We start from the raw sequence: 58,729 nt of genomic DNA, 5'->3' as shown, positions 1-58,729 counted from the left end.
TAGAAGTCTGATGTTGTATCCTATCTTGTTTAGGTTAATTATGTTCTTCTTAATCAGGTATACAATGTGGTGATCGGTTTGATTCTGTGATTTGATTGCTGAAAGTGATGATGCAGAATCAGTGCAGATCACACTGTTCTTAACTTTTTCTTTTTGATGTGATTGATAGCATGAAGTATAGCCGCAAGCTCGGCTGAAAAGATAGAGAAAATATCCGGAAGACGACTTGATTTTCTATAATGGGTAGAGAAGACTCCTGCTCCCGATTTGCCGTTCATGACGGATCCGTCAGTGAAGTAAAATGTTGTTTGTTGGTGTGTGTGGCAATATTCGAGAAAGAGTTGATTTACTTCTGCTACTGTTACTCTATCTTTTTTCTCATTGAAGAGGTATTCTATATTATCTATGCGATCAAGGTAAGCTGATGTTATAGGGGGAATTGGCAATATGGTTGGAATGGTTACTTGAAAGTGATCAATTACTTTCTGGAGGCGACGAGAGATCAGTGGATAGCGACGCTGATTTGTGAGTGACGAGTACGATTGGGTGTTTGTGAGAATTTGGTAGGCGATATCATCCGGGCGAGAGGCACATCGTATATAATAGCGCAGCAGTAGAAATTTGCGACGCCTGTCAAGTGTGGGTATGTTTGTGTCTATGTGTAGGGCTGTTATTCTCGTAGTGCGCAGGGCACCGGTGATGATTCTGAGTGCATGATTCTGTATTGTTTGCAATTTGTCAATACGGCTCGAAGCTATATCATCGTATAAGAAACTGTTATAATCCAAGATTGGACGAATTAGGGTTACGTAGAGTCGAGTGAGTGTGCGTCGGTCCGCACCCCACTCTCTGCCTGCGATGCATTTCATAATGTTGATTCTTCTGGTACACCTTTGTACCAGATCCTCAATGTGAGCGTTGAAGTTAAGATTGTAATCAAGAGTTATTCCTAGAAATTTGTGTTTTTGTACGTATTTGATTGGTTTGTTATCTAGTGTAAGGTTTCTCCATTTGTCACGTCGCAAACGATGGGAGAATATCACTGCGACAGTTTTGCTAGGTGAGATCATAAGACCCCACTTCTTGCACCATTTTCCTATGTTATTGAGTGTGTGTTGTATTTGTTCGATTCCAATGTTAGGGTTATGATGAGTATACCAAAGTGCTACATCATCAGCGAAGAGAGAATGCTTAATATGAGATGGTTCATTATCGAATATATCGTTTATCATTATTGTAAAGAGTGTGGGCGATATAACGCTGCCCTGGGGTAGGCCATGTTCTAGAGTGTAATCTGGCGAGTATGTGTTCCCGCACCGAACCTGGAAGGTGCGATTAGAGAGAAAGTTTCTGATGAAATGGGCCATATGTCCCCGTATGCCTGTTTTGTGTAGTTTAATGAGAAGAGCTTTCCTATTTACTTTGTCGAATGCATTCTTGAAATCAATGAATACTGCTATTGTGTACTCTTTACGCTGGTATCCTATCTGTATCGAGTTAATAAGATGTGTTATGTTACTGGATACTGACTTCCTAGGTCTGAAACCTGTTTGGTATGGAGAAAGTAGATTATTGGACTCCAGATAAGCCCTAATTCGTCCATTAACCATTCTTTCCATTAGTTTTGATGCACAGCTTGTGAGGGATATTGGGCGATAGTTTGCAGGATCAGAATGTTGTTTGCCATTTTTAAGGATTGGGATAATGATGCTTCTGCGCCAGGATGGAGGATATGAATTGCTTTCCCAGAGTTGATTTATATTAGCCAGGAGAGTTGTAAGTCCAGTTTCAGGGAGATTTTTGAAGAATTGGTATGCGACCTGATCTGGACCAACCGATGTGTTTCCACATTTGGCAAGTGATGAGTGAAGCTCATGTTCTCTGAATGGAGCGTTGTAGTGTTCGTTGTTGAGTGAGTCGAATGAGAGTGTACTGAGGTGTGTGTCAAGTGTTGTGGTGAATTGTGGTGGGTATTGCTGTTCAGAAGAGATATTGGCGTAGTGGATAGCAAATTGAATAGTTACATCTGAGGGGATGATGTAATGTATGTTGTTAATGTAAAGGTGGGGTACCTTGTAATAGGTACGATTTTTAGTAAAACATTTAATCAGGGACCATATTTTCGAAAGAGGGGTAAATCTATTAAATGTGTTAGCGAATTGTTGCCAGCTTGAGCTTTTGGCTTTCAAAATAATTTCACGTGATTCTCGTCGAGCCTTACGAGCTGCCTCCGCGTGTGCGTCGCAGATGCATCGTCTAAAGACACGCATTGCTCGCCTTCGAAGTGCTACTGCTCTTTGACAATCAGAGTTCCACCAGGGAGCATTTTTGTCGGGGATGGGGGGTCGAGTAAGAGGAATCGTCTGTTTGGCTACGTTAAGTATCATGTCAAGGAAAGTGTTAATATCTTTAGGGAGATCTCTACATTCTACGTTAATGTGTTTTTGAAAGTTAGCCCAGTCGGCTCTCCGAAAATTCCATCTTGGGAGGAAGTTAAAATTTGTTTGTTCTGAAGGAACATCAATGGAGTAGTGCAAAGGAAAGTGATCACTAAATAGGGTATCATCTGCAGTGTATTGGGTAAAAAGTGTCGCGGTGTTTGTGTCCGTGATAGCGAAGTCGATGACGCTATGTGAGGCTTCGCCATTAGTGATGCATGTGTGTGTTGGTACTCTGTTTGTGAGTGGTATCAAATCAAGTGCTTCTATTACGTTAAGTATTTGTCTGCCTCTGGTGTCGTTGCGTGTGCACCCCCCACACCCCCTCCTCCTCCACTGCGCAAACCTTGGATTCTTCGATATTTACGCACCAGTTCGACGCTTCACGTCAGTTAGCGCACGGTGTCCTCACTGAGCTCCAGGGTCGTCCATGGACGACCTTGGTCGCTAACTTTGAGTAAGCCTTCAGCTCTTTTTGCTTTATGTGACTGTAGGTAGGTCATCTAGGTTAACTTTGCTCAGTCCGGGGGAAACCTAGCGGTGTTAACGAACCGGACTATTTATCTTTGCTTGTAACAGACCCCGATCATGGCCATGGACTCGACCGGACCGCCTCCAGGGGCGCGTCTCCCACCCGACCTTGACCCACCAGAAGGCCGCGCCCTCATCCTGATGAGCCGGCCTGATGGAACTCCACTGCGAGGGAACCCGTTTGCAATCATCAGGGAAATCCGCTCGATCTGTGACTCGGAAGTTGAAAAAACGAAACAACTCGGATCTGGCAAAATTCTCATCTCGACCTTCAACAAAGACCAAAGTTCTGCCCTTCTCTCCTGCCAAACCATGCTCGGAAAACCTGTTTCGGCTGTTCTCGCTACCAACCTGATGTCATCACAGGGTCTCATTCACTGTCCGGACCTCAGCGACCTCTCTGACGAAGAGCTTCTCGCCGAACTAGCCCCGCAGGGTGTTATCGAGGTGCAGAGACTGAAATCTAAAGATCGAACTCCAAACCCCCTGATTCGACTTCGCTTCAAAGGACTCGACCTCCCAAGAAAGCTCCTCTGCGGGTACCTCTCCGTCCCGGTTCGACCCTGGATCCAGCTGCCAAGGCAATGCCGTAGGTGTTGGAAGCTAGGTCATTCCATGCGCTCTTGCCGACGGAAAGAGACTGTCTGCGGGCAGTGCTCTGCCAGGGACAGCCACCCCACAGGTGACTGTACCTCGGTCCCAAAGTGCCCTCTCTGCTCTGGTCCACACCCAGCATGGGACCGAAACAGCTGCCCCGTCTGGAAAGCCACCAAACGAGACACTCGAGAGCGAGCCCCATACCAACCGCCGGCGCTAAACTCCTCAGCTTGGCCACCTCTCGAGAACCAGCACCGAACGATGCAGCCCCCTCCGGCTCGCACAGACGCCTCTGTCCAGACAGATGGTGAGGTCATGGCCCCTAAGGCGACCACAGTCCCTGCTCAGACCCAGACCGAGACGGACAGCTCTCAGACGACTGACGCCAGCACCCAAACGACCACACTGACCACCTCCGACTCGACCTCTCAAACTCGACCCGACCGATTGTTCTCCACTGAAGTCCAGACTGACATCCCCGACCCACCGACACCAGCCCCGGACCTCGACGACCTCGGCTGCTCTCGAAGCAGGCCGTTCACCCGAAGCTACACGGCAAGCTTCCAACCTGCCAGCTTCTCCCGAAACGACCCCGACGATCCCGATCCAGACCTGGTCCCGAAGAGACGTCCCAGAGGTGAGATCCCTCCACCTGACATCAGGTCGTTGAAATTTGAATATGCCAACGGCAAGCCACTTCTCTTCCCTCCCTCCACCCTCCACTGGTACGACCACGAAATCCAACTCTTTGACCTTGACCTTCGCCCGGAATCCAAAGCATACAAGGCAGCCGTGTCTGGTTTCTATTTCGATGGACCCCCTCACCACGGACGCCGTCTCTTCCTCCAGAGAATTCCTCCAACATCGCTGCCTAGGAGTTGAGCTATGCCTCACGGCTACTCCTCCAGAGCCCCCAAATTCCAGTCAAAGTTGTACCCCTGAGACGGGCGGGACATGACTGGGGCACCCGGGTCACACCGGCTGCCATAACCCGCTGGCTGTCTCACTCGGTAGGCCGGTTTTTATTTTGGCCGATCCCTGCGAACAGCCTGCGCAATTACACTTTCACTGTCCACATTAGAGATATAATGTAACGTAACTATTGCGGGGATTTTTACTGTACTCGACAGTTTTTGCCCCTTGACTTAGGCACCAGGTTTTTTCTAGTTAGGACTTTTCCTGGTAAATACATCCCACAACAAACATCACACATTGCAACACCCCACACCATCAGCAGCAAGATTTACAGCAGCAAGTATGAATATTCTACCCCTTTCTGGACACCCTTGCCTTGTTAATCGGACGCCACATGAGCCGAATTAAAGTAAAGTTTGCTTCTCTCTCTTGCTTGGGTCAGAATTAAATAGCTGACAGTAAAGTAAAGTAAAACGAAAGATCTGGCTCATTGCCAGCCTTAGTAATTTCCCCTTCCCTGGCGGTTGCCTTAGGCATGCCGGGAAGACTAAATTAAAAAAAAAAAAAAAAAAAAAAAAAAAAAAAATGTGCACCCCCAGGTTAGATTTTGGGCGTTAAAGTCTCCCATTATGATAAAAGGAGGGGAGAGCTGGGAAATCAATTCGGAGAGGTGGTTAGGATTCAATGGGTAGGTAGGAGAGAGATAGATAGAGAGGACAGTTAGATCACGCTGTGCAATTTTTACTTTAGCTCCTACAACGTTAAGCGTTGTATTGAGTTGAATTTGGTGGTGCAAGATATTATTTGAGATATAAAGCGCCGAGCCGCCCCGGCGAGGTGTTTCGTTTACGTTATCTGTATATAGAGAGTAGTCGCAAATGTTAAAGTTATAATTGATCGAATCAGAGTCCAGGAATCTGGTTTCTTGGATGGCGGCAAGTAACGGTTTATTATGCATGATATAGTTCTTGAATTCCCCCCAATGAGATATCAGCGAGCTGGTATTCCATTGGAGGAAGAATTCAGGCCGTGATTGGTTCATTTAAAGTGGTGTGTGCGCGCCGCTCGTGATCGTGTGAGACGACGATCATATGATGAGGACCGCGATCGCGGGGGTCGTTCCGCATCTATTGTACTTGGGGTGCTTCCACGGCTCTCGGAGGAGTACCGGCGGTTTGACGAGGGAGGTGAGGAGGAGGACCGGCGGCTGGCTCGGGGCCCAGGACCAGTCGGGGACCCGGTGGGGGTCTCCTGGGCTGCGCACTCGGACTGCGCGGGCTCACTCTCCGGAGAGTCCGGCGTGAGGGGCTCGGACAGAGGGGAGTCCGGCGTGAGGGTCGTGTTCGGTGACGGTGGTGACGACTGGCGTGTCCGTGGCGGCGGGGACGAGTCTGTCTGGGCTGGGCGCGGAGGGCGAGGGCGCGGCGGTGGGATCTTCTCCCGCACTGCCGGGAGCGGGGGCCACTCTGCTGGGTCCAGCATGACCTGTGTTGGTGCTCGTTTGGATTGATGTTCACGTGCCGCCTGCTTGGTGGCCTCGCGGTGCCAACGGCTTGCATCTTGGACAACGGGGCACCCCCTGTCCCAGGACGGGTGGGGCCCTCCGCAACTGAAGCAAAGAGGGGGAGCCTTACACCCTTCCGTCGGGTGGTCCTCCGAACAGCGTCCGCACCGCGGTTTGCGGCGACGACACGCCCGCCCACTGTGACCATACATGAGACAGTTTTTGCAGGGGCGAGGGGCATAGACCCACGGCGTGATCTGGACTCTCAAGTAGCCGCAATACACGACTTGCGGGAGGTCCCGCCCGGCGAACCATAGTCTTATTGTGGGGTTAGGACCCATCTTTTCGATGTTGTTGGACCTGAGCCTTTCGACTTTGATGACGCCTTGCTCCTTGAGCTCGTCGAGGAGCTCAGCGTTGCTGAGCTCCGTCAGCGCCTCGCTCCTGAGAGCACCTTCCACTGAGTTCAGTCGGTGGGCGAGCTGGGTTGTCACGGGTTGGTCTGTGAACGTCGTCATGTTGAGGAGGATCTCTGTTTGCTGTTTGTTTTTCGTCTGGATCAGAAGGGACCCGGACTGTACGGCCTTAGCCGAGATAACGGGGCCGCACAGGCGATCCAAGGACCGCTTGATGGTGAACGGGTTGCTGTTTTTGAACGTTAGGTTGTTTTTCTTTACCAGCACGAAAGCTGGGCCGTCAGGGATGGTTTCGGAGGGGGGCAGTGAGGCCGCCCCCTCATCCAAGATGAAAGGCATGTTGCTTATTTTTTTTTTTTCTCTGATGTGTTAGTAAAAGTTATAATGAATGTGGGGAAGCTAAGATAAGAAAAAAAAAAAAAACTAACTAGACAAACGGACAGCTATATAGTGAGCAGTCGGGCCGGTATACCGGGTGCCGAGGAAGCTCCCGACAACAACGAAGAGCGAAAAGAAGAAAGAGGGAAGGTTTGTAGGGGGGAAAGGGTAGAGTACCCTCGGAGAGAGGTAAGGGAAATAGAAAAAGTCGAAAAGCACAACCAACACCTACCTACCTATACGGTACCACCCACGCAGGAGTTCCAGCACCACCGGTGCGTCACCTGTCTTGATAAAGACAGGCGCACGCAGCCGGTGGTTCTAAAAACGCTAAAAAACGCCCGCTGGTGGTATCGTACCTATCCGGGAGGGATCGCAAATTGCCGCGGTGGCACGCCTCGTCAAGGTATGGCCTTATGTAGCATTTTAACATTGATCTGCATGCATATGCCACTATGAAGCATCTGCAAATTCGATGCAGGTTGCTACATAAGGTGCAGATGCTACCTTATGTAGCAAATGCAGATGCAGATGAATACGCAGGTGCTACTATGTAGCATTTTTTTGTGCTACATAAGGACTCGGAGCAGATGTGCTACATTAGGGAATGTCAGCCCGGGCGATACCAGGGTGATATGTCAGGTTATGCTACATAAGCGCATCTGATGCTCGTTTTGCTACATTGTCAGACTGCTACATGATGGTAACTTCAGATGTGCAGTTGGATCAGGCCTGCAAGCAGATTGCTACATAACGGACTTATAATTTTTTCAGCGGTTCAACCATCTGCCTCTGCTTTGCTACATAGTGGACTTAATTTTTCAGCGATTCGGCCATCTGCCTCTGCTTTGCTACATAGTGGACTTAGTCGAAAAAGTACCATTGCAGATTGCTACATAGCGGACTTGGACGAAATGAAGCCTCGGCAGATGCTACTTATGGGACTTGTATTATACTGACGTGTATTGAACGTTTGGTGACGTTCATTGAACGTGTATTGACGCGTATTTAACGGCCGCCGCAACACGAAGCCGTGCGGCCGCCACTCACTAGCGCTACTGAAAACACATACGGCGCCGGGCAGCGCGGCGTCGTATACAGCCGGCCGCGCGACGACCAGTGGTTTTACGCTTGTCACCTACCGGGAATGTCTGAGGCAGCGTGGCACGGCAACCGGCGTTTACTATCGACTTGTATTGTGTGTATTGTTGATTTATATGGTATTGCCAGTATTGTATTGATGGGCTTCAACACATGTTCGACGAGAGACCGCCGTGTCGGCCTCCGCAACACGAAGCCGTGCGGCCGCCACTGACTAACGCTACTGAAAAATTTGCCATAATTTGTTCGACCCCTAAGATGAAATAATGAGCGTGTAGGAAACTCTATTATGTACGGAACCCGCGTCAGTCAGAGTTGCTGGATTACTTCCCTAATCTCCAAAAATCGGTCAAAGTTGACAGGGTAACGAAGCCTTTTAATGTACGCATGTGGCAGGTCACCAATAATCACAATGATGACTTGAGCGGTGAGACCTGGTTGAATTGGTGAGTTGGGCGAGAGGAAAATTGAGAATAAGGCAGCTGACATTCCTATTAGCAGATGCGCTGAGGGATTCTTCAGTCAACCTATTCAAACACAGTTTGTTTCGGAACTGAAACTTGCCGATCACCGCCAACGGGCTTTGCCGACTTTGCCGACTTTGCCGAACGTGTTTGGTTTTTGGTCTCTAACTTTGCCATAATTTGTTCCGCCCCTAACATGAAATAATGAGCGTGTAGGACACTCAATTATGTACGGAACCCGCGTCAGTCAGTGTTGCTAGATTACTTCCCTAATCTCCAAAAATCGGTCAAAGTTGACAGAGTAACGAACCTTTTAACACGCGTAGTGGAAGGGGGGGGGCGGATTTCGCCCACCCCTCCTGTTTTTCGCTAAAAACTCGCGCCGCAAACCTAATATTGATGTGAAATTTCAGCTACCTGTGCAGAATTGAATTGCAGATCTTCTCGTGCAAGAAATAAGAAAATCGGCTCACAACTTTTCTACTAATAGCGGTGTAAAGTCAAACATCCGGCCACTGCCAGCCGTTGCGCGAGCGCCGCCCGCCTGAATTGTAGACTGTGCCGGGGCGGGATGGTCCCGTCTTTACATCGCGCTCGTTATCGCTGATTACATTGGATTCGCTTAAAATTTTGTGTGAAGACTAAGAAATGTACAAGCAATCTTCTGGTCCATAAATTTTGAAAATCGGCAGATAAAAATTTGAATTATGAGTGTGTAAACACAAAATTGTGATTGCCGCGTTTCCCGCGTCGGCCGCCGATCCCGCTCCAGCCGGCGACATCTTACCCTTAGCAGGCAACTAACTGCCATATTTATTGTTGGATTAACTAGAAATTCACCATACATAATCACAATCAGTCTGTCTGAGCTATCAGTCTGTCAATCCTTACGGTGTCCGGGAGTTGTCCCGTGTTCAGTCAAATTAAGCCACAACTGAGCATCCTTCATAATCCGTGATCCCGGTATGGCGGGAAACCTTAGCCAATCGGAGTGCCCAGATGGGTTGTCATGCCAACGGTTGCTTGGCAACGACTCAGAGTAGGGAGTCGGGGCTCCGGAGAGCTTGAGACAGCTTAGGACAGAGTGATGGGATGTCTTCTCGTAACGGCCAAACACCCCCCATTTCCGCTTATGTCTACACCACGGGCCACCACAGGCGGAGCAGCGCCGCACACAATGCAGCGAGCCGAGAGGCCGTGGCGACCTCTGCAGTCCATATCGCCAACCACTAGCCAGACATCTGGCTGGGCTGAATGGCTCCACGGACGGTGGTGACCTCTGCAGTCCATATCTCCAACCACCCGCCGGACAGGGCGTGGGCCGCGAGACGGACGTAGAGGGATCTCTGGGCTCAGAGAGGACGCCTTCATATGGACGCAGTTTTCTCCTTCCGAGTCCACGATCAACTTCCTGCGATCTTCTGCCATACGATCTTTTGCTCAGACTGCTTTACGATCTTTTGTGCGGTTACCGTTAAATGGAGAACCTACGCTCACCTAAAACGTCCTGCCACCTAGCAGATATACTGAGAAGTAGTATCTACCCAGAGGGAGTGATGATTAAATCAACAGACTTCCAAGTAGGTTAGTTAGGTGCTGCCACCTAGCGGACATACTGAGAATTAGTGCTCACCCAGAGGGAGCAGCGATTACATCGACCACTTTATAACGCCAAGGAGGTGCTGCCACCTACCGGCGGTACTCCAAACTAGTGGTTGACCAGAGGGAGCGGTGGTTTGCTTCAATGTTAGTTGATACAGGGCCGCCCGGAGAGTGCCCTGCCACCTACCGGCGGTACTCCGAACCAGTGGTTGACCAGAGGGAGCGGTGGTTTGCTTCAATGTTGATACAGGACCGCCCGGAGAGTGCCGACTCCTTATGAATATATATATATATATATATATATATATATATATATATATATATATATATATATATATATATATATATATATATATATGTATATATGTAGGTGGATTGTGGATCCACCTCGGGAGAGGTGCCCCGAGGCCAGTGGCAACTGAGCATCCTTCATAATCCGTGATCCCGGTATGGCGGGAAACCTTAGCCAATCGGAGTGCCCAGATGGGTTGTCATGCCAACGGTTGCTTGGCAACGACTCAGAGTAGGGAGTCGGGGGGAGAGCTTGAGAGGGGTGGGACTAAATGCTTACTTCGAAATCTAAGCTACGTTGCGGCATTGGCGGTTATGTGCGGCGTGTATGCCGCATGATTAGTAAGCGGCGACCACTAAATTAAAGACTCAAACGCTCCGACCGGTTCTCAATGAATAACACTGCATACCAAAAATGCCAACCGCTCTCGTCATAAGATATTCAGCTTTAAATAACTAGGTTATCTACATCATCATTTTGAACCAAATTAATACTTTCAACTTAACTCACTCATTCCTTCCTTTGTTGTCTCCAAACAGTCTTTCGATTGTCTGGAAATCGTATGCTAAATCCCGTACCTGTATGCGACTGGTGCATATAAAGGCCAATAAAAGAATTTGAATAGGCTCTGGCATGCGATTTCCTGGCTACCCAAAAAAGTCTGTTTCAGTCTTGCTATCAAAACATGACCTCGCCCGCACAGGGGGGGGGGGGGTTGATGCAACCCCCCTAAGGTTTTTCGCGAATAACTCGCTTAAAAAGCGGCTGATCGCGACGAAACTTTCAGTACCCTCGCATTGATCAATTTAACACCCATCCTGAAAATTTCATGACCCTGACCCAAATGACCCTTGACCTGTGACCTACTTTTCGAGACCATGTTTGGCCGGAACCGCGATTCAGCGTATGTCGGCTCGCATTAGCAGCGCGTTTGCAGTCTTTTCGTGGTTTCAAGCGTTCAAACATGTGATATGATGTTGCCCCCATGCATTAGGGTGGGTGTCAAGGTCACCTGAAGGTCAGGTCAGGCCATTGACCTTTGGTGACATCGGTTCACTTTTTCGAGTTTGACATGTTTCTAGGTCAGTTTTTTCGAGCTGAATTCGAATTAAGCAACCACATGAACGTTTACAAAGTAGTTTTGGTGCCTTCGTAACATGTTACGAGGCTGTCAGAGGCGGTTGACACCTACTACAAATACCTGGCAGGACCTCTACTGGTTGACCTGACCTGACCTAACCCGACCTGGCCTAAATGAATGAAGACATCATCTGTGATCAAAACTAGCATGATATTCGTGATCAGCACCCCGAAAAACCCCATAGCAGCCACACTACGACGTTCTAACAGGTCCCAATTTTCCCGCCTTTTGGGTCATTGACCTGACCTGGAAGGTCAACCGATGACCTAGGACCTTAAAATTGGGTATCATCGGCTTTCTCTCGTCACGGGCAACACGCTCGTTTTTTCCGCGAAGCTCTAGCTTGATCAGGAGCGAAACGGCAAGGGGTTATACCTTATACGTTCGCGGCTGAGTATTAATTTGGTTCAAAACAATGATGTAGATAAGTTAGTTATTTAAATCTAAATATCCTATGACGAGAGCGATGGACATTTTTGGTATGCAGTGTTATCCATTGAAAACAGGTCAAAGCTATTGAATTTTTAATTTAGTGGTCGCCGCTTACTAATCATGCGGCATACACGCCGCACATAACCGCCAATGCCGCAACGCAGCTTAGATTTCGAAGTAAGCATTTAGTCTCACCCCTTCCGAGTCCCCACAATGCTTTATGCTTAGGCCTTTATGCTTAAGCAAGTCAACACAATGGAAACCCTCGCCGGACCTATTGGTTTTCTACATACGCGCCGGCCAAGGGGGGGAGGGGGCGGGTACGAAATGGGTACGACCCCCCCCCCCCCACGCCGTATCGTCCCGGATACGGTCGCTTACACGCCTTTACACGCTTTACACGTCGATTACACGCTCTTCATTCTTATAATAAAAAGTCGCAGTGCATGCATCCAGCATTCAAGGGTAAAATATTTTTACCCCGACCGCCTCAGGCGATCACGTGTTGTCACCCACATGGCCGCAGCTGCCTCTCCGTTCTTAAATGTGTCTTGCGGTGCAGTATCACCCCTGGTGCGGACGGCTAGTGTCATCTGGGGAGCGAGGTTAGAACTAGCATGCGCCACCTGAGCGACGAGGTGTCACTGCGGGCGGTGGCTCGTGCCTATACGGGCGCTGGGAAAGGCTGGCATGGGGCACAGACACGTCTTAAAGGGACCCTCCCACCTTAATGCCTTAAATCGGAAATATAGCGCAGATATCTAACGATTTTTAAATGTTAGACTAAAACGTTTTGTAGCACGCGGTGGTATATGCTGCTTTGTGCGCAATAAGTGCCGCACTTTCAGCTGCCAAACTATTGCTTCCAAATAAAGTCGCTAGGAACAGCGGAGATCCCAAAAAGTAAGCAAAAGTAAAAGTCTAATATCTTGAAAACCGGTGAATATTTTTCGGTGAAATTTGGTAGATATTCGTTTTCGCTCTTTCTGAACCGAGCGACATCACTTTCATGCCATTTCATAAACTTTTTTGAAGGTGGGAACTGGGAGGGTCCCTTTAACATAGCACAAGTAAGTCACAGTAATTGAAATAGGCCGGTGGTAATATTGTCACACGAATGCAGCACGAACACAGATACGGCCGATTAGACGGCCGGCAGCGGGCAGCCGCTGCCAATATTCTTCAGGATAAGGTTGGGGCCGCTGTCGCCTGGCTGTCAGCTGTTGTGCCAGGCGGTCGTGCCGGTGGGCGGTAGCGGTATTCCAGAATTCCATTATTTACCTAATTGCTTTGCTTTTAAAGGGGTTTAAATAATAGACGATTCCGGGCTTGTCTCGTGAGGTTGTTATCATAATTAGGAGACGTTTGTTATTAATCTTACCGAGACCGTAGCATTTCAATGCAACAAATTCGGACGATCGTTCCCTAGTAGCACACAACATTGACTTCTATGGTGTATTTAGCGGAATGCCCTTCATGGTCACACCTCGGTCACCCTTATAATACTCGCGAAAACATACCTTTACCGAAGAATAATCGGAAACCGGTACAGAAAGGGCGAGGAGCCTGTTTCCGAATATTCTCACGGAAACATTCCTTTACCGAAGAATAGCCGGAAAACAGTACAGAAAGGGCGAGGAGCCAGTTTCCGAATATTCTCACGGAAACATTCCTTTACCGAAGAATAGCCGGAAAACAGTACAGAAAGGGCGAGGAGCCTGTTTCCGAATATTCTCACGGAAAAATACCTTTACCGAAGAATAGTCGGAAAACGGTACAGAAAGGGCGAGGAACCTGTTTCCGAATATTCTCACGCAAACATAACTTTACCGAAGAATAGTCGGAAAACGGTACAGAAAGGGCGAGGAACCTGTTTCCGAATATTCTCACGGGAAAAGGCTTTGATGGCCTATTTTTCGGAATGCCTTTTATGGTCACTTCTCGGTCACCCTTATAATTATCACGGAAACATACCTTTTCCGAAGACTCTTCGGGAGAACTACCAATCCCGTGGACTCCCATGGGAATTAGGCGGCATTATTGTAGGCATTTTTTATTCGGGTGCCACCGATGCCACTCAAGTGTCACGGTATGCAAGGCCTTGGTCCCACCGGTCGTGCGATGTGCTCTTTCAGCAGAGACCGTACCGACTGGCATTTAGCGACCGCTGACCGTTCTAAAGACTGTACGGCCGGCAGCGGGCGGTCCGGTCCTCGCCTCCGGCTAATTGAGGGGGAGACCGCGACAGGGGACCGCGCGTCCCCTGTCCCGTTGTGCCGGCTCGCAGAGTGCGGACGGGTGTGTTGAGTGTGTTGTGTCCAGTGTCGTCTGACGTCTCCTCCTCCGACCATGAAGGTTTCCGCCAGTTTCTGCTGTGCGACAATCAGAGCATTAATCCTCGTTATTGCAATGCTAGAACAAAAAACCGGCGCTGAAACGTTCACTTCAAAATGGCGGCGGTCACCATCGTCACTCATTTGCCAGCGGCAAAGGGGAAAAGTGCTGCTGGTAGCGTCATGTAGCGGGCCCAGGTAACGGTATATAAAAATAGATTCAGGGTAGCAAAACGTAGGGACATGCGTGCTGCTAAATGCACTTACGTAAGAATTTATTATCTAAGCTGAAAATGGCCTTTGTCTTAGTTCTTGGGCCGGAATTAAATAGCCGGCATTAACGTAACGTAAACGGAAGACCTGACCAATTGCCAGCTATTAACTTTCTTCCTCCCCCGGCTATAGCCTCATGGCTTGCCGGGAGGACAAAAAAAAATTGAACTGAATGTACTTAAAGGCCCAATTTATTACCGCTGTTACATAGGAATCTCAGCTTTGTTACAGGAGTGCGAGGCTCGACGAGCGACTCAACCGCAAGATGGCGGAGACTGAGCAGCGGCCGAGGACGTGTGAAGTAATGTGTGAAGTGTAGCTGACTCGAAAAAGTGAAGAGCTGTGCATATATCTTAGAATTGCAGTTTTCCCCGAATATTGACTGTGACGGTGACGCTGGAATATTTTAGGTAGCTCTCTTTCTAACCGATGACTGTTACACGCGGGTTCATGCGACGGTTGGCGGTTCTCTTCTGTCATCTTTGAGCGCGCTTCTGGCTTCACACGGCGCCTGGCAGCGCCATTGGCGTATCTGTCTGCCTCTGTCTGTCTGAAAACTGCACAGCACGCTTCTTTTTCAAAAGTCTTCCTTGAAAACGACAGCTGCGAGCCAGGTTTGTCGTCCGTTTGCAGACATTTGTAGCTTGAAAGGAGCGCAATCGATGCGTTGTGGATCCCGTTGGCTCCGTTCGTCAGCCGGTCATCGCTGCTTGTATATTTGTGCCGATGAAATGATGCCACGTCGCCAGATCACTGCAGCAGCTCGCCAACAGTAACTTGAAAAACAGCCTGACTGCGCTCGACGTAGTGGTCTACTCCAAATCGACGGCTGCCAAAGGGAAGAAAAGTGTTGGCGCCACCACAGCGTGCGTGACTGCTCACCGCAACGAGTCCCTGGAAGCATTAGGGCGCAAACAAATGTCACCATTGTCGAGATCAGGCTGCCGGTTATCAGTAAACTGTTGCGTCAGTCGTGTTTGTCCCGACTGAATCGTCTATGGCAGCTCTCTGGCTTTCCGGTAAGCAAAAAGCTTCGATACCTGACGCCAGAAAAAGATGACCGAGTCTACCGCTGCCACCGCTCCTGCTGCTGGCGCCGCCAAGGCGGCCAAGGCAAAGGTGCCTCGCACCAAGCCGACGCACCCGCCCACCAACGAGATGGTCCAGGGAGCCATCAAAGGTCTGAAGGAGCGAGGAGGCTCGTCGCTGATCGCCATCAAGAAGTACATTGCAGCAAACTACAAGGTCGACGTTGAAAAGCTGGCGCCGTTCATCAAAAAGGCTCTCAAGACTGGCGTCACCAGCGGCGCCCTGGTGCAGACTAAAGGCAAGGGTGCCAGCGGATCGTTCAAGCTGTCTTCCGCTGCTGCCAAGCCGGCCAAGCCCGCCGCAAAGTCGCCTAAGAAGCCTGTGGCCGCGAAAAAGACACCAAAGAAGACTGCTGCCAAAAAGTCGGCGGACAAAAAGAAGACCGCCAAGTCTCCCGCCAAGGCCCAGAAGCCCAAGGCCAAGCCAACCAAAGCTAAGAAGGCCAAGTCGCCGGCGAAGAAGCCCAAGGCACCGAAGCCCAAAAAGACGGCTGCCAAAAAGCCTGCCGCCAAAAAGGCCCCGGCTAAGAAGTGAACGATGTGCCTGACCGTTCCGCTGGCACATGTCAATGGCTCTTATCAGAGCCATCTAATCGTCTCGTTTTTGTCTTTTTAAGCACAGATGATATCTGGATCTCCCCACTCTCCTAGGAGACGACCATCCACTTCTCCTCGAAAAACTCTTCGCATTTCTCAAGGACGCGCAACTTCTCCACGAACTTTAACCTCCGGCCTGGCCTAGTGCCAGAAACTTCCTCCTCTCCTACATTCTTCTCCGCCATTTTCTCTCCGCCGCGCCGTTGATTGTACGTGCTAATGATTGATCTTTCATTCTTGCTGTTGATGTTCTTGTGATTTTTGTGATTATCGTTTGATGTTGTTCCCCCACCGCTTCTCATTCGCACTAATTGCTCCGTTGAATCGTCGATCTGGCCTAATCACCTGTGATTTACACGCGCGCTAACGGCGGCGGAGGCGCGGCACCGCGAACACTTAGGTGACTCCACATTGCGCGCTCCGATCAGGTCGATTGGGCCGAGATCGTTGAGCGTCAACACCGACTGGGGGCTTAGCTTTTCCTGTTTGGCCTCCGGGCGCCCTTCTCGCGCGGAGTCACCTCCCTGTCCCTTTTCTTATCCCTCCTTGCATAGACATATTGCGCGCTCCGGTAAAGGCCCCGTGCCAACAACCGTCGCAGCGCCAACACCGACTGGGGGCTGAAGCGTTTGCTGCTAGGCGACCCCGGGTGTCCCTCCCGCGCGGAACCGTCTCCCATCTCCCTCTTCGTCACCCTCCTACACATTAGCTTAAACGATACAGGGTTTTTTCCCCGCGCTATTTTGGCTTCAGCGCGGGGTTTTTCCTTTTGCAATAGGCGCCGGGTTTTTCAGTTCATAGAACGTTGTCCCTGGCTATTACACCCCACAACCGAACACTGACACCTTACACAAGTATGACTGTGTGTATGAATGTTAATAAATACATGAACCAATGTTGTGTTTTCGGTTCCAGCGCCTTCTTTCGGCACTTCGGCAACAAGTAAGTACTCCGTTAGCTTTGCCACACCTAAGATAGGCTCCCACGCTGTTATTTGCTCCCGGTTTAACATAAACCGGTTTAACGTAACTTTTGCATCCCGGCCAAAATTGCCGGGTTAACTGTCAAAATTGCCGGGTTAACTGTCCCACCGCTCGAGACTGGCGCTAGGCTGGCCGAGCAAAAAAAAAAGGAATCGAAGCGATTCAAAACTGTCCCTTAACCTGCTGGGGGAGGGCAGAAACTGCCCCCCCCCCCCTCCTCCCGTTTTTCGCCAATAGCTTCTAAACGCGTTACGCCAGCGACGTCAAACTTTCAGCACCTTATTACACATCAATTTTACACGTTCCCTGAAAATTTGAGCGAAATCCGTCAAAAAAAGTTTGAGAAAATGACGTTTTAGTGACGTCATGTTCGCCTAAAAAACGGCAAAATTTCAAACGCCGCTAGTAGCTGCCACCGCTACGTCCCTTATCATGCGGTTCTGTTGCGATTTCGATAGCGACCATGGTAAGTGCGAAACAAGTGCAGATCAGCGTCTGTTTGAAGCCGACGACCCGCTGCAACAATGACCCGGATGTAATCATCTGTGGTGCAAGTCCACTATTTGATTTATTGGTCTTGAAAAAGACCTATTTGTGCTGCTAGGAGCGGCACCGGCCGGCATGGGAGGCGATGAGCGATGATCAGTGATGAGATGAAGCGAGCGTCGACCGGCACCGGCTGCCAGGCCAGCCAGCTTACTTGCTGCTCGTGTACTTGGTGACGGCCTTGGTCCCCTCCGACACGGCATGTTTGGCAAGCTCACCGGGCAGGAGCAGGCGGACAGCAGTCTGAATCTCCCTAGAGGTGATTGTCGAGCGCTTGTTGTAGTGCGCCAGACGCGAGGCCTCGGCAGCAATGCGCTCGAAGATGTCGTTGACAAAGGAGTTCATGATGCTCATGGCCTTCGACGAGATACCGGTGTCGGGGTGGACCTGCTTCAGCACCTTGTAGATGTAGATGCCGTACGATTCCTTCCTCTTGCGCTTACGCTTCTTATCTCCCTTGGAGATATTCTTCTGGGCCTTGCCGGCCTTCTTTGCGGCCTTTCCGCTAGTCTTCGGTGGCATGGCGGCGCTTCGAGTGCAACACACTGTTCAACACGAAACGTAGGGTATGTGGCTTTTGGAATTCGGTTAATAATGCGTAATGGCGGTGGGAAAAGTGGGTGAGCACCGGTGTCCGGCACCGCTACGTCCCTTTTTAAATCCAGCTGTGATCGCAAATACAGGATTGCACGTTTGTTGCTACATCTTGTTCACATACAGCCATGTCTGGACGCGGCAAGGGCGGCAAGGTGAAGGGAAAGGCCAAGTCCCGGTCCTCCCGGGCCGGACTTCAGTTCCCTGTCGGTCGTATCCATCGTCTCTTGCGTAAGGGAAACTATGCCGAGCGCGTCGGTGCCGGTGCCCCCGTGTACCTGGCTGCCGTCATGGAGTACCTGGCCGCTGAGGTACTCGAGCTGGCCGGCAACGCTGCGCGCGACAACAAGAAGACCAGGATCATCCCTCGCCACCTGCAGCTGGCCATCCGCAACGACGAGGAGCTGAACAAGCTCCTGTCGGGCGTCACCATCGCCCAGGGCGGTGTGCTGCCAAACATCCAGGCGGTGCTCCTGCCCAAGAAGACCGAGAAGAAGTAAGCCTGCATCTGGCTCAGTCGACTCGAACCCTGTAACAGGCCTTTTTAAAGGCCACAAAATACCAATGGAACTGGTCACAGGTCACTTTCATGACAACGCGTCGACTTATCACGCTATCTGGGGAGCACCCAGAGCTGTTTCCGTTGGCGTGAAACGTTAACCCACGCCCCTATCTCCTGAACTACTACAGACATTGAATTTGCGATTGATATCTCTTATTGGTCAAGCTACGGCGAAAAAAAAACTATTTAAGGGACTGTCCCACCTTTGCATTAGTTCGGAGTTGAGAGAGCCAAGTTGGCGGCCAGGTTCAAAAACCACTATATATCCTGTTCGCAATATCCTCAGTTTCGTGGTGTTAGAGAAATTCGTTCCCTTCATTTGAAAAGTGGGCCTTGGCTAAGGCCCTATCTCTTAACTATTAACGGCCATTTGATGACGTCATCAGCCGTTTCACGCGTTCGACCTGTTTTACGAATAAGTTGAAATCGGCGCCGGGGAAATCTCGCACTTTGCTTATAATTCGAGTCGGGCTATCGTATAACTATTCTATTTGCGTAGGTTTGCGGGTTATTTGAAGTGCTCAGTTTTTGCAGCGAGCTTTTCCTCTTAGGGCCTGCGAGATATCTGCGTACACACATATCCCTTCAGCATTAGACGTTGACCAGGAATGCGGCTGAATTCACGTGACAAACTCGATGGCGGTCCCTCCATTCAGGAGAAAAATTACCGGCCGACGACTGGGAAATTCCACCGGCCGGCCCGGCGGTAGTGTGTCGGGCGGCGGGCGGCGGGGTTTCCCCGTCCAGCGGCCGGCAGCGCTGAGCCGAGTCGTTCCCACGGTCTGGCGGCCAGCTGGGTGGGGGCGGGGTGGGGAGTGGGACGGCCGATTGCCAGCCGCTTCTCCACGGGCAGGTGCTGCCACCTGCGCAGTAGTTCCACCGGCGGCCGTGGTGAGCCGGAAGATGATTGTCGGTTCGGGGGGGAGGGAGAGAGGGAGGGAGGGTCGGGGCAGAGGGGTGTGAGGAGACCCGAGGCGTGGCGCGGCAGAGAACTGAGAGCGCGGCCCGAGTCCAGGGAGGGGGGAGGGGACCGGGCAAGGCCGAGCCGAGATAAGGCACGCATTGTTCACAGAGGGAGGGAGGGGACGGGGCAGACTAGCAGGACAACAAAACCAGCAGTCCAGGACTAGAGCTCGGAGGTGCAGACGGCCAACATATAAACTTTAATGATGAACATCAAGCTAGTAACATGCATACTGACACCAGATCGTACCAACCTGAACCGGACTATTGAATCCAATTCGTTGAAGATATGTTACATGTCACATGAGCTGTCAAAGACGCATATTTATGGATGCATGCATTGCAGTCCCTGCCACGCCTGTCCGGCATGGCAGGTGCTGTCCCTACCAGCCATATGCGCCATTCACAGTTGCAGCGGTTGCTGTACATTAGCGTCATCTATGATTCACGAAAAGTCTCACGATGTTGTACCCATTTCCCGCATTATCTACGGTGGTATTAGTTCGTGAGAGAAAACGTGAACGCCCATAAGGTGTGCTGGAAGGTGGTTTTCCGAAAAGTCTCACGATGTTGTACCCAGTTCCCGGATTATCTACGGTGGTACAATTTCGTGAGAAATACCGGAAAACATGGTCCTGGCTTAAAGGAAAAGGGCCACCTTCGTGAAATATGAAGATATCGTTGTTTTTCATTTTGACATTATTATTTTTCATTTTCTTTTTAAAACTGGGGACAGAAGTGCACAATTCGCGAAAAAGTATTTAAAACTGTTTAACATATTGGTACTATGTTGATACTCTCTACGGCACCTACTGTGTGATGGCATAGCGATGACGTCACACTCAAACCAATCAGCGTTCAGAAGACAGACTCGTCGGATTGTGTCAGATAAGCTGATTGGTTAAAGCTGAGCTGATTGGAGCTGATTGGTAAAAAACCAAAACCAAAAAAAAAAACGCGGGTGGCTGTATTACAGGGTAAGGACGCATTCCTGGGATAAGGACGCATTCCTCTTTTAAAATTACCGATACCTACGAATGGAAGCCGAAATCGGCCGTAAGGAGATAGACTGGAGGGTTTTCGGACACGGGCTACTAGATGGCTATCTCAGTTTCAATCCCCATGTTAAAGGTGGCCCTTTTCCTTTAAGGGGCTGTGACGGAGTACCGTTCGTCAGGTCGACACGGGACTGGTGTCAATCGCTTTTCCGAATTTTCTCATGGACACATAGGTGCCTTGCCGAAGAATATTCGGAAAATAGTACGGAGAGTGCGAGGGAGCAGTTTCCGAATTTTCTCACAAGTTTGACGCGCTGGGGCGCGGCAGTGAGCCGGAACATCCGGGAGCTCTGGTCGCGCCTGGGGCAGGGATGCGGGCCCGAGGCTAGATGCTCGGCGCTGGCCGTAGGACAGTTCCGCGCGACGACCCCTGTCAGTCCCGCCCCTCACCCCCCGCGGTGCCGGTCTCGGGTCCCGTCTGCCCCTACTTTGGCGCCATCTACGATTCACGAAAAGTCTCACGATGTTGTACCCAGTTCCCGGATTATCTACGGTGGTACAATTTCGTGAGAAATACCGGAAAACATGGTCCTGGCTTAAGGGGCTGTGACGGAGTACCGTTCGTCAGGTCGACACGGGACTGGTGTCAATCGCTTTTCCGAATTTTCTCATGGACACATAGGTGCCTTGCCGAAGAATATTCGGAAAATAGTACGGAGAGTGCGAGGGAGCAGTTTCCGAATTTTCTCACGGACATATCCTTCAGGAGGGTGCTCACCAGGTTTTTTTTTTTTTTTTGAATTTTGCTCCCGACAGGCCGAGGCCCTGGTCGGGGTAGGGGGAAGTTACTAGCTGGCAATTAGCCAGATCTTCCGTTTTACTTTACTTTAATGCCGGCTATGTTATTCCGGCCCAAGGCAATATCAAGAACAAAGTTTACGTTAGCCCGGCTCATGTGACGTCCGGTGGAAGCAAGTGCAAGGGAAAGCCAGAAAGGGTGCCAGAGTGGCAGTGCCGAGAGGGATTTTGAGTACTTACATTTCTTGCTGCTGAATCTTGATGCTGAAATGTGGTAGTGTTGTAATGTGTGCTGTTGTTGTGTTGTGAGTTCCACCAGGAAAGTCCTAACTAGAAAAACCTGGCGCCTATCTTAGAGGGCAAAACCTGTGCGCTTTTGCCAATTTGCACAGGAAAAATCCCTTTGCTTTGATATTACGTTACGTTATATCGCTAATGTGTAAGTGTGTTTGTGGAGCTATCGCCTTCATCCACTCCCGGGGGCCAGGGATGCAAGCCACCTAGGCCATGCCCGGGGTGTCCGGCCAGATAGCTTCTGGGTCTCGAGTGGGCCTCAACCTTTAAGAGGGATCCCTGTCGAGACCCAAGAGAGGGATGGGCAGGTCCCGATTGCCGCCGCCGCCGCCGGAGGGACGCAAACACGCGCGCTCGCAATCGTAAGGGAAAACAAGAACAATGGAAACAAAACAATCACAATGAAACACGAGAAAAACCAAGAGCAAATCATGTCTCCAATGAGTTGGGGGAGAGGAGCCCACCGCCGCGTGCCAATGGTCCCGCGGCGGCGGCTGGTGCCCGTAAGCTCGGGGCTCCTGCAAACTCCCACCAAGTGCTGATTTGTATGATGGGAGTACTGACGTTTCAGTGTGGGCTCCTTTGGTGTGACAATCTATAATAACGGGTCGTTGCGGACGGCATAGTGCCGACACCTCTGTCTACCGAGCAGATGGGGGGGGGGGGGGGAGCCCGCCGCCGCGTGCCAATGGTCCCCGCGGCGGCGGCTGGTGCCCGTAAGCTCGGGGCTCCTAAATTGACATGGCCTGTATCGAATTCTTCAGGAATCAAAAAGATTGAGTCCCGCGCCCAGAACCGCTATCGACGGCTTGCCGACCACAGAACTGAGCGCGAGACTGTGCTATATGGATCGGTCTAGCCTGGAATTCTTCAGGAAAGAGAAAAGCAATTCGAGTAGATCCGGGTGAGAATCGCCGAGGAGAGTAGGAATTGAAAGTGCAAGTTGGTTGTCGGTGATATATTGGATTATAGGTTGCCTCTCTGCTTGATATTGGGGACAGTGGATCAAGAAGTGTTCAATTGTGTATCTTATGTTACAACGTTGGCAGATTGGAGGGGGGCCTTGATCAAAGATATATTCATGTGTCAATTTAGTATGTCCGATTCTAAGTCTGGCTATAATTACTTCTTTAAGCCGGGTATTTTGATAAGCAGTCGACCAGTGTCCGATAATTGGTTTGATTGGGTGAAAGTAGTAATGTGGATTTACGTCCCATTCAAACTGGACATACTTTTTGTAGGACGCGTAAATGACATTAAGATAATCTGATACCGGGCATGGGAGGGAGTTATTGGGGGGATCACGGAGGCTGGCTTTGGCCGCTTTGTCCGCGCGCTCATTCCCCACAATATTCGCGTGACCGGGTATCCAGATTACCTTAACTTCTCTGTTTTGGTCGGTGATTTGATTAATTTGTCTTTTAATGTCTCGCGTGATTGGGTGCGAATCATTATGGGCCGCTGCGATTGATTGCACTGCTGCCTTGGAATCAGTGCAAATCATTAGTTGTCTATCAGGTTTGTTGATTACGTGTCGAAGCGCTGCACTGATCGCGTAGAGTTCGGCCGAAAAGATGGAATGGTTATCGGAGAGGCGGGTGGATTGTGCGAATCCTTTTATGTAGAAGGCAGCTCCGGTCTTGTTGTCCGCCCGAGAGCCGTCTGTGTATATAAAAGTATGGTCTTTATGGTCGTTTTGGAATTCGAGGAAAAGTTGTTTCATTTCATCAGTGTTCATGTCTTTTTTGTTGTCATCGAAGAGGATAAGGGTTTGGATGGGGTGCCTAGTCCAGTACGGGCTCAGTGGAGGGTTGTCTAGAACCTTTGGAGTTTCTATTTTATAGTCCCTAAGTATGTTTTTAAGGTGTCTTCTTATTGTTTGGTACTTGTATTCTCTATGTGTTATTATGTTATTTTCTGGTAGGTCACTGAGTATAGCATATGGTATTGTATCTTTTCTTGCCATTACTTTCGTGTAATACCTTATAAGCTGGTATTCTCTTCTTCTTTCCAGAGGAGGAATGTTTGAATCAACACGGAGATTCGATGAAGGTGAAGTGCGGAGTGCGCCAGAAATAATGCGAAGAGCGGAATTCTGGATACTCTCGACCTTGTTACTGAGAGTAGTGGATATATTTGTTAGTAAAAAGGCATTATAATCCAAGATGGATCGAATCAGAGATGTATATAGAAGTGTCAGTGTTTTTCTGTCGGCGCCCCAGTGTGTACCAGAGATACATTTCATGATGTTGAGGCGCCGGGTGCACCTTCCTGTGATGTCTGCTATGTGTTGTGTGAAAGTGAGTCCCCTGTCCAGTGTGATGCCTAGATATTTAAAGGTATTTGTTTGCGGAATCTCAACCCGGCCCAAACGGAGCGGGCGTGGAGGTGTGGGGTGTCTGCGTTGTTTGGAAAAGGTTAGTGAGGCTGACTTGTGGGGAGCAATTTGCATTCCCCACTTGTCACACCATTTGTTTACGTGGTTTAGTACCGTTTGAAGTTTTTGGTTTGCCGCATTCACATTGTGGTGCGACGTCCAGACCGCCAAATCGTCCGCGTACATGGAATAGTGTACGTTATGTGTTACATTGTGTATATTGTCAAAGATGTCATTTATATATATAAGGAAGAGCGTCGGGGAGAGAGGACTTCCCTGAGGGACGCCGTGATCGAGGTTATGTAGGGTTGAGTAGGTGTTGCCTACTCTGACCTTGAAAGTGCGGTTATTAAGAAAATTACTTATGAAATTGGCCATTCGGCCGCGTATTCCCATGTTATGTGTTTTTATAAGTATAGCTTTGTGATGTACTTTGTCGAAGGCTGCTTTCAGATCGAGGAAGAGTGCAGCTGTAACTTTATTATGGAAAAACCCCTGTTGTATCGTGTCAATAATGTGTATCAAGTTGTCAGCTGTGGAGCGTGCTGGTCGAAATCCGTTTTGGTGTTGTGAGAGCTTGTGTTGTGATTCTAGGTACACTCTGATTCGATTGTTGACCATTCTCTCGACGATTTTAGAGGCACAGCTCGACAATGAAATTGGTCTGTAACTAGCTGGATCGGTGCTATGTTTGTCTTTTTTGAGAATGGGGATGATTATACTTTCTCTCCAGGAATCCGGAAAGTGGCCTTCAACCCATAGCTGGTTGATGACCTTGAGAAAGTGTTCAAGGCCAAAGGGGGTTAGTTTTCTGAAGAACATGTAGGGCAGTTTGTCCGGGCCTACCGAAGTATTCCCACACTTTACGATTGCATGTTGTAGTTCATATAGGGTGAATAGGTGATTGTAATGTTCTGTGTTGTCGGATTGGAACGTGAGTGTTGATAGGGTGGTGCTGAGGTTGTTGTGTAGAGTGCCTGAGTAGTTGTTGTTTGAGGATATGTTTGCATAATGGGCTGCAAATTGTGTGGCAACTGCTTGTGGGTCTGTTGTGAGTGTGTTTTGTATAATCAGTGACGGAATTTTATATATCTTTGGTTTATTGATGCGGAAACATCTAAGATGTTCCCAGACTTTAGTAATGGGTGTGAAACGGTTGAATTTGTTCGAAAAGCTTTCCCAAGACTCTTTTTTTGCTGCGTTGATGACTTCTTTTGCGTTCCTGATTTCGTTCCTGAGCTGAATTTCATGAGCAACACAGGGGCAGGCCCTACATTTCCGTAGGGCTCTGCGGCGCCTCGCGACTGCTTTTTGACAGTTTTCCGTCCACCACGGGGCGTGTTTGTAACCCTGTCTTTGCTTTGTCAATGGGACAGAACGTTCAGCTGCTTCGCCTATTATCTGAAGGAAACTTTCTATGTTTACTGTATCGTTGTCATTTACGTTATTGTTTGTATTGTCGTTGAAGCTAAGAATGTCAAGTTGTTCATCTATGTCGTCCTGGAATGTCGTCCAGTCCGCTTTGTTAAAGTTCCATTTCGGGAGGTATGTATTTATGGTTGACCTTGAAGAGGATTCAACTGTTATATGTATAGGATAATGATCACTAAAGTATTGGTCGATTTGCACTTTTGGGGTAAAAAGCAAGCTGATTTCTGGAGAAGTCAGCACAAGATCAATTACCGAGTATTGATTTGTTCCGTTCATGATTCTGTGGAATGTTGGTGATTTGTCATTAAGACAAATGATATTATGTTTGTTAATGATGTTGTAAAGTGTGGTGCCGCGCTGTGTTATGTTGTTGCAGCCCCAGGCAGTGTGGTGAGCATTAAAATCACCTATTATCAATTTAGGGGAGGGGATTTGGCCAAAGAGTCGATCCAGTTGTTGGTACGTTACGTTAATACTAGGTGACAAGTAGAGAGAGATTACATTAACGTCTCGCTGTGCAATTTTGATTGTGGTTGCAACGTAATTTAGGTTAGAGTCAAAGTTAACTTGATGATGTAGAAGGTTGTTAGAGACATACAAAGCCGAACCGCCTCGGCGTGGGGAATCATTTACGTTATTGCAGTAAAGAGAATATCCGAAGAGGTTAAAGTTATATTTAGTCGAGTCAGTGTCGAGGAAGTGGGTCTCTTGGATGGCGGCTACTAATGGCTTTTTATTAACTATATATTCACGGAATTCCGCCCAGTGGGATACTACAGAGTTAGCATTCCACTGGAGCAGGAATTCCTCCGTGTGTTGTGGCATATTACTGTTTCTTTAGAGCGGACCGAGTGAGCGGGCCGGACCTGGCTGACTCCAGCACATCCAGGTCGGCCAGGCTCAAGGGAACGGTGTTGTTCCGGCGGAGCGGTGGAGTGTCGTGGGGCGGCGGTGAGGGGGTGGGGGCGCTGACTATGGTAGTGTCTAGCTCGTCGAGCTGTAGGGAGATAGTGTCGGCCTCTGACTGGCCGCTGCCGAGGCTCTCCGCGGAGCCGCTCGAGTGTTTGGAGAGGCGGGACGGCCTTGGAGCGGGGTCGTCAGTGTCGGTGTCGGTGTCGGTGACGGACCGGACGGAGGGCGAGGCCTGAGGGGCGGCCGGTGAAGACATGTCGGTAGTGCGCTTAGGAGCGGGTGGCACGGAGCGTGCCGGTGGTGAGGCCACCTTATGGGGCGCACCTGGGGCCGGCAGGGGCGGCCAGTCGTCCCCGGCGAGAGGGGCGGTTGCGGTGTCGGTCGGGCGGGCGACGGCGGCGGCGGCGGTCGGGCGGGCGGCGGCGGCGGCGGCGGTCGGGCGGGCGGCGGCGGCGGCGGCGGCGGTCGGGCGGGCGGCGGCGGCGGCGGTCGCGGAACGAGTGGGAGGGGACCCGGTGTCCGACGGCGGGTGAGGGGCGGGGAGCAGCCCGTCGGGCCGCTCCTCCCGGAACCACGTGGCTCCGTTGGGCCGACCGTGGCCTTGGGCCCGGTGCTCCGCGCGGCGGTTCTTGACTTCCGCGCGGTGCCACTGCTTGGCGTCCTCCGCGATAGGGCACCGGCGGTCCCACGCCGGGTGGGGACCGCCGCAGCCGGGGCACTGTTCGGGCCCGCTGCACTTCTCCGCGTCGTGCGGCCCGCCGCAGCGGCCACACATGGGCTGGCGTCGACGGCAGGCGCGCTTTGAGTGGCCATAGGCCCAGCACTTGGTGCAGGGGCGCGGGGCCGGGACCCAGGGGTCCACGGGCACGGAGAGGTACCCGCATCGGATGGCCTGCGGTAGAGTGCGGCCGCTGAACGTGAGGCGAATGGTCGGGTTTGGTCCGAGTTTTTGGAGGTCACGGGACCGGAGACGCTGTACTCGGACGACGCCTTGGGACTGCAGCTCTTCGAGGAGCTCTCGGTTAGGGACCTCCGTGAGGGCGTCCGAGCGGACCGATCCCTCGATCGAGTTAAGTCGGGTGGCCAGGGTGACAGTGATTGGTGTGCCTCTGAAGGAGGCGGTACGGAGCAGTTGCTGTGTTTGGGTCGCTGTTTTTGTTTCAATGAGGAGGGCGCCACTCCTGAGAGCTTTTAGAGAGTTAACTGGCCCTATATAGTTGTCAATCGACCGGCGAAGAGAGAACGGGTTCGTGTGCCGGAAACTGCCTTCCTCCCTTGTCACAAGGACGAACGCCGGTCCTTCGGGGATGGCCTGGGAGGGGGGGAGCTCGGCGGGCTCCTCGGATGGGTGACCCGGTGGAGCCGGCTCGCGGTCGAGAGAGTCCATGTTGTTGATGTATTCGGCTTTCTGTTTTACTACGTTATGTTTTGTTGGTTTTGTTTAAGTACGTATTGGTATTACCTCTAACCGTTTAACTCTTAGGAATAAGCAATTCACTAAAGCGTCTTGGCAGGATAAAAAAAAATTGGGCGGAGGGGGCCGGCAGGCCGGTGACCCCGGAAAACCCGGCTAACAACGAAAAGAGGAAAGTCGAGAGGCGGGAGGGTGGGGGGAGATTAAGAATCTCCCGAAGAGTGGGTGAGAGAAAAGATGAAAAGTCGACCACCTTAGCTGGCCTGCCTATCGGCGCTAAAGTTCGCCACTAAAAGGCCTTGGAGCGGCCACCAAGGGATAATAGAGCTGTCTTAAAAAAGACAGCTCTACGCGCTCCTACTGTTAAAACACTTGACCGAACGGGCAAGCCACGTACGAGTACAAGGTCCAACAGTATCCTGTGCTCACCAGGCACCCTCGGCTGCTGACCAGCCTATTGGCTAGACGATCGGGGATGATTTGCGTCTCAATAATGGAATACAATCAATCGGTGAAAATCTTTCAGATTAAGTGTGGCCTTTAAAAAGGCCTGTTGTTCGTGGGGCTTTCGTCGCGAGGCATTCCGCTTAACCGCCGAAGCCGTACAGTGTGCGGCCCTGGCGCTTCAGAGCGTAGACGACGTCCATGGCAGTCACCGTCTTGCGCTTGGCGTGCTCGGTATAGGTGACAGCGTCGCGGATGACGTTCTCCAGGAACACTTTGAGAACGCCGCGCGTCTCCTCGTAGATGAGGCCGCTGATGCGCTTGACACCGCCACGACGAGCCAGGCGTCGAATAGCAGGTTTGGTGATGCCCTGAATGTTATCACGCAAAACTTTACGATGCCGCTTAGCTCCTCCTTTACCCAATCCTTTGCCGCCCTTGCCACGTCCCGTCATCTTGGCGAGTAATTGGTGGTACCTACCTTCAGCGCCAGGTAGGTTCAATAAGTACAGGTGTTGCCGTCTGTGTGCCAAGCGGGTAGCCTCTTGAAAAAGAACGCATGCTGTACATTTGTACAATCGTGCGCTTTCAAAATTCAAGTCTATGTCTTAGAGAAAAAAACCGCGAAACTTCAGGACACTTGCTGTGACGGGGGCGGTTCGCCACGTTACAGCGGTGGGCGCACACGGTTCGCCGTGCTATCCGCGCACCAACTGGTGCCGGTCGCCTCTGCCTGGCCTTCAGCCCTATATGCTTAGCTAATTAGGTAGGTCATATAGGGCAAGGTCGACTTTTCCATCTTTCCTATCACCCGCTCTTCGGGAGACTCTTATTCTCCCCCCTCCCCCATCGCTCATCTTTCCTCCTCGCGGTGAGTCGGGTTTTCCGCGGTAACCGGCAAGCCGGCCCGCTCCGCCCATTTTTTTTATATTTTTTCATCAGTAATCTTTGACATAGTCTCAAGTCAGACCGTTCCGGTCATGTATCGGCAGGGGGAGGATCCCCCTGCCATCCTCGAACTTAACGACAAACCGCCGGAGGGAGCTTGCTTCCTCCTGGCAACCAAAAAAGACAAGTCCACGGACTTTAAAAAGACTAATCCCTTCGCTCTCGCCCGCGAAGTTGACCGGTTGCTCGGCCCCGTTCTGGACGCTAAGCCGATCCGGTCGGGAGCCCTCCTACTAAAGACCCACAACCTAAACCAGACTAAAAAAGCGCTCGCGACCCAGTCCATCTTGGGTCAAGATGTCAACGTGCATGTGGCGGTGCACCTAAACAGTGTGCACGGCGTGATCCGCAGTGAAATGCTGTCGGACATGACCAACGCCGATCTGCTGAAAGAGCTCGCTCCCCAAAAAGTCATCCGGGTGCAGCGAATGCCATCAAGGAACCTCGCGACGCGAGGACCAAACCCTACCATCAGGGTCAGCTTCTCGGGCACAGAGCTCCCCACCCACATCCAGTGCGGGTATGCCCGAGTACAGGTGGATCCCTGGGTCCCGCCCCCGCCCTTGTGCCAAAACTGCTGGGCAAATCATCCCACCCGACACTGCCGCCGCCGTAACCCGCTGTGTGGCAGGTGCGCGGACGAGCACCCGACAGACCACTGTGAGGCCGCGAGCTGCACCTGTGCCCACTGTGGCGGTGATCACCCTGCCTGGGACAGGCGATGCCCCATCCGGCGGTATTCCGCTGAACTTCACCGGACCGAACAGGCCCGCGCCCGAGAGGAGCATCATGCTCGCGGGCCGCGGTTCAACCGCCCCATCTGGCCCCCGGAGGAACAAGAGTTCCCAGAGCTGCCGGCACGCGCCCAGCGCACGCAGCAGTGGCTCGACCCCAACCGGGAAGAGCAACCCAACCAAGGTCGCAGGGATGAGCGCCCACAGCGCCAACCCATTCGAAGCGACAGAGCCGCTGAGCCACCTATGACGAACACCCGACAGGAGCACGCTAAGCGAGCTCCAGGTCACAGGGACGAGCACGCACAGCGCCGACCCATTCAAAGTGGCCCAAACGCAGCCGGCCCTCAGCCAGCTGTCGATCACCCGACCCGATCAGAAAAGTCCGAGCGCGCAGAGCACGCTCAAACTCCCAACTCCGAACAGGGGCAGTCTAACCTGACTCCCGACCCGCGCCATCCTGCTGACGCAAAGAGCGCAGCGGCGCCACATGCGCAGGAATCCGGAAAAGAGATAACTGCGCATGCACCCCCCGTAGCGACTGAAAGTGTCGCTACACTGAAAAAAGGGGACCAGCTGGGAAGCCCGGCGGAAACGGAGTCCCCTTTCAACTCCCCAATCTCAGAAGCCTCAACAGTGGAACACGAAATCAGTGTCACTGAAGAGGACGTGAACTCAACAATAACGGAGATCCAGTCGGCCCTTGACTCAGAGCAGTCTTTGCGGCTGCGTAATCGCACAGTCTCCAGGTGCAGCTCGCGGACCTTATCCCCGTCCACCACCCAGAGCTCCCCGGTTCTCCGTCAAACCACGCTTTAAAGTTTTCTAACCACTAACATGGGTAGCATCAAACAGGAATTCATTCTCCAATGGAATACAAGCTCGCTAGTATCCCATTGGGGAGAATTCCGAGAATATATGACCGACAAAAAACCATTGATAGCCGCAATACAAGAAACCCGCTTCCTTGATTCAGACGCTGAGAACTATTCTTTTACTTTGCCTGGTTACTCAGCCTACTTCAATAACGTAAATGAACAACCCCGCCGAGGTGGCACGGCTCTTTATATATCAAATAAGCTTCTCCACTATCAATTTAACGTAGACTCGACGCTTAATTATGTAGCAACTAATGTTCAACTTGCAGAACAAAGTATCAACGTAATATCAGTTTACCTTTCTCCAACTAATGTTATCCCTAGTGAAGAAATTGATAAGTTTTTTGAACAACTACCTACCCCGACCCTCATACTTGGTGATTTTAATGCTCATCACGTAGCCTGGGGCTGCTCCACAAACAACACTCGCGGAAACATACTCAACACCCTACTTGACCAGCATCAGCTTGTCTTTCTCAACGACACTACTCCAACACGCCAAAGTCTTTCAATTGAGAGACATACCCAGTCAGTAATTGACCTCGTTATATCAACACCTAGAATAGCGCCTATTTTTAAACCAGAAGTTCAAATTGATACTTACTTTAGTGACCATTTTCCCATTCATATTATGATAGGAGCACCTTCAATACAACAAGAATTGTTTACGCCAAAATGGAGATTTAAGAAAGCAGACTGGAATAAATTTAGAGAATACGTTGATGAGAATCTAATTGAAACCGAAAATGAATGTATTGAAATAAATCAAATACTTAACGTAATATCACAAGCTGCTTTTGACAACATACCCCGTAATATAGGTCGGAAAGATCAAAAACACGCACCTTGGTGGAACGATGAATGTAGGAAAGCGGTAGCCCGGAGACGCAGAGCGTTGCGGGCATTCCAAAGACATATTACGCCTAGATACGAACAGGAGGCTAGGCAAGCTAGATATGATGCTAAAATGACAATCCTTAAAGCAAAACGTGAGGCGTGGGAAGAATTTTCCAGTAAATTTAACAGATTTACCCCCCTTAGTGAGATATGGAACCTTATTAGATGCTTTAAACTCAAACGTAAACCTAACTTTAAAATACCTCATCTCTCAATTGAAAACATACAATACACCACACCTTACGACGTCGCAAACCAGTTTGCAGCCCATTACGCTCGAGTATCAGCACACAACATCTACACACAGCAACAACACAACACTCTCAACAGCATACTTTCAACACTCCACTTCGAATCTGACAACACAGAGCATTACAATCAACCATTTGTACTAAAGGAGCTTCAATTTGCCATCAGCAAATGCGGTAATACTTCAGTTGGTCCAGACCTACTAGCCTACCCCTTTTTTCGAAATCTTTCAGAGTCTGGACTTGAAATATTTCTTAGTGCAATAAATAAACTCTGGGAAGAAGGTAGCTTCCCTGATACTTGGAAAGATGCCACGCTTATCCCCATACTAAAATTCGGAAAAGATCCAAAGGATCCCTCCAGTTATCGCCCCATTTCTCTATGTAGTTGTGCCTCAAAAATCCTAGAAAGAATGGTGAATAGTCGAATTAGAGTTTACATTGAATCAAACAATAAACTTACAAACTGTCAAAACGGCTTTAGGCCTGGCCGATCCACGTCCGACGGCCTAGTCCATATAATTGACTCAGTACAGCGCGGATTTCAAAACAATAACGTAACGGTAGCACTATTTCTCGATCTTAAGGCCGCCTTTGATAAAGTACATCATTCTGCCCTCCTAATTAAATTACACCAAATGGGCGTTCGCGGCTTTCTCGCCACTTACCTCCGAAATTTCATTAGTAACCGAACCTTCTCTGTTAGGTGTGGCGTAGCACACTCAGTGCGCACATCACAAGAGCATGGAATACCTCAGGGTAGTCCGCTCTCACCTACACTTTTTCTGATGCTTATTAATGATATTTGCAAAGATCTCCCTAGTATTTCTTCTAATATTAAGTTTTCTCTTTACGCTGATGATCTGGCGATATGGTTTTCACACCCCAGCGTAGATAGGGCAAATGAATATATCCAGTTAGCTCTAAATCTGATCCAAGAATGGTGCTCCCGATGGGGTGTGTTTATTTCCCCTGCAAAATCAGCTACCATGATTTTCTCAACGCAGCGTCTGCACATTTCTCCACGCATCCCCATGCATTTGAATGGTCAAATTATCCCACTAGTTACGTCATTTAAATACCTCGGCTTGACACTAGACAGACGCCTAACCTTCAATGATCACGTAGAAAAACTCAAAGCTAGATGCGCCCGCCGCATAAATGTTCTTAAATGTATAGCAGGAAGGACGTGGGGAGCAGACCGTCGTACGCTCCTTCGCCTCTATACATCTCTAATTCGACCCATTCTAGACTACAATGCTTTTTTGTTCGGTGATATATCTCAAACGGTCCTTAACAAACTAGAAGTAATTCAAAATGCAGCACTTAGAATAATAACAGGAGGTCTTAGAACAACTCCGGCAATGAATCTCAATATAGATACAAATATTCCCCCACTCGCAAGGCGAAGGGATACTCAACTACTGAGATTCTATATTCGCTCAATGGCGCGGCCTGAAAATCTTACTTCTCAAATTCTGAACATTCCAGTACCCCAACGGCTAACTACCAAGCAAGCTCGTTATCGAACAATTAACGTAAGGATAAGCAAAGTATTGCAAGATCACAAAATTGACCCACCTAACGTTAAATTGGTTCCCAAATTGCAGCCTTTCTGGCTATTTGAACCACTAGATACAACACTTCTTTTCTCTGACCCAAAAATCCTAATACATCCCCTAGAAATCCAGGAGATGTTCAATGAATTCAAAAACGAACATAATGAGTATGATTTTATATATACCGACGGTTCCAAATCAGAGAACCGCACAGGTGCAGCAATTGTGCACAACAACTTTACTCTATTTTTCCGGCTACCAGACATTGCTTCTATATATACAGCAGAACTTTCTGCGATATTTGCAGCTCTAAAATACGTAAATACTGAAAGCATTGATAACGCAGTCATTTGCTCAGACTCTAGAGCAGCTATTTGTGCTCTGGCCTCTCTCAACTCACTATCACATCCCATAGTGGATGAAATAAGATCATTTATTAATACCAATAATCATAACATCAAATTCCTTTGGATTCCCGGTCATAGCGGGATAAGTGGAAATGATCGAGCTGACCTGGCAGCCAAAGAAAGCTTGAATGACCCCCAACAAAATCAAATTAGCTGCCCAGTCAATGATTACCTTAACGCAATAGCATTAGCCTCTAAAAAATCTTTCCAACTTGATTGGAACGTAAACCCACATTTTCACCTTTACCCTATTAAGCAAGAGGTGGGACATTGGCACTCCTCTAGTCAGGATACTAGAATTAAGGAAATCATACTTGCTAGACTACGGATGGGTCACACCAAAATTACACATAATTACATTATAGAAGGAATGCCTCCTCCAAACTGTCACTATTGCGGGGATGACGTCAGATATAATATAAAACACTTTCTTATAAGCTGCCCACAATATCATCGTTTTAGACAACCATTGATTGATTACACGCAAAGACATAAAATAACTTTCAACATCGAAAATATACTAGGAGATACCTATCCAGATTTGCTAGAACTCCTTTTTAACTTTTTGCACAACACAAAACTAGAAAACTCCATTTAACATGAGGTTTGACGGAGCCCGGGACCTATCCTGGGGTCCCAATTGGACTTGACTTTTTCCTTCTGGGTCATGCCCGGTTCTCGACAGGGATCCCGCTTCACGGTTGAGGCCCACTCGAGACAGGATCGGTCGGTCCTAAACCGTCTGGTTATTAAGCCTTTCAGGGGGGGAACCTGTTCGGCCAGCTGCCGCCGGGCGTTAAGGGCTCCCCTATGGACAACCCTGGTGCCGGGGGGATGTGGCTCTCCTCCCTCGCCACTAGGGCACGACAAGGCCTGACCGGGCTTACTGAACGTGACTTCCCGACGTTACCAAGTTCTAACGTGACAACCACTGAGTCGCAGCGTCAGCTCTAAGAGCTACTTCATTACTGATGGGAGAGCCAAAATTTGCTACCAACATTGACACCAACCGACTATGACTACCCGAATATGAGACTTCACTGGAATTGACATCCGTCCTCCTAGCGTTGCTGACGGCGCGCCTGGACACATCCTGGGGTCCCAACTGGACTTGACTTCCTCCTTCTGGGTCTCGCCCGGTTCTCGACAGGGATCCCGCTTCACGGTTGAGGCCCACTCGAGACAGGATTGGTCGGTCCTAAACCGGCTGGTTATTAAGCCTTTCAGGGGGGGAACCTGTTCGGCCAGCTGCCGCCGGGCGTTAAGGGCTCCCCTATGGACAACCCTGGTGTCGGGGGAATGTGGCTCTCCTCCCTCGCCTCTAGGGCACGACAAGGCCTGACCGGGCTTACTGAACGTGACTTCCCGACGTTACCAAGTTCTAACGTGACAACCACTGAGTCGCAGCGTCAGCTCTAAGAGCTACTTCATTACCGATGGGAGAGCCAAAAATTGCTACCAACATTGACACCAACCGACTATGACTACCCGAATATGAGACTTCACTGGAATTGAAACTTTGGTTCAGCTCGAGTTGTTGTCGGCGCGCTTGGCGGCGCCGGTCGCTGCTTGGGGCCCGGCTCGCACCTGGCCCTTCCGCGTTAGCTGATGGGGTAGGGGCGGGGCGGGGGCTGGGTCCGGCGGCGGTCGGCGCCGGCGGGTGTGCTGGTGGCGGCGTCGGGGGAACCCTACCGATTTTGACCTCCTCCTTGCCCACCGATGCGGCATTGGCTTCAATTGAGGCTGATGCATCACCGGTACTACCCGCTACCTTTCAGTCATTCATAGACCCACAAAACAGTGACACTCTAGTGATATAACGTAAAGTAATTACTTCTAAAGGGATTTTTCCTGTGCAATTTGGCAAAAACGCACAGGTTTTGCCCTCTTGGCTAGGCACCAGGTTTTTTCTAGTTAGGACTTTTCCTGGTAGAAATCATACACAACAAACACTCCACAAAACAACACCACACAACAAAACACGAAGATACAGCTGCAAGACATCCGAAGTAAGTACTAAAATTCATCTAAATCTCGGCCTTGCCACTCTGGCCTTCTTTTCGGCTCTCCCTAGCTTTCCTCCCACCGGACGTCACATGAGCCGGTATAACGTAGCTATTTGCCTTAGTCGCTAGTTTTGGGCCGGTCTTGAATAGCCGGTGGTAAAGTAACGTAAAACGAAAGATCTGGCTCATTGCCAGCTATTAGCTTCCCCTCCCCGGTATGCCTTAGTGCAACCGGGATGCAAAATTCAAAAAAAAAAAAAAAAAAAAAAAAAAAAAACCGCGAAACTTTCAGGACACTTGCTGTGACGGGGGCGGTTCGCCACGTTACAGCGGTGGGCGCACACGGTTCGCCGTGCTATCCGCGCACCAACTGGTGCCGGTCGCCTCTGCCTGGCCTTCAGCCCTATATGCTTAGCTAATTAGGTAGGTCATATAGGGCAAGGTCGACTTTTCCATCTTTCCTATCACCCGCTCTTCGGGAGACTCTTATTCTCCCCCCTCCCCCATCGCTCATCTTTCCTCCTCGCGGTGAGTCGGGTTTTCCGCGGTAACCGGCAAGCCGGCCCGCTCCGCCCATTTTTTTTATATTTTTTCATCAGTAATCTTTGACATAGTCTCAAGTCAGACCGTTCCGGTCATGTATCGGCAGGGGGAGGATCCCCCTGCCATCCTCGAACTTAACGACAAACCGCCGGAGGGAGCTTGCTTCCTCCTGGCAACCAAAAAAGACAAGTCCACGGACTTTAAAAAGACTAATCCCTTCGCTCTCGCCCGCGAAGTTGACCGGTTGCTCGGCCCCGTTCTGGACGCTAAGCCGATCCGGTCGGGAGCCCTCCTACTAAAGACCCACAACCTAAACCAGACTAAAAAAGCGCTCGCGACCCAGTCCATCTTGGGTCAAGATGTCAACGTGCATGTGGCGGTGCACCTAAACAGTGTGCACGGCGTGATCCGCAGTGAAATGCTGTCGGACATGACCAACGCCGATCTGCTGAAAGAGCTCGCTCCCCAAAAAGTCATCCGGGTGCAGCGAATGCCATCAAGGAACCTCGCGACGCGAGGACCAAACCCTACCATCAGGGTCAGCTTCTCGGGCACAGAGCTCCCCACCCACATCCAGTGCGGGTATGCCCGAGTACAGGTGGATCCCTGGGTCCCGCCCCCGCCCTTGTGCCAAAACTGCTGGGCAAATCATCCCACCCGACACTGCCGCCGCCGTAACCCGCTGTGTGGCAGGTGCGCGGACGAGCACCCGACAGACCACTGTGAGGCCGCGAGCTGCACCTGTGCCCACTGTGGCGGTGATCACCCTGCCTGGGACAGGCGATGCCCCATCCGGCGGTATTCCGCTGAACTTCACCGGACCGAACAGGCCCGCGCCCGAGAGGAGCATCATGCTCGCGGGCCGCGGTTCAACCGCCCCATCTGGCCCCCGGAGGAACAAGAGTTCCCAGAGCTGCCGGCACGCGCCCAGCGCACGCAGCAGTGGCTCGACCCCAACCGGGAAGAGCAACCCAACCAAGGTCGCAGGGATGAGCGCCCACAGCGCCAACCCATTCGAAGCGACAGAGCCGCTGAGCCACCTATGACGAACACCCGACAGGAGCACGCTAAGCGAGCTCCAGGTCACAGGGACGAGCACGCACAGCGCCGACCCATTCAAAGTGGCCCAAACGCAGCCGGCCCTCAGCCAGCTGTCGATCACCCGACCCGATCAGAAAAGTCCGAGCGCGCAGAGCACGCTCAAACTCCCAACTCCGAACAGGGGCAGTCTAACCTGACTCCCGACCCGCGCCATCCTGCTGACGCAAAGAGCGCAGCGGCGCCACATGCGCAGGAATCCGGAAAAGAGATAACTGCGCATGCACCCCCCGTAGCGACTGAAAGTGTCGCTACACTGAAAAAAGGGGACCAGCTGGGAAGCCCGGCGGAAACGGAGTCCCCTTTCAACTCCCCAATCTCAGAAGCCTCAACAGTGGAACACGAAATCAGTGTCACTGAAGAGGACGTGAACTCAACAATAACGGAGATCCAGTCGCCCCTTGACTCAGAGCAGTCTTTGCGGCTGCGTAATCGCACAGTCTCCAGGTGCAGCTCGCGGACCTTATCCCCGTCCACCACCCAGAGCTCCCCGGTTCTCCGTCAAACCACGCTTTAAAGTTTTCTAACCACTAACATGGGTAGCATCAAACAGGAATTCATTCTCCAATGGAATACAAGCTCGCTAGTATCCCATTGGGGAGAATTCCGAGAATATATGACCGACAAAAAACCATTGATAGCCGCAATACAAGAAACCCGCTTCCTTGATTCAGACGCTGAGAACTATTCTTTTACTTTGCCTGGTTACTCAGCCTACTTCAATAACGTAAATGAACAACCCCGCCGAGGTGGCACGGCTCTTTATATATCAAATAAGCTTCTCCACTATCAATTTAACGTAGACTCGACGCTTAATTATGTAGCAACTAATGTTCAACTTGCAGAACAAAGTATCAACGTAATATCAGTTTACCTTTCTCCAACTAATGTTATCCCTAGTGAAGAAATTGATAAGTTTTTTGAACAACTACCTACCCCGACCCTCATACTTGGTGATTTTAATGCTCATCACGTAGCCTGGGGCTGCTCCACAAACAACACTCGCGGAAACATACTCAACACCCTACTTGACCAGCATCAGCTTGTCTTTCTCAACGACACTACTCCAACACGCCAAAGTCTTTCAATTGAGAGACATACCCAGTCAGTAATTGACCTCGTTATATCAACACCTAGAATAGCGCCTATTTTTAAACCAGAAGTTCAAATTGATACTTACTTTAGTGACCATTTTCCCATTCATATTATGATAGGAGCACCTTCAATACAACAAGAATTGTTTACGCCAAAATGGAGATTTAAGAAAGCAGACTGGAATAAATTTAGAGAATACGTTGATGAGAATCTAATTGAAACCGAAAATGAATGTATTGAAATAAATCAAATACTTAACGTAATATCACAAGCTGCTTTTGACAACATACCCCGTAATATAGGTCGGAAAGATCAAAAACACGCACCTTGGTGGAACGATGAATGTAGGAAAGCGGTAGCCCGGAGACGCAGAGCGTTGCGGGCATTCCAAAGACATATTACGCCTAGATACGAACAGGAGGCTAGGCAAGCTAGATATGATGCTAAAATGACAATCCTTAAAGCAAAACGTGAGGCGTGGGAAGAATTTTCCAGTAAATTTAACAGATTTACCCCCCTTAGTGAGATATGGAACCTTATTAGATGCTTTAAACTCAAACGTAAACCTAACTTTAAAATACCTCATCTCTCAATTGAAAACATACAATACACCACACCTTACGACGTCGCAAACCAGTTTGCAGCCCATTACGCTCGAGTATCAGCACACAACATCTACACACAGCAACAACACAACACTCTCAACAGCATACTTTCAACACTCCACTTCGAATCTGACAACACAGAGCATTACAATCAACCATTTGTACTAAAGGAGCTTCAATTTGCCATCAGCAAATGCGGTAATACTTCAGTTGGTCCAGACCTACTAGCCTACCCCTTTTTTCGAAATCTTTCAGAGTCTGGACTTGAAATATTTCTTAGTGCAATAAATAAACTCTGGGAAGAAGGTAGCTTCCCTGATACTTGGAAAGATGCCACGCTTATCCCCATACTAAAATTCGGAAAAGATCCAAAGGATCCCTCCAGTTATCGCCCCATTTCTCTATGTAGTTGTGCCTCAAAAATCCTAGAAAGAATGGTGAATAGTCGAATTAGAGTTTACATTGAATCAAACAATAAACTTACAAACTGTCAAAACGGCTTTAGGCCTGGCCGATCCACGTCCGACGGCCTAGTCCATATAATTGACTCAGTACAGCGCGGATTTCAAAACAATAACGTAACGGTAGCACTATTTCTCGATCTTAAGGCCGCCTTTGATAAAGTACATCATTCTGCCCTCCTAATTAAATTACACCAAATGGGCGTTCGCGGCTTTCTCGCCACTTACCTCCGAAATTTCATTAGTAACCGAACCTTCTCTGTTAGGTGTGGCGTAGCACACTCAGTGCGCACATCACAAGAGCATGGAATACCTCAGGGTAGTCCGCTCTCACCTACACTTTTTCTGATGCTTATTAATGATATTTGCAAAGATCTCCCTAGTATTTCTTCTAATATTAAGTTTTCTCTTTACGCTGATGATCTGGCGATATGGTTTTCACACCCCAGCGTAGATAGGGCAAATGAATATATCCAGTTAGCTCTAAATCTGATCCAAGAATGGTGCTCCCGATGGGGTGTGTTTATTTCCCCTGCAAAATCAGCTACCATGATTTTCTCAACGCAGCGTCTGCACATTTCTCCACGCATCCCCATGCATTTGAATGGTCAAATTATCCCACTAGTTACGTCATTTAAATACCTCGGCTTGACACTAGACAGACGCCTAACCTTCAATGATCACGTAGAAAAACTCAAAGCTAGATGCGCCCGCCGCATAAATGTTCTTAAATGTATAGCAGGAAGGACGTGGGGAGCAGACCGTCGTACGCTCCTTCGCCTCTATACATCTCTAATTCGACCCATTCTAGACTACAATGCTTTTTTGTTCGGTGATATATCTCAAACGGTCCTTAACAAACTAGAAGTAATTCAAAATGCAGCACTTAGAATAATAACAGGAGGTCTTAGAACAACTCCGGCAATGAATCTCAATATAGATACAAATATTCCCCCACTCGCAAGGCGAAGGGATACTCAACTACTGAGATTCTATATTCGCTCAATGGCGCGGCCTGAAAATCTTACTTCTCAAATTCTGAACATTCCAGTACCCCAACGGCTAACTACCAAGCAAGCTCGTTATCGAACAATTAACGTAAGGATAAGCAAAGTATTGCAAGATCACAAAATTGACCCACCTAACGTTAAATTGGTTCCCAAATTGCAGCCTTTCTGGCTATTTGAACCACTAGATACAACACTTCTTTTCTCTGACCCAAAAATCCTAATACATCCCCTAGAAATCCAGGAGATGTTCAATGAATTCAAAAACGAACATAATGAGTATGATTTTATATATACCGACGGTTCCAAATCAGAGAACCGCACAGGTGCAGCAATTGTGCACAACAACTTTACTCTATTTTTCCGGCTACCAGACATTGCTTCTATATATACAGCAGAACTTTCTGCGATATTTGCAGCTCTAAAATACGTAAATACTGAAAGCATTGATAACGCAGTCATTTGCTCAGACTCTAGAGCAGCTATTTGTGCTCTGGCCTCTCTCAACTCACTATCACATCCCATAGTGGATGAAATAAGATCATTTATTAATACCAATAATCATAACATCAAATTCCTTTGGATTCCCGGTCATAGCGGGATAAGTGGAAATGATCGAGCTGACCTGGCAGCCAAAGAAAGCTTGAATGACCCCCAACAAAATCAAATTAGCTGCCCAGTCAATGATTACCTTAACGCAATAGCATTAGCCTCTAAAAAATCTTTCCAACTTGATTGGAACGTAAACCCACATTTTCACCTTTACCCTATTAAGCAAGAGGTGGGACATTGGCACTCCTCTAGTCAGGATACTAGAATTAAGGAAATCATACTTGCTAGACTACGGATGGGTCACACCAAAATTACACATAATTACATTATAGAAGGAATGCCTCCTCCAAACTGTCACTATTGCGGGGATGACGTCAGATATAATATAAAACACTTTCTTATAAGCTGCCCACAATATCATCGTTTTAGACAACCATTGATTGATTACACGCAAAGACATAAAATAACTTTCAACATCGAAAATATACTAGGAGATACCTATCCAGATTTGCTAGAACTCCTTTTTAACTTTTTGCACAACACAAAACTAGAAAACTCCATTTAACATGAGGTTTGACGGAGCCCGGGACCTATCCTGGGGTCCCAATTGGACTTGACTTTTTCCTTCTGGGTCATGCCCGGTTCTCGACAGGGATCCCGCTTCACGGTTGAGGCCCACTCGAGACAGGATCGGTCGGTCCTAAACCGTCTGGTTATTAAGCCTTTCAGGGGGGGAACCTGTTCGGCCAGCTGCCGCCGGGCGTTAAGGGCTCCCCTATGGACAACCCTGGTGCCGGGGGGATGTGGCTCTCCTCCCTCGCCACTAGGGCACGACAAGGCCTGACCGGGCTTACTGAACGTGACTTCCCGACGTTACCAAGTTCTAACGTGACAACCACTGAGTCGCAGCGTCAGCTCTAAGAGCTACTTCATTACTGATGGGAGAGCCAAAATTTGCTACCAACATTGACACCAACCGACTATGACTACCCGAATATGAGACTTCACTGGAATTGACATCCGTCCTCCTAGCGTTGCTGACGGCGCGCCTGGACACATCCTGGGGTCCCAACTGGACTTGACTTCCTCCTTCTGGGTCTCGCCCGGTTCTCGACAGGGATCCCGCTTCACGGTTGAGGCCCACTCGAGACAGGATTGGTCGGTCCTAAACCGGCTGGTTATTAAGCCTTTCAGGGGGGGAACCTGTTCGGCCAGCTGCCGCCGGGCGTTAAGGGCTCCCCTATGGACAACCCTGGTGTCGGGGGAATGTGGCTCTCCTCCCTCGCCTCTAGGGCACGACAAGGCCTGACCGGGCTTACTGAACGTGACTTCCCGACGTTACCAAGTTCTAACGTGACAACCACTGAGTCGCAGCGTCAGCTCTAAGAGCTACTTCATTACCGATGGGAGAGCCAAAAATTGCTACCAACATTGACACCAACCGACTATGACTACCCGAATATGAGACTTCACTGGAATTGAAACTTTGGTTCAGCTCGAGTTGTTGTCGGCGCGCTTGGCGGCGCCGGTCGCTGCTTGGGGCCCGGCTCGCACCTGGCCCTTCCGCGTTAGCTGATGGGGTAGGGGCGGGGCGGGGGCTGGGTCCGGCGGCGGTCGGCGCCGGCGGGTGTGCTGGTGGCGGCGTCGGGGGAACCCTACCGATTTTGACCTCCTCCTTGCCCACCGATGCGGCATTGGCTTCAATTGAGGCTGATGCATCACCGGTACTACCCGCTACCTTTCAGTCATTCATAGACCCACAAAACAGTGACACTCTAGTGATATAACGTAAAGTAATTACTTCTAAAGGGATTTTTCCTGTGCAATTTGGCAAAAACGCACAGGTTTTGCCCTCTTGGCTAGGCACCAGGTTTTTTCTAGTTAGGACTTTTCCTGGTAGAAATCATACACAACAAACACTCCACAAAACAACACCACACAACAAAACACGAAGATACAGCTGCAAGACATCCGAAGTAAGTACTAAAATTCATCTAAATCTCGGCCTTGCCACTCTGGCCTTCTTTTCGGCTCTCCCTAGCTTTCCTCCCACCGGACGTCACATGAGCCGGTATAACGTAGCTATTTGCCTTAGTCGCTAGTTTTGGGCCGGTCTTGAATAGCCGGTGGTAAAGTAACGTAAAACGAAAGATCTGGCTCATTGCCAGCTATTAGCTTCCCCTCCCCGGTATGCCTTAGTGCAACCGGGATGCAAAATTCAAAAAAAAAAAAAAAAAAAAAAAAAAAAAAAAAAACCGCGAAACTTAACCCACGCAATGGCTCGCACAAAGCAGACAGCACGCAAATCCACGGGCGGTAAGGCACCGCGCAAGCAGTTGGCCACTAAGGCGGCTCGCAAGAGTGCGCCGGCCACTGGCGGCGTCAAGAAGCCACACAGGTACCGGCCCGGCACAGTGGCACTGCGTGAGATCCGCCGCTATCAGAAAAGCACCGAGCTGCTCATCCGCAAGCTGCCGTTCCAGCGGCTCGTGCGCGAGATTGCCCAGGATTTCAAGACTGACCTGCGCTTCCAGAGCAGTGCCGTTATGGCCCTGCAGGAGGCCAGCGAGGCCTATCTGGTCGGCCTCTTCGAGGACACCAACCTGTGTGCCATCCACGCCAAGCGTGTTACCATCATGCCCAAGGACATTCAGCTGGCGCGTCGCATCCGCGGCGAGCGCGCCTAGGCCGCTTGTGCCGTTGCCGTGCTCCGGCAGGCTGGCAAGCAAGAAACAGGTCCTTCTCAGGACCAGAGAGGTGTTGCGTAGATTGCCTGATCGGATTTTTGCCGCTTTGTGGACTACAGGACGCTTTGGGGACTGTGGACTACCTAAACCAACCTAGCCTGACCAAACAGAACTTTACCTAACCTAACCTAACCTTAACTAGCCAAACCGAGCCTAACCCAACCCACACGAACCTATCCCAAACTAACCTAACCTAACTTTACCTAACGCAACCCAAACTTGACTAAACGAACTGAACCTAACCTAACCCAACCCAGCCTTAACTAGCCGAAACGAACCTAACCTAACCCAACCTTACCCAGCCTAGCCTAGCCTAGCCTAGCCTAACCCAACCTAACCTAACTTAACCTAACCTAACCTAACCTAACCTAACCTAGCCTAACCGTCTCCCCAACGGCGACGAGGAAAAAGTTACTCGCAGAAATTAATCAATTCCTGCGAATTAATAATAATTCATTGATTATTATTAATTCGCAAGTTTAATTAATTATCTATTAGTGATTAATCTATATTATGATTTATAAGTTGTCCGTGCGTGCGTGCGTGCGTCATGACTTATGTGTCTTATTGCGCCTGAAAGGCGCCGCGTATCGACGTGAAATTTGGCATGCCGAATCTGTGGGCGTGGGCGGCCTTTGTATTAAAATTTGGGACGGATTGGTCCAGGGGTGCGCCGTCAGCACGCGCTCGCGTGCGCCATAGGGTTAACACGGGAAACGGTCAAATCGAAGATCGGGCGAAAACCGGCCTGCGGCGCCCACTTCCCGGCTGTATAAATCGGCAACGGAGGGTCGCAGCGAGAAGCGGTTTACACCACTCGATAGAGGAGAGATGGGCCTAGCGTATTGATATGTCTATATTATGATTTATAAGATGTCCGTGCGTGCGTGCCTGCGTCTGTCAGGACTTATGTGTCTTATTGCGCCTGAAAGGCGCCGCGTATCGGCGTGAAATTTGGCATGCCGAATCTGTGGGCGTGGGCGGCCTTTGTATTAAAATTTGGGACGGATTAGCCCAGGGGTGCGCCGTCGGCACGTGCAAAAGGGTGCTCCCATAGGCTTAACACGTGGCCGGCGAAAATCGTGATCGGGCGAAAATCGGGCCTGCAGCGCTCCTTTCCCGGGCTTATAACTCGGCGATGGGAGGCTGCAGGGAGATGGGGTGGCCACCATTGGATAGAGGAGAGATGGGCCTATCGTATTGATATAGTTTCATAGCATAGCACGCGCCACGTGCAAGACAGCACCCCCAGTTGCGAAAAAATGACCGATTTCAAGCATTGTGGGAAGAAAACCGATGCCGCTGGAAAACGGCTTGACGGAATGAAGTCGGTATTGTATCATTTTTCAGACAAATGTACGTGTAATAATAGGAAAGCAAATAAAAAGTGACGATCCGTACCATTTCTTTAATAATGAAAAATTAATTTGAAAATTTGATTTGCACGGAGCGCGATGTCCTTTACAACACCAAAATGTATTGAAAACGATGATCAATCGTTATGAAACCTACATATTCGGAAAGAGCATTCTTTTCTGACCAATATCCACCCAAGATATTATCGAAAAGTCAATAAACTTTTGTGAAAATGACTCAAGCATGCGACCGTGTTTTGATAACGTTACGCGTATTTTCCGACGAAATCGGATCGGTGGCTTCGGCAGACAGGCCCAGGCAGGCTATTGAACCTTTGACAACAAACGGTAGCGGAAGGCACCTCTCGCCAGGGGAATTCGCCAGTAAATAAAATAATTTTATTCTTGCAATAACTCAGCCGCTACCGGGCCGATTGTGCTGAATTTTGGGACTGTCAACGGGCACAAATCGAACGACACATTATCATATGTAGGGTGCTAAATGCTAATGCACGTGCACACCTGGAAAGGAGTAGTTTCCTATCTCAAGAACGGCTGGGCCAATTTCTCTCAAACTTGGTACACACTACAGAACCCGTAAAATCAATTAAATACCATACAGTTATCGCGCAAACATGGCCATCTAGTCTTACTTAATAAATTATAAGTTGTCATCATCGCTGTGTCATGCCTATGTGTCTTAAAGCGCCGGAACGGCGCCGCGTATCGACATGAAATTTAGTGGCCACAAACTTTGGGTGGGGCTGACCATCGTATCAAAAGATGGGCGCAATCGGACCAGGGGTGCGGCGTCAGCGCGTGAATCTCTGCCCCAGGCTGGGCGCGGCCGGCGCTGAGCAGAGAGCACGCGCTTTAGGCTCAGTTGTTCGCTTAAAAAACTGAGTGAAAAGCATCAGAGCCGGGAGGTCGTTGACCTTTGACAACGAAGGCCGACACAAGGCACCGCTCGCTAAGAGGATTCGCCAGTAAATACAATTAATTTGTTTTTGCAATATCTCAGCCGTTTCTGGCCCGATTTAGCTGAAACCTGGACTGTCGGTGGTAGTGTAGTGTAGGGTAGGGTAGGGTAGGGTAGGGTAGGGTAGGGTTAGGTAGGGTAGAGTAGGGTAGGGTTAGGTAGGGTAGAGTAGGGTAGGGTAGGGTAGGGACTAGGGGTAGGGTTGGGTGGGGTGGGGTGGGGTAGGGTAGGGTAGGGGTATGGTAGGGTAGGGGTAGGGTAGGGTAGGGTAGGGTAGGGTAGGGGTAGGGTAGTGTAGGAGTAGGGTAGGGTAGGGTAGGGGTAGGGTAGGGTAGGGTAGGGGGTAACGGTAGCGCTGGCTTACACCTTCTCCGCCGGCGCCAAGGTTGAAACTAATCAAGGTCACGTTTATTGATGTCCGTGAAGTTAGCGTCAGCAACAGCAACGAATACAGCGTCGGATTCAGAATCGCTTCAAAAACTCATATCAGGTCAATTGGGGGACGGGGAGCAAGAATATGACCTTTATTTAGCCCTAGCTCTTACCCCTTACCCTTTAATCGGCCCTTAAAGGAAAGGGCGCGTCAAAAGTGCCTCAAGGGTTCGTCTCATCGCCAAAATAAGGGCGGAAATCGATTCCTCGGGTCAATGTCAATATCTAGACGCAGCCTTGGGTTCCAGATGTGTGCACCCTACCCCTTACCCCTTTATCGGCCCTTAAAGGAAGGGGCGCGTCAAAAGTGCCTCAAGGGTTCGTCTGATCGCCAAAATAAGGGCGGCAATCGATTTCTCGGGTGAATATCTAGCCGCAGCGTCGGGTTCCAGATGTGTGCATCTTACCCCTTACCCCTTAATCGGCCCTTAAAAGAAGGGGCGCGTCAAAAGTGCCTCAAGAGTTCGTCTGATCGCCAAAATAAGGGCGGCAATCGATTCCTCGAGTCAATATCTACCCTCAGCCTCGGGTTCCAGATGTGTGCATCTTACCCCTTACCCCTTAATCGGCCCTTAAAGGAAGGGGCGCGTCAAAAGTACCTCAAGGGTTCGTCTGATCGCCAAAATAAGGGCAGCAATCGATTCCTAGGGTCAATATCTAGCCGCAGCCTCGCGATCCAGATGTGTGCATCTTACCCCTAACCCCTTAATCGGCCCTTAAAAGAAGGGGCGCGTCAAAAGTGCCTCAAGAATTCGTCTGATCGCCAAAATAAGGGCGGCAATCGATTCCTCGGGTCAATATCTAGCCGCAGCCTCGCGATCCAGATGTGTGCATCTTACCCCTTACCCCTTAATCGGCCCTTAAAAGAAGGGGCGCGTCAAAAGTGCCTCAAGAGTTCGTCTGATCGCCAAAATAAGGGCGGCAATCGATTCCTCGGGTCAATATCTATCCGCAGCCTCGGGTTCCAGATGTGTGCATCTTACCCCTTACCCCTTAATCGGCCCTTAAGGGAAAGGGCGTGTCAAAAGTGCCTCAAGGGTTCGTCTGATCGCCAAAATAAGGGCGGCAATCGATTCCTCGGGTCAATATCTAGCCGCAGCCTCGGGTTCCAGATGTGTGCATCTTACCCCTTACCCCTTAATCGGCCCTTAAAAGAAGGGGCGCGTCAAAAGTACCTCAAGGGTTCGTCTGATCGCCAAAATAAGGGCGGCAATCGATTCCTCGGGTCAATATCTAGCCGCAGCCTCGCGATCCAGATGTGTGCATCTTACCCCTTACCCCTTAATCGGCCCTTAAAAGAAGGGGCGCGTCAAAAGTGCCTCAAGAGTTCGTCTGATCGCCAAAATAAGGGCGGCAATCGATTCCTCGAGTCAATATCTACCCTCAGCCTCGGGTTCCAGATGTGTGCATCTTACCCCTTACCCCTTAATCGGCCCTTAAAAGAAGGGGCGCGTCAAAAGTGCCTCAAGAGTTCGTCTGATCGCCAAAATAAGGGCGGCAATCGATTCCTCGAGTCAATATCTACCCTCAGCCTCGGGTTCCAGATGTGTGCATCTTACCCCTTACCCCTTAATCGGCCCTTAAAGGAAGGGGCGCGTCAAAAGTACCTCAAGGGTTCGTCTGATCGCCAAAATAAGGGCGGCAATCGATTCCTCGGGTCAATATCTAGCCGCAGCCTTGCGATCCAGATGTGTGCATCTTACCCCTTACCCTTAATCGGCCCTTAAAAGAAGGGGCGCGTCAAAAGTGCCTCAAGAGTTCGTCTGATCGCCAAAATAAGGGCGGCAATCGATTCCTCGGGTCAATATCTAGCCGCAGCCTCGCGATGTAGATGTGTGCATCTTACCCCTTACCCCTTAATCGGCCCTTAAAAGAAGGGGCGCGTCAAAAGTGCCTCAAGAGTTCGTCTGATCGCCAAAACAAGGGCGGCAATCGATTCCTCGGGTCAATATCTAGCCGCAGCCTCGGGTTCCAGATGTGTGCATCTTACCCCTTACCCCTTAATCGGCCCTTAAAAGAAGGGGCGCGTCAAAAGTGCCTCAAGAGTTCGTCTGATCGCCAAAATAAGGGCGGCAATCGATTCCTCGGGTCAATATCTACCCGCAGCCTCGGGTTCCAGATGTGTGCATCTTACCCCTTACCCCTTAATCGGCCCTTAAAGGAAGGGGCGCGTCAAAAGTGCCTCAAGGGTTCGTCTGATCGCCAAAGTAAGGGCGGCAATCGATTCATCGGGTCAATATCTAGCCGCAGCCTCAGGTTCAAAAAGGCCGATAAAGGGGTAAGGGGTAAGATGCACACATCTTGAACCCGAGGCTGCGGATAGATATTGACCCGAGGAATCGATTGCGACCCTTATTTTGGCGATCAGACAAACGCTTGAGGCACTTTTGACGCGCCCCTTCCTTTAAGGGCTGATTAAGGGGTAAGGGATAGGATGCACACATCTGGAACCCGAGGCTGCGGCTAGATATTGACACGAGGAATCGATTGCCGCCCTTATTTTGGCGATCAGACAAACGCTTGAGGCACTTTTGACGCGCCCCTTCCTTTAAGGGCTGATTAAGGGGTAAGGGATAGGATGCACACATCTGGAACCCGAGGCTGCGGCTAGATATTGACCCGAGGAATCGATTGCCGCCCTTATTTTGGCGATCAGACGAATCCTTGAGGCACTTTTGACGCGCCCCTTCCTTTAAGGGCCGATTAAGAGGTAAGGGGTAAGATGCACACATCTGGAACCCGACGCTGCGGCTAGATATTCACCCGAGAAATCGATTGCCGCCCTTATTTTGGCGATCAGACGAACCCTTGAGGCACTTTTGACGCGCCCCTTCCTTTAAGGGCCGATAAAGGGGTAAGGGGTAGGGTGCACACATCTGGAACCCAAGGCTGCGGCTAGATATTCACCCGAGGAATCGATTGCCGCCCTTATTTTGGCGATCAGACGAACCCTTGAGGCACTTTTGACGCGCCCCTTCCTTTAAGGGCCGATAAAGGGGTAAGGGGTAAGATGCACACATCTGGAACCCAAGGCCGCGGCTAGATATTGACCCGAGAAATCGATTACCGCCCTTAGTTTGGCGATCAAACGAACCCTTGAGGCACTTTTGACGCGCCCCTTCCTTTAAGGGTCAATTAAAGGGTAAGGGGTAAGAGCTAGGGCTAAATAAAGGTCATATTCTTGCTCCCCGTCCCCCAATTGACCTGATATGAGTTTTTGAAGTGATTCTGAATCCGAAGCTGTATTCGTTGCTGTTGCTGACGCTAACTTCACGGACATCAATAAACGTGACCTTGATTAGTTTCAACCTTGGCGCCGGCGGAGAAGGTGTAAGCCAGCGCTACCGTTACCGGGTAGGGTAGGGTAGGTTAGTGTAGGGTAGTGTAGGGGTAGGGTAGGGGCAGGGTAGTGTAGGGGTAGGGTAGGGGCAGGGTAGTGTAGGGGTAGGGTAGGGTAGTGTAGGGGTAGGGTAGGGTAGGGTAGGGGTAGAGTAGGGTAGGGTAGGGTAGGGTAGGGGTAGGGTAGGGTAGGGTAGGGTAGGGTAGGGCAGGGTAGGGTAGGGTATAGGGTAGGTTAGGGTAATGTAAGGGTAGGGTAGGGTAGGGTAGGGTAGGGTAGGGTAGGGTAGGGTAGGGTAGTGTAAGGGTAGGGTAGGGTAGTGTAAGGGTAGGGTAGGGTAGTGTAAGGGTAGGGTAGGGGTAGGGTAGGGTAGGGTAGGGTAGGGTAGGGTAGGGTAGGGTAGGGTAGGGTAGGGTAGGGTAGGGTAGGGTAGGGTAGGGTAGGGTAGGGTAGGGTAGGGTAGGGCAGGGTAGGGTAGGGTATAGGGCAGACATGTGCTTGGATCCGGAAAAATGGATCTGAGATCCGATCCCATGGATCCCGATCCGAGATCCATTCAGATCATAGATCCAACCCCTCAATTTTGTCGAGAGATCTACTGGGATCATAGATCTGACCCTTCAATTTTGTCGCTAGATCCACTCGGATCAGATCTGGCTCCCCAATTTTGTCGTGAGATCCGTTGGGATCATAGCTCATACATAGGTGCTCAAAATGTTAACAACTTTCTTTCATAAGAAGTTATGAATACCAAAGTATGGTTAGAAACAAACAATCTTATACAAAGACCATATTAGTAAAGGCATCCAGTTACATTATACAGAATACAAAATAAAGGAGGCTCATGACGGTCACAACTTGAGAGAATTGAGTGACATGAAGATTGTTCACAGTTCACATACCAACAGAAAAGTTTGCATTAACAATTAACATAGAGGTAAGTCAAAGTAATGACTAATGAACAATACATAACTACGTACCTACCACATCACAATTCATGTTAGAATCTACATAATGATATTGATAAGACAATCTCATTGATCTTGCAATAGACAACCATGAGGCTTTCCAGTTTCCAGCTACCACAATTGATTGATAAACAATAAAAGATGATACTGACACATGTGGCTTGGTTAGGTAAAGGTATTTCAATCTATTGAAAGAAATATTTGATAAAATAAACTGAGATATAAACAAAAGTATAAAAATATTCAACAGCCTGCGGAAGCGATGGGAAGCGAAATATCAATTGTAATGGCCTTGGAATGGATATTTACCGTAAAATGATTATTCAGTATCTAAATTGAACTCGTGACGTCATTTCAAATAACAAATGAGCTAGGCGTTCTACCTTCGAGTATAATGAAAATAAATAAAAAATCAAACTGGAAATTCAAAAGTCTGGAGCTTTTTTTTAAAGAATGTTCATTTTTTCTGCCTCACATGATTTTACGATACGATTGTTTGTGAATATCATCTTTGTAGCGTTGAATTTAATGACGTAAACGTAAGCTGAAACGGTATTATATGGCCCTGAGCGGTGTGCGCCTTGCATCTTAATTTTATTCACTTTTGAAAAGAATAACAATATCTCACGTCATTAGTTTAGAGGGCCTATTACGGGGAATCTTTTGGAATCATTACAGTCTTGGTCAAATTAAGATTTTTCATTGGTCAAACGATAATGACGTAATAAAACCATATTACCAAAACGTGAGCTGTGAATTTCGTTTGTCTTTTTTTGGGAGGCTCTCTCATAACAAAAGCACAGCATGGCACCACACGTGGCAGCTGGCAGGATGCCAAAAGTGGCCAAAAGTAGGTAATCTGAAGAAGTTGATGCCATTTTTGAACTTGTAATTTTATTAGGAAAGTATTAGAGGTTGGTTGCTATTCTTACTAAATCGAAATTGTGTTGCACATACTAATAGCTCATATGAACATTCTGGATTGGGATTTCATACCTGGCAGAAGTGGATTGCTGGATTATTTTTAACAAAACTGACCTATTTGGCTTCCAGGTTTGATTTCCTAACATCTGTCCATAGGCGGCAGAACAGGGGGGGGGGGGGTGTGGCACCAGGGTACAGTGCCCCCCATAGAGTTTGGCATTTTAGCATTAGCCCTACTGGCGTTGCAGAAAGAATGGGACCAAAATGAAAATCTGCAGTGCCCTGCTGCCACTGCATCTGTCTGTACTGTTTGTTCTTTGAATTAAAGTGGCTGTAGCTTGTTGATAAGATTGTCATCAGTGCTGTTATGAAAAAGTTACAATTGGTCACAAAAAGTAGCAATATGCATGTTCTTGGTTTATTTTAAATGTAGTACAAATGTTGTTTATTTAGATTCAAATTTAATGATGATACCTAATGATCACAAGTGGTCTTAACCAATAACCATGTCCACAAGTGATAATTCTCAATTGTATTGCACTGTAAGGTGTACAATTATGTAGGATAAGGGTTTCATTGGCTACATGTTGTCGTGAGATCCATACAGATCATAGGTCCTCCACAAATTTTAGCCCGCTGGATCCGCAGAGATCATAGATCCGACCCCTAAATTTTGTCGAGAGATCCATTCAGATCATAGATCCAACCCCTGAATTTTGTCGAGAGATCCACTCGGATCATAGATCCAACCCCTCTATTTTGTCGAGAGATCCACTGAGATCATAGATCCAGCTCTCGGATCCAAGCACATGTCTGGTATAGGGTAGGTTAGGGTAATGTAAGGGTAGGGTAGGGTAGGGTAGGGTAGGGTATAGGGTAGGTTAGGGTAATGTAAGGGTAGGGTAGGGTAGGGTAGGGTTAGGGGTAGGGTAGGGTAGGGCAGGACAGGGCAGGGTAGGGTAGGGTAGGGGTAGGGTAGTGTAGGGTAGGGTAGGGTAGTGTAAGGGTAGGGTAGGGTAGTGTAAGGGTAGGGTAGGGTAGGGTAGGGTTGAATTGAGTAACATCCTAACTTACAAAGGGCTCGAACAACTCGCATGCATCACCATCATGCTTTACAGTTCAATCAAAAGCAGTTACCCAGTTCTACACAAATAATACCAATAAAAATGCAAGTTTCTACACCCAAACTAATGCATCCGTTAATCATACATATCAAAACATACAGTTATCGCGTAAACCTGTATTCTAGTTATCACTAATAGATAATTAATTAATCTGCAATCGCAGATTGCAGGCAAAAGTAAATCAAATATGTTCAGGTTAAGTGATTATGCATTAGATACATAACCACTTAACCTGAACCCTCGCCGGCACAGGCCATTTAACGTCCTTCGACTGCACAAGGAGGGTTGGTACGACCCCCACTTCCCCCCTCGCGTTATGCCCCTGATCGAGCTAGAGCTTCGCGGAAACACGAGCGTGCTACCCGTCACGAGACGAAGCCGATGATACCCCATTTTAAGGTCCTAGGTCATCGTTTGATCTTCCAGGTCAACCGATTCCAGTCAATGACCCAAAAGTCGGGAAAATCGGGACCTGTTAAAAAGTCGTGAAGTGTGCCTGCTGTGGGGTTTTTCGGGGTGCTAACCACGAACATCGTGTCAGTTTTTATCACAGATGATGTCTTGAAGCATTTAGACCAGGTCGGGTTAGGGCAGGTCGTAGGGGTTGTGACGAGGATTCGTAGTACGTGTCAACCGCCTCTGACAGCTTCATAACATGTTACGAAATTACCGAAACTGCTTCGTCAATGTTCAAATGGTTGCTAAATTCGAATCCAGCTCCAAAAACTGGCCTAGAAACATGTAGAACTCGAAAAAGTGAACCGAGTTCACCAAAGGTCATTGACCTGACCTGACATTCAGGTGACCTTGACATCCACCCTTATGCATGGGAACAACATCAAATCACATGTTTTAACGTTTGAAACCACGAAAAGATTGTAAACGCGCGGCTAATGCGAGCCGACATACGCCGAATCGCGATTCCGGCCAAACATGGTCTCAGAAAGAAGGTCACAGGTCAAAGGTCATTTGGGTCAGGGTCATGATATTTTCAAGGTAGGTGTAAAATTGACCAATGCGGGAGTACGGAAAGTTTCGTCGCGATCGGCCGCTTTTTACGAGGGTTATTTGCGATAATTCTTAGGAGGGATTGCATCAACATGCAATCGTCAACTATCGAAACCGTGGTTTCAAACGCCGGCGAGGTTTTGGATTTAGTTTCGCCCGTAACCTCTCCTAAGACATTGCCTACGGCACTGCACTGCTTCGCCACGAGAAACATGGTGATGTCATTATTCATAGTTGAATGGCATTTGTTGGACAGCATCCTTGTAATATTCGTGCGTTTTGTTTTTCCCCCACCCCAAAAATAAAAAACAAAACAAATACTAATCAATCATACACACAAAGGCAAAACAAAATTGGCCGGGCTCGGGCTGCCTGCGGACAGCCACGGCGACGAGCTGTAATCCGTTGCATCCGTCGACCGCGATAGTCGACGGTTTCATGCTCACGTGGCCCGACTAGACGAGCCGTTTGACGCGCTGGGGCGCGGCAGTGAGCCGGAACATCCGGGAGCTCTGGTCGCGCCTGGTGCAGCCCTGCGGGCCCGAGGCTAGATGCTCGGCGCTGGCCGTAGGACAGTTCCGCGCGACGACGACCTGTCAGTCCCGCCCCTCACCCCTTACCCCACCCCCCGCGGTACCAGTGGCAGGCAGACAGACACACAGACCGCAGACCGGGGACGGTGTGAGCGCCCTTGGCTCAGGCAGGGGCGTTTTCAGCAGCAAAAAGATGGACATTCTCAACAACAGAAATGCGGTGCAGATCATTCAATGAGTGTCGGCTGCCTTATTCGTAATTTTCCTCTCACCAGCTTCGGAGTCTCACAGTCAATATGATTCGCCGAATTTGCCGATGGTACCTTGTTGATTTGGTGAGTTGGGTGAGAGGAAAATTGAGAATAAGACAGCTGACATTCCAATTAGCAGATGGGCCGAGTGATTTTTCAATCAACCCAATCAAAAACAGTTTGTTTCGGAACTAAGCTTCATCGATCACCGTGAATGGCATTTGCCGAATTTGCCGATGATACATGAACGTGTTTGGTTTTTGGTCTCTACCACGGTTTTCAATCAGCTATATTTGCAAAGAAATAAGCATAAATGTTTGTTGCGGCGATGTCAGATTGCTTCATAAGTGGCAGGGAAAGTCATTTTTGGAGCCCTTTTAGGCAAGTCATCACTCAACTTCGGACATGCCCGTAATCCCGAGACAAAAAGGCATCTTCCGCAACATCTCATAACTTGGTATTGAAAAAAGAAATTGTTACATGTGAATTTTTGTTGAAGATAAAGTGCTTAAGTTAAAAAAGGTGTGGGACAGCAAAGTACAAGTGAGAGGCATGCTCGTGCCATAAAAATATTTCAAAACAGATAGTTGATGTTTTAGATATTTGACATTCCATATTCTTATGTAGCAATCTGACGCAGATTGCACCAACAGGGGACGGTCACCTACAAGAAAAGTATGAATGGGAAGGAAACAAAACTTAGCCTACAGCTATAGCAGACAAAGGTTTACATAGCCCTACAAACAGTTTTCTGATATCGATTTTCTTATGTAGCATATGAGGCGCAGGAACCGACCGTCGTGAGACAGGTTAGTTTTACCCTACTGATGATGGGTGAGCTGGGTTTAGACCGTCGTGTGTCAGGCATGTGTCTGAGGTAAAAGATTCGTACCGTCACGGTATGTTTTTTTTTTTTTTTTTTTTTTTTTTTTGAATTTTGCATCCCTGCTAGCACAAGGCTATAGCAGGGGAAGGGAAGTTATTTGCTGGCAATTAGCCAGATCTTTTGTTTTACGTTAAGTTAATTGCCGGCTATTTTATTCCGGCCCAAGAGGCAAAGCAAAGACAAACTTTACGGTAGACCGGCTCATGTGGCGTCCGGTGAGAGCAAGTGCAAGGGGAAGCCAGAAAGGGTGCCAAAGTGGCAGTGCCGAGAGGGATTTTGAATACTTACATGTCTTGCTGCTGTATCTTGATGCTGAAATGTGAAAGTGTTGTAATGTGTGCTGTTGTTGTGCTGTGAGTTCCACCAGGAAAGTCCTAACTAGAAAAACCTGGTGCCTATCTTAGAGGGCAAAACCTGTGCGTTTTTGCCGAATTGCACAGGAAAAATCCCTTTGCTTTGATATTACGTTACGTTATATCGCTAATGTGTATTTGTGGAGCTATCGCCTTCATCCACTCCCGGGGGCCATGGATGCAAGCCACCTAGGCCGCGCCCGGGGTGTCCGGCCAGATAGCTTGTGTCTCGAGTGGGCCTCAACCTTTAAGAGGGATCCCTGTCGAGTTTACACACATATATATATATACACTTGGAAAAGGCGGAGAGAACGAAAGCGAATGGAAGCAAAACGAAGCGGATGGAGACGACGATGGAGGACCATAAGAACATCTATATACTGTGTGCTGGGTTGCGATCATATGCTATTGATGAGATTCGAATCACTGAGGAAGGTGAATAGAAGTTCAATTAGATCTGGATGATCATCACCCAGGAGTGTTGGGAGGTCCAGGCTGAGGTTGTGTGTGCTTGTGTAGTGAATGATGGGTTGACGGTATTGGTCGTAGTGTGGGCAGTTGAGAAGGAGGTGGGCAATGTTGAGTCGGGTGTGTGCGGCGCAGTGTGGACAGCTCGGGGGTGGCTCATTTTTTATGATAAAATCATGTGTTAGCTTTGTGTGTCCCAGCCTCAATCTGGCTAGAACTATTTCCTTGAGTCGATTATCTTGATTAGAGGATGTGAAGTTACCAATTTGCGGGTGGATTTCAAAGAGGTGATCGTAGGGAAGGGCCTGCCAATCATACTGGCGCAGGTCTCGGAATGCGTGATTGAGGTGCGGAAGGACGTCTTGATGTGTGCAGCGATTTTCTTTACGATTAGAGAGATTAAGGCTTTGTTTGGCAAGCTCGTCGGCTTTTATGTTTCCCGGGATGCCACTATGTCCCGGGATCCATAGAAGTCTGATGTTGTATCCTATCTTGTTTAGGTTAATTATGTTCTTCTTAATCAGGTATACAATGTGGTGATCGGTTTGATTCTGTGATTTGATTGCTGAAAGTGATGATGCAGAATCAGTGCAGATCACACTGTTCTTAACTTTTTTCTTTTTGATGTGATTGATAGCATGAAGTATAGCCGCAAGCTCGGCTGAAAAGATAGAGAAAATATCCGGAAGACGACTTGATTTTCTATAATGGGTAGAGAAGACTCCTGCTCCCGATTTGCCGTTCATGACGGATCCGTCAGTGAAGTAAAATGTTGTTTGTTGGTGTGTGTGGCAATATTCGAGAAAGAGTTGATTTACTTCTGCTACTGTTACTCTATCTTTTTTCTCATTGAAGAGGTATTCTATATTATCTATGCGATCAAGGTAAGCTGATGTTATAGGGGGAATTGGCAATATGGTTGGAATGGTTACTTGAAAGTGATCAATTACTTTCTGGAGGCGACGAGAGATCAGTGGATAGCGACGCTGATTTGTGAGTGACGAGTACGATTGGGTGTTTGTGAGAATTTGGTAGGCGATATCATCCGGGCGAGAGGCACATCGTATATAATAGCGCAGCAGTAGAAATTTGCGACGCCTGTCAAGTGTGGGTATGTTTGTGTCTATGTGTAGGGCTGTTATTCTCGTAGTGCGCAGGGCACCGGTGATGATTCTGAGTGCATGATTCTGTATTGTTTGCAATTTGTCAATACGGCTCGAAGCTATATCATCGTATAAGAAACTGTTATAATCCAAGATTGGACGAATTAGGGTTACGTAGAGTCGAGTGAGTGTGCGTCGGTCCGCACCCCACTCTCTGCCTGCGATGCATTTCATAATGTTGATTCTTCTGGTACACCTTTGTACCAGATCCTCAATGTGAGCGTTGAAGTTAAGATTGTAATCAAGAGTTATTCCTAGAAATTTGTGTTTTTGTACGTATTTGATTGGTTTGTTATCTAGTGTAAGGTTTCTCCATTTGTCACGTCGCAAACGATGGGAGAATATCACTGCGACAGTTTTGCTAGGTGAGATCATAAGACCCCACTTCTTGCACCATTTTCCTATGTTATTGAGTGTGTGTTGTATTTGTTCGATTCCAATGTTAGGGTTATGATGAGTATACCAAAGTGCTAATCATCAGCGAAGAAGAGAGAATGCTTATATGAGATGGTTCATTATCGAATATATCGTTTATCATTATTGTAAAGAGTGTGGGCGATATAACGCTGCCCTGGGGTAGGCCATGTTCTAGAGTGTAATCTGGCGAGTATGTGTTCCCGCACCGAACCTGGAAGGTGCGATTAGAGAGAAGTTTCTGATGAAATGGGCACATGTCCCCGTATGCCTGTTTTGTGTAGTTTAATGAGCGAGCTTCCTATGTACTTGTCGAAATGCATTCTTG

General features: G+C 49.2%; 5 protein-coding genes across 5 annotated transcripts; 3 read left to right on the top strand and 2 right to left on the bottom strand.

Moving 5' to 3' along the window:
• Window positions 1–15,468: 15,468 nt before the first annotated feature.
• LOC122376418 (late histone H1-like) lies at window positions 15,469–16,093 on the top strand. The gene has a single exon (XM_043356285.1). It carries the CDS (start codon window positions 15,474–15,476, stop codon window positions 16,038–16,040), a length of 567 nt encoding a protein of 188 aa, XP_043212220.1. The 5' UTR covers window positions 15,469–15,473; the 3' UTR covers window positions 16,041–16,093.
• Window positions 16,094–17,652: 1,559 nt separating this feature from the next.
• Window positions 17,653–18,204, bottom strand: LOC122376417 (histone H2B). Its single transcript, XM_043356284.1, has one exon. The coding sequence runs from the start codon at window positions 18,151–18,153 to the stop codon at window positions 17,782–17,784; it is 372 nt and encodes a 123-aa protein (XP_043212219.1). The 5' UTR covers window positions 18,154–18,204; the 3' UTR covers window positions 17,653–17,781.
• Window positions 18,205–18,304: 100 nt separating this feature from the next.
• LOC122376419 (histone H2A) lies at window positions 18,305–18,784 on the top strand. Its single transcript, XM_043356286.1, has one exon. The coding sequence runs from the start codon at window positions 18,354–18,356 to the stop codon at window positions 18,723–18,725; it is 372 nt and encodes a 123-aa protein (XP_043212221.1). The 5' UTR covers window positions 18,305–18,353; the 3' UTR covers window positions 18,726–18,784.
• A 9,722-nt stretch (window positions 18,785–28,506) lies between these two features.
• On the bottom strand, window positions 28,507–28,902 carry LOC122376421 (histone H4). The gene has a single exon (XM_043356289.1). It carries the CDS (start codon window positions 28,871–28,873, stop codon window positions 28,562–28,564), a length of 312 nt encoding a protein of 103 aa, XP_043212224.1. The 5' UTR covers window positions 28,874–28,902; the 3' UTR covers window positions 28,507–28,561.
• A 14,799-nt stretch (window positions 28,903–43,701) lies between these two features.
• On the top strand, window positions 43,702–44,210 carry LOC122376420 (histone H3). Its single transcript, XM_043356288.1, has one exon. It carries the CDS (start codon window positions 43,733–43,735, stop codon window positions 44,141–44,143), a length of 411 nt encoding a protein of 136 aa, XP_043212223.1. The 5' UTR covers window positions 43,702–43,732; the 3' UTR covers window positions 44,144–44,210.
• The last annotated feature ends 14,519 nt before the right edge of the window (window positions 44,211–58,729 follow it).

The sequence above is a fragment of the Amphibalanus amphitrite genome, unplaced genomic scaffold (genome assembly GCF_019059575.1).
Source record: "Amphibalanus amphitrite isolate SeventyFive unplaced genomic scaffold, NRLGWU_Aamphi_draft 002129F_arrow, whole genome shotgun sequence".
NCBI classification, from domain to species: Eukaryota; Metazoa; Arthropoda; class Thecostraca; order Balanomorpha; family Balanidae; genus Amphibalanus; species Amphibalanus amphitrite.
The sequence above is the reverse complement of the archived record's forward strand: the minus strand, read 5'-3'. Positions and strand labels throughout refer to the sequence as shown.

Bases quoted from the DNA above. Each gene is read 5' to 3' on its own strand.
- LOC122376420 (XM_043356288.1), top strand. From the start codon at position 43,733: ATGGCTCGCACAAAGCAGACAGCACGCAAATCCACGGGCGGTAAGGCA.
- LOC122376418 (XM_043356285.1), top strand. From the start codon at position 15,474: ATGACCGAGTCTACCGCTGCCACCGCTCCTGCTGCTGGCGCCGCCAAG.
- LOC122376419 (XM_043356286.1), top strand. From the start codon at position 18,354: ATGTCTGGACGCGGCAAGGGCGGCAAGGTGAAGGGAAAGGCCAAGTCC.
- LOC122376417 (XM_043356284.1), bottom strand. From the start codon at position 18,153: ATGCCACCGAAGACTAGCGGAAAGGCCGCAAAGAAGGCCGGCAAGGCC.
- LOC122376421 (XM_043356289.1), bottom strand. From the start codon at position 28,873: ATGACGGGACGTGGCAAGGGCGGCAAAGGATTGGGTAAAGGAGGAGCT.